The 71,295-nt window shown below is 36.3% G+C and overlaps 6 protein-coding genes and 1 long non-coding RNA gene across 10 annotated transcripts; 4 read left to right on the top strand and 3 right to left on the bottom strand.

The window, feature by feature from the left end:
- The first annotated feature begins 12,345 nt into the window (after positions 1-12,345).
- LOC107795202 (uncharacterized) lies at positions 12,346-19,144 on the top strand. Its single transcript, XM_016617786.2, has 5 exons — positions 12,346-12,581; positions 16,509-16,805; positions 16,898-16,980; positions 17,099-17,180; positions 18,792-19,144. The coding sequence occupies exons 1-5, from the start codon at positions 12,540-12,542 to the stop codon at positions 18,843-18,845; spliced, it is 558 nt and encodes a 185-aa protein (XP_016473272.1). The 5' UTR covers positions 12,346-12,539; the 3' UTR covers positions 18,846-19,144.
- A 2,499-nt stretch (positions 19,145-21,643) lies between these two features.
- Positions 21,644-23,148, bottom strand: LOC107795200 (GLABROUS1 enhancer-binding protein-like). The gene has a single exon (XM_016617785.2). The coding sequence runs from the start codon at positions 23,035-23,037 to the stop codon at positions 21,781-21,783; it is 1,257 nt and encodes a 418-aa protein (XP_016473271.2). The 5' UTR covers positions 23,038-23,148; the 3' UTR covers positions 21,644-21,780.
- Positions 23,149-34,578: 11,430 nt separating this feature from the next.
- Positions 34,579-35,700, bottom strand: LOC107795199 (histone H3.3). Its single transcript, NM_001425879.1, has 2 exons — positions 35,586-35,700; positions 34,579-35,174 (listed from the first exon to the last, which is right to left on the bottom strand). Exon 2 carries the CDS (start codon positions 35,164-35,166, stop codon positions 34,756-34,758), a length of 411 nt encoding a protein of 136 aa, NP_001412808.1. The 5' UTR covers positions 35,167-35,174; positions 35,586-35,700; the 3' UTR covers positions 34,579-34,755.
- A 3,658-nt stretch (positions 35,701-39,358) lies between these two features.
- LOC107795197 (uncharacterized) lies at positions 39,359-42,376 on the top strand. The gene is made up of 2 exons (XR_012697259.1): positions 39,359-40,686; positions 41,807-42,376. It is a non-coding gene; the product is annotated as an uncharacterized LOC107795197 (long non-coding RNA).
- A 2,707-nt stretch (positions 42,377-45,083) lies between these two features.
- On the top strand, positions 45,084-51,955 carry LOC107795196 (serine--tRNA ligase, chloroplastic/mitochondrial). 2 transcript variants are annotated; one of them, XM_016617780.2, is made up of 10 exons: positions 45,084-45,376; positions 45,456-45,604; positions 47,249-47,342; positions 47,420-47,568; positions 47,650-47,742; positions 48,725-48,904; positions 49,678-49,844; positions 50,445-50,579; positions 50,705-50,798; positions 51,513-51,955. In XM_016617780.2, exons 1-10 carry the CDS (start codon positions 45,196-45,198, stop codon positions 51,789-51,791), a joined length of 1,521 nt encoding a protein of 506 aa, XP_016473266.1. In that variant the 5' UTR covers positions 45,084-45,195; the 3' UTR covers positions 51,792-51,955. The 2 variants fall into 2 exon arrangements, with proteins under 2 accessions (XP_016473266.1, XP_016473267.1); XM_016617781.2 differs by having other exon boundaries at positions 45,162-45,376; positions 47,242-47,342.
- Positions 51,956-53,559: 1,604 nt separating this feature from the next.
- On the bottom strand, positions 53,560-58,169 carry LOC107795195 (thylakoid lumenal 29 kDa protein, chloroplastic). Of its 2 annotated transcripts, none has more exons than XM_075226338.1 (11): positions 57,889-58,169; positions 57,489-57,587; positions 56,966-57,050; positions 56,849-56,883; positions 56,674-56,739; positions 56,562-56,602; positions 56,066-56,196; positions 55,318-55,424; positions 54,456-54,593; positions 54,198-54,336; positions 53,560-53,923 (listed from the first exon to the last, which is right to left on the bottom strand). In XM_075226338.1, the coding sequence occupies exons 1-11, from the start codon at positions 57,979-57,981 to the stop codon at positions 53,817-53,819; spliced, it is 1,041 nt and encodes a 346-aa protein (XP_075082439.1). In that variant the 5' UTR covers positions 57,982-58,169; the 3' UTR covers positions 53,560-53,816. The 2 variants fall into 2 exon arrangements, with proteins under 2 accessions (XP_075082439.1, XP_016473265.1); XM_016617779.2 differs by having other exon boundaries at positions 53,560-53,927; positions 54,202-54,336.
- A 148-nt stretch (positions 58,170-58,317) lies between these two features.
- On the top strand, positions 58,318-62,928 carry LOC107795193 (proteinaceous RNase P 1, chloroplastic/mitochondrial). 2 transcript variants are annotated; one of them, XR_012697260.1, is made up of 3 exons: positions 58,318-58,479; positions 59,548-61,458; positions 62,608-62,928. XR_012697260.1 is itself a non-coding variant. In XM_075226337.1 (2 exons), exon 2 carries the CDS (start codon positions 59,623-59,625, stop codon positions 61,339-61,341), a length of 1,719 nt encoding a protein of 572 aa, XP_075082438.1. In that variant the 5' UTR covers positions 58,318-58,479; positions 59,548-59,622; the 3' UTR covers positions 61,342-61,634. The 2 variants fall into 2 exon arrangements, 1 of the variants encoding a protein (XP_075082438.1); XM_075226337.1 differs by lacking the exon at positions 62,608-62,928 and having other exon boundaries at positions 59,548-61,634.
- Positions 62,929-71,295: the final 8,367 nt, after the last annotated feature.

Here is a 71,295-nt window from a genome sequence, read left to right as displayed (position 1 = left end):
TAATGTGTCTTTTATGGTTGGGGAGAAGGTTTTGCTGAAGGTATCACCCATGAAGGGTGTTATGAGGTTTGAGAAGAGGGGCAAGTTGAGCCCCCGGTTCATTGGGCCTTTTGAGGTGCTTCAGAGGATAGGGGAGATGGCTTATAAGCTTGCCATGCCACCCAGCTTCTCGAGTATGCATCCAGTGTTTCATGTTTTCATGCTCCGAAAGTATATTGGAGATCCGTCTCATGTTTTGGATTTCAGCACGGTTCAGTTGAAGGGTGATATGACTTATGATGTGGAGCCGGTGGCTATTTTGAATCGGCAGGTTCGAAGATTGAGGTCAAAGGATATAACTTCAGTGAAGGTGCAATGGAGAGGTCAGCCTATGGAGGACAGGAGGAAGCCGCCTGGGAGACTGAGCGGGAGATGTGGAGCAGATATCCACGCCTATTCGAGACTCCGGGTATGTTTCTAGACCCGTTCGAGGACGAACGAATGTTTAAAATGGGGAGGATGTAACGACTCGGCCAGTCGTTTCGAGAGTTATAGCCTCGTTTTCCCCATTTCTACTTCTTTTTGTGTTATTCAGCTATATTATGTTATATCGGGTTAGTTGGTTCGAGACCGGAGTGGTTTCAGAGTGAATTGAGACACTTAGTCTCTTATGTAGAAACTTAAGTTGAAAAAGTCAACCAGATGTTGACATATATGTAAACGATCTCGGATTTGAATTATGATAGTTCTGTTAGCTCTGTTAGGTTATTTTGGACTTAGGAGTGCGTCCGAAATGTGATTTGGAGGTCCGTGGTAGAATTAGGGAAATTTGGTGATTTCAGTCGGCAGTGAAAAATTTGATATCGGGATCGAAATGGAATTCCATAAGTTGGAGTAGGTTCGTAGTGTCATTTGTGACGTGTGTGCAAAATTTGAGGTCATTTAGACGTGGTTTGGTTGGTTTCGGCATCGGTTGCCGAATTTGGAAATTTAGAAGTTCTAAGGCTTGAATCCGAGGGTAATTTGGTGTTTGGATGTTGTTTTGAGTGATTCGAAGGTTCGACTAAGTTTGTATGTTGATATATGACTTGTTGGTATTTTTGGTTGAGGTCCCGAGGGCCTCGGGGTGATTCCGGGTGGTTAACGGATTTGTCGAAGTTGGACTTTGCAGCTGGAGCTGCTGCTTCTGCTATTTCCGTACCTGCGGAAGAAAGGGTCGCAGGTGCGAGGCCACTGGTGCGCGTGGGGAGTACGCAGGTGCGGGCGATGCTGGGTTAGGCAGGTTGCGTAGGTGCGAGTTGGAGGTCGCATCTGAGAGCCCGCAGGTGCGAAACCTGGGGCGCACATGCGGAAAGGAGAAATGTTGGGCAGGCTTCGCGGAAGCAGAGGAAACGCGTGGGTGCGCCTTCGCAGGTGCGACAAGTTTGCCGTAGATGCGGAGTCTGGGCGGATAAGTGAGTTGTGCAGGTGCAGTGGAGAGTAATTTAAGGATTTGAAGGACCAAACGATGTCGGATTTTGATGAATTTGGTATGGTTAGACTCGTGAGTGAATGAGCTTTCTAGTTTTGTAAATTTTCTCGGATTTTGAGACATGGGCCCGGGGGCCGGGTTTGAGCAAATTTCGGGTTTTGGTCTAATTTTCTAGCTTTTCTTGTGGAATTCATTCCATTAGCGCGTATTGATTGTATTGTACTGATTGTGAATAGATTCGGAGCATTTGGAGGCCGAGTCCAGAGGCAAGAGCATTGCGGGGTAAGTAACGATTGTAAATCTAGTCCTGAGAGTACGAAACCCCAGATTTTGTATCATTCTACTATTTTTAGTGATGCGCATGCTAGGTGACGGGCGTGTAGGCGTGCATTGTTGGGGATTGTGACTTGGTCCATCCCGTAGCAACTGTAAAGTTGCATGCTTTGTTGAAACTATATGATACTTATATGTTTTAAAAAGAGTTTCTGTAAATTAGGTTGAATGCCATGTTTGGGCCTTGTGCCAGTGCTGTTTGGACCCTTAGGGCCTTTTTCTTACTATCCTCTCATTGTTTTCGATTGAAAATCCATACTCAGTCATGGTTATACTTGTTTACTGCATAACTCTATTTTGATGCATATAAATGTTGTTTTGGGCTGAGCACCAAGTTTTACTGAAATGCCCGAGTGGCTTGAGAGGTTTATGACTGAGTGAGGCCGAGGGCCTGATTTGTGAGGATATTTATGGGATCAGGATGCACGCCGGAGTATGTTGATATCGGCCGAGGGCCTGATTATGAGGATGAGTGTGGATCGCTGCTGCCCGCCTGCAATATACTTTATTATTATAGCACGTGAGTTGTCCGTGCAGATTATAGCTCTTGGGTTGAAGGAGCCCCGGAGTCTGTACACACCCCCAGTGAGCGCAGGTACCTATTGGGTGCGAGTGCCGAGTGTTGAGTGACTGGAAGGCATGAGTGATTGAGGGGTATGCCCGAGTGGCAAAGAGTGATTGTGAGGTATGCCCGAGTGGCATGAGTGACTGTGAGGTTTGTCCGAGGGGCTGTATACGAGTGATGTTTTGCATGAGGGGCTGTTTATGATTTCATCATTTTTTCTCACCTTTGCATTTTTCCTCTATTTGAAAACTGTTGAAAAATATCTTTAAATGATTTTTTACTGAAATTGGGTTTAAACGAGATATTTTGATTCAAATCGTGATTTTTAAAGCATGTGGTATTTTACTGAGATTTCCTAATATGAATGTTATATGCTTTATTGCTCGTCACTACTGCTTAGTCTTTATTTATTGTTGTTACTTACTGAGTTGGCGTACTCACGTTACTCCCTGCACCTTGTATGCAGATTCAGGTATAGCTGGACACGGTAGCGGTTATTGACTGTTTTGGTTGCAGCTTTTCTTGGAGATAGCAAGGTAGCTGTTTGGCGATCGCAGCCCCTACTCCTCTCCTTCTTATCTTCCTCTAACTTGTATTTAGCTATTTTCCAGGTTGAGTTAGCCTTGATATTGTTAGACAGATTGTAGTAGATGTTCATGACTAGTGACACCCCGATGTCGGGCTTTTCCTTCCGCACTTTTATTTTGATTGGAACTCACTTTACGAAGGTTTTGTGTTAAATAACATTGAAATTATCTTTGAAATGAAAATGTCGGTTTGTTTGGAAATGAGTCGGCTTGCCTAGTTCCATGATATGCGACATCACGACAGGTTAGGTTTTTGGGTCGTGACACAATTTTCGGCAGAGTCTCCCCTGTAATTGGGTCTATCCACCTGCCAGAGTAACACCAAAACAACTCCTAACAACACATCCACAACCCAACAAGGCACCACAATGTATACATTAATAATACTAATCTCAGCATTACAAGCACTGCATTATCATAATGATATCAGGACATGAAGCACATCATATGTATGCTCATCACTACATCCCTGGTCTTAAAAGCTGTACATAATTAGTTCCAACATCATCAATTAATCCCATATTAACCAACACCTCGTTTCGAACTTTCACAACAATGACGATAGAATGTGAGGCATGAAGACCTCATAACTATTTACCCGACTTAACGAGTCACATTTAATGCCACCTGGGCACTCGCCTTGTAGGCTAAAACTTAATGTTTACAGCACGAAAATGGCTGAATATGAACATAAAATATACAAGAATTATCAAATAATCCTAACAGACATGAATCCCTATTAATATTATTGTACAAATTAAATTTCACAAAGAGAGAATTTTAAACTCATAAATATTTCACCACGAGGACCTCGTCCTTATATAACTTCCACTGTGGCTTGTAGCCCGGTTTAAATATTTCACATCATAAAAATAAATGCGAGGATCTCGTCCTCAACTCCGTATCACAAGTATTCCGCACATTGTGCCAACTGAAATTTCAATTTCCTTTCTTTATTTTTTCAATATATTTCATAAACAGTTTTCATAACCCATAATGAACCCTCATACCGATAGGGCATCTAATTCATAAAAATTGGAATCAATTATCCCAAAACACATTAAACCCACTATAATGAATAATAAAAATTACTTTTGGACTTATAGCTCTCAATGGTGTACAAAAATAAAATGACAGACACAGGCTCACATCTTCAAATCTCCCAACAGGGATAAACATGTAAGTAGGTCACAAAATTACGAAGCTCACCTATAAGCGGAGCATAATAGGAGGACTCACCTCAATATTCAGAGTCGAATCAAATTAAAGGAAAATACCTTTTATAACAGAATCAGGATCGTACATGTAACGACACCATCTGGTGTATCGGCCTCAGCCAAATCATAGCGATCGTATCAATGGGTCGAGCCTCCACCTCTTAGGCGCCCTCTACCCGCCTGTCCTCCACCTCTAACTGGCTGTGTACATGGAGTATAAACTGGAATAAAGCTTGTAGCTTGAGTACTCTGATGAAATCTTCCCCTCTCAAGTCTGGGACAATCTCTCATGATGTGCCTAGTATCACCACATTCATAACAACCCCTCTGAGGTCGCGGTTGCTCGTACTGAGTCTGTGCCGGATAACTGGAATAACCATTATAGGAATCTCGTGCCGGTGGTGCATCGTAAGAACTTATTGGAGCACTCCGAGTAATCTGATGTGCGGACTGAGCTGGCCGACTGTTCGAGCCTCCGCTTTAATGGGTCCTAACTGAAGAGTAAAATCCACTGAGCCCACCAGATCTTCGAGACCTTTTAGCCTCTTTAGACTCCCTTTCCTTGCCTAAAACACCCTCAATATTTCTCACAATCTCCATTACTTGTTGAAATGGAGTATCGGTTTGTAATTCTCGAGCCATGCATATTTTAATATTATATTCGAGCCCCTCAATGAATCTGCGGACCCGCTCTCTGATTGTAGGAACCAAGATAGGTGCATGACGGGCTAAACTGAACATGATAGCATATTTTGACACTGTCATAGTGCCCTGACGCAACCATTCAAACTCTGTGCGTTACGCATCTCGGAGAGTCTGGGGAACAAACTATTTCAAGAACATTTCCAAAAATTGAGCCCAAGTTGGCGGTGTTACATCGGTTGGTCTACCTTCTTCATAGATTTGCCATCACCGATACGATGCGCCTGACAGTTGAAATGTAGTAAAGGCAACTACGCTCACTTTCACAATATCCATGGTGTGGAGAATACAGTGACAATTTTCTAGAAATCCTTAGGCATCTTCTATAGTTGTGCCACTGAAAGTAGGTGGACTATACCTCTTAAACCTTTCAAGTCTCTTTTGTTCTTCTTCTGATGCCTCTGGCCTGACCTCAGGCCGAACCGGAATAACAGGTTGTACCGGTACTACACCAGGAACCTGACCAACGTGAACCTGCTGCTCTGGAGTTGTGGTAGGAGTCTAAGCTACTCCCCCAATCTGTGAAATATTTGGTGCAACAGAGATCAATCATGCCTGAGTTAATATACCAAACATACTCAGGAACTGTGCCAAAGTCTTCTGAAGTCCGGGAGTAACAACAAGTGCTTCTGGTACATGTCCCCCAACTGGAGCTATTAGCGGCTCCTCAACTGTTGTTTTGATAGGTGCTCTAGTCACGGCACGTGCCCTTCCTCGACCTCTACCTCGGCCCCGGCCTCTTGCATCCCTAGCAGTATGTGCGAATGCCTATTAAGCTAACCCGGTAGCACGTGTCCTCACCATCTGTGAGAGAATAGAGATACAAAGGCTCAAATTCCAAATTCAACAAATTTCGCATGACATGAATGAAAGAAATGAAAATTTCCTAACAATTCTGTAGGCTCTCGAAGATAAGTACAGACGTCTCCGTACCGATCCGCAAGACTATACTACACTCGATCGTGACTCGTAGAACCTATGAACCTAGAGCTCTGATACCAACTTGTCACGACCCAAAATCCCACCATAGGCGTCGTGATGGCACCTAGTCTCTAAGACTAGGTAAGCCGATTTCAATTACATTTTGAAGCCATTTATTTTGAATTAAATAAGTAATCAAAACTAACAGCGGAACAAATATGAATATACAACCTCCCAAGACTGGTAGTACGGAGTCATGAACTCTAACTGAATACATAGAATGATAACGAGGACCGAATATACAATATTGTTTGATTAAAATTAATAGTACAATGAAATAAAAAAGACTCCAAGGGACTGCGGCGACTAAGCAGCTCTACCTTGAATCCTTACGATCCCGCTTTAACTCTGCTCAAGTCCGATATCTCCAATACCTGGCTCTGCACAGAAATATATAGAAGTGTAGTATGAGTACACCACGATCGGTACCCAATAAGTATCAAGTCTAACCTCAGTGGAGTAGAGACGAGGTACAGTCAAGACACTCACTAGTCTAATAGCCTATGCAACATAATATACAAAATAATAGGAAACAAATAATAATAAGGGCAACATAAAATAACCAGGGATATGCACAACAGACATTGAGAACACCGTTAATATCGCTCAACAATTAATAATTACAATTACACTCAATTAAATCAAATCACCCATATAAATGTCTTTCACATAAAATTCTTCCAAATAACTCTCTTTCAAATATAATTTCTTCAAATAAATATTTTTCAAATATACTTCCTTTAAATAAATATCTTTCGAATGTAATCATTTCCAATAAATCTTTTTGCATAAAAATCCTTCCAAATAAATATTTTGAATATAATTCCTTCAATTAAAAAGTCACCATGTGACACCTCATTTCAAAATCATAAAAAAAATATGGGTCTCAGCCCATTTTCATATTTTCACGGCACTTCGTGCCCATAATTAAATCATCATATTTTTCCGGCACCTTGTGCCCACTTTTCATATCACAGTTGCTCGGACAGTTCACGTGCCAATATTATTATCATTTACTCACGACACCTCGTGCCCACATTTTATTTTATAATCCACATGGCAATAGCCACATGCCCTCAATTTTAACATAAATCAGATTGTTATCAATTTACCAACAACAAGACAATTTACACAAGGTATAAAATAAACACAAGAAAATCACAATATCACATGAAAGTCACCAACACCACAACTCCACATCATCACATCTCGTCCCTGACAATAGCCGCCCTTATCGCTCATATTGCCACTCTTATCGCTCCTATAGCCACCCTTATCGCTCCGCCCAGACAATATCAATAGCCACCCTTATCACTCCTATTGCCACCCTTATCTCTCATATAGCCACCATTATCGCTCCGCCCAGACAATATTCCAACAAACACAACGACAGTGAAATGTCACCCTTATACCCACATAATATCAACAATGGAATGCCACCCTTATCTACTCAAAATAACAACTCACACAACATAACAATTTATACGAAAAATTGTCATGGCAACGTAACAAAAATCAATTCACATCACAATTTTCCCAATGGCCACAACCAAATTCCAAAGATACAAATAAATCAATTAATTTCACAACAAATAGCCGAAAGCTCCACACAATGTGTATATCACCACAAAAATAATCAACAGAGATAGAAATTATTCAACATAAAGCAAAGCCTTCATTAATCCAAATTTAGATAATTATATTAGCACATCTTCTTAAGTTTGCTTAATTAATTATTTCCAGAGGAAAAATCCATAATGAGATTAAATTCCAAGAAATATCAACCCAACGAACTCACAGAATTACATAAATATTCAAATAACAATCACATCAAATTGTCATATAAAAACAAGTTCAACAACAAGGATTTAGGCATGACAAATAGATGATTTAATAAATGCCCATAATTATCCAATTTACTACACAATAATACCTAAGACCTTAACCCAATAAAATCTTCACATATAAGCCCGAGTATGTACTCTTCACCTCGCGTACACGGCTTTTCACATTTTACAATGGCACATAAGACTCGATGCCTAAGGGGTAATTTTCCCACTCGAGGTTAGATAAGACACTTACCTTTTTGAAGTTAGGCCAATATTCCAAAATAGCCTCCTTGCTTGAATTGACCTCCGGATAGCTCAAATTTATCCAAATTAATTGTACAACTTCATTAAAATTCATCGGAAATAATTCCGGATAATAATACATTGACTTAAAATTTTATTCCTAAAAAGTCAACGCGGGGGCCCGCCTCTCGGAATCCGACATAATTTTCATGAAATTTGATCACCCATTTTGATACGAGTTCAACCATACCAATTTTATCTAATTCCAATAACAACTCGACCTCCAAATCTTAAATTTTCGTTTTGGAAGATTTTACAAAAATTTTGATTTTTCTCCATTTAAATCTGAATTAAATGATGGATTCAAAGGCATAATCATGAAAATTAATCAAAACTGGATAAGAATCACTTACCCCAAACACCCACGCAAGAATCTCTCCAAAAATCGCCTTCTACCGAGCTCCCAATTTAATTTTTGTGTTATGAACTCAAACCCCCATTTGTGGGACTTTTAATTCTGCCCAGGCGTCAAAGCATCGCGATTGCGGAACATCAAACGCGATCGCGAAGAAGGAAAAGAGTGTTGCCCATCTTGTGCTTCGCGAACGCGATAACACGCTCGCGAATGCGGAGAGGAAAAGTCGGATGGCTCACGATTGGCCTATGCGAACGCGGGAAATGGTACGCGAACGCGAAGAATGGGATGGCATACCTTCGCAAACGCGGAATGAAGGACATGAAAGCGAAGAGGAAGTAGTCACTAGTGCCCAGCTCCTATTTTCTTCTACGCGAATAGAGAGATGCGAACGCGAAGAAGGGAAAGGTAGAAGTTCGCGATCGCGGAAGTAAGTTAGCGAATGCGAAGAACAAATAATTCCCCTTCCAAAATAACACTACGCGAACGCGGACTGGGGGACGCGAACGCGATGAAGGAAATGTTACTTCCATACAAATACACTATGCGTTCGCGACACTTGCCACACAAACGCGATGAAGGATTGAGGCACGAGATATCAACATAATACATCACTGGAAAATGAAGGGAAAATGGTCCGAAATCAATCCGAAACACGCCCAAGCCCCTCGGGACCTCAACCAAACCTACCAACAAGTCTTAATACATCATACGACCTTAGTCGAATTCTCAAATCACATCAAACCACATCAAAACGATGAATTGCACCTCAAATCAAAATATATGAACTTTGAATTTTTAAATTATATATCTTGTGTCGAAACACATCAAATCAATCCGGAATGACTTCAAATTTTGCACACAAGTCATAAATGACATAACTGAGGTATTCAAATTTTCAGAATCGTATTCCGACCCCATTATCAAAAAGTCACCCCCCCCCCCAAAAAAAAATCATCTTTCGACATTTCATGCCAAATTCCTTTACAGACCTCCAAATAATTTTATGGGCACGCTCCCAAGTCCAAAATTACCATACAGAGCTATTGACATCATCAAATTTCTATTTCGAAGTCGTTTGCTCAAAAGTCGACTCTCCGGTCAACTCTTTCCATTTAAGCTTCTAAATAAGGATTGTTCTTTTAATTTAATTCTGAATCTTCAGTAAATCAAACTCGACCACACTCGCGGGTCATAATACATAATGCGAAACTTCTTGAGACCTTAAGTCACTGAACGGGGCGTTAATTCTTAAAATGACAAGTCGAGTCGTTACAAAACTATAGTGGTTTCTGAAAATCCATCATCTAAAAACGTAACTGTTCTATTGTCAACTGATATGTTTCTTCACATTTCCCCTCCCATTCTCTTGCTCTAAATAGGTAAATCATTGAAAGAAATTCTCATTGGTCCAAGAATCGAGAAAAAAATCAAAAATAGGCAGATTACAACTGGTAATTGAAAAATAGCCATAAATTCAAAAGTGATCGAAGTTTAGTCACTTTTTTATGTAAAAATAAAATCTGAACGAAAATACACTTAAAAGGCCGAAAACTTCCAGCATAATATGCTGAAGTTTAAATTTTTTACATGTAAAATTCTAGTATAATGTGATGGAGTTCCAACATAATATGCTAGAAGTTTATACGTATGAGCTCCATAATTCAGTATATTATGATGGAACTTTCTGTGTGCTGGAGTTCCAACATAATATGCTGGAAGTTTATACGCGGGAGCTCCATAATTCAGCATATTATGCTGGAACTTTTCGTGTTTCAGCAAAATAGTAGCTATTTTTCAATGACTTTACTAAATCTGATTATTTTTTAATTACCAATCCAAAAACTGGTTAGCCCGTGCTATTTTCACTGTTTAAAGACGAGCCCCTGATAGAGTCCGGACGCAAAATATTGCAAATTTTGACTCAAGCGACAAAAATAGGTGAAAAAAATATTGATGACCATATTATGTATAACGCATCTAATTTCATGCATTATACCTTAACGACCAGTTATCCCATTAAAGTATAGCACATGTAATACATGCGCTATACTCAACATTTATAGTCATAATAATTCACTGCATAGCGCATCTATTATATGCGCTATGTAATTCACGAATTGAAATCACATGCCAAAGCTTCATAAAAAAGGCAACATGTTTTTTTCCCTATATGTCACCATATGCAACCTCTATGACGTGGTGTTTCACCGCACATGTGTTGTGATTGTTTATCTTGAAAAAAAGATATTGTAAGGTCAAATATCATTGAAATATACTCATAACCTATCAGTAAGAATACACTATCAGGGGTGAAAAATGGGTGGGTCGAGTCGGATATGTGCAAATTAAAAACGGGTAATATAAAAAAAGATAAAATATTTGGCTTGTCATATTTAATACGAATAGAAAATGGGCTAACTGATATATAATATGAATACACATATTATCCATTGCTTCCAGAATGTGATAACTTATGAAAATTTCTAGTCTCCCAATTTTGAAAAACTCTCAATTTGAATCTTTACAAATATAAAATTTAAACCCATTGATTATCCATGAAGTATATATTTTAGGAAATTTTACCTCCTATAGCAAACCGATACACCCTATTTATTATAAACTAAAATTATTTTAAAATATTATTTTCTATAGCTACCTTTTATATTTTATAGCAAAATAAATATTTTATGGTATATACTACCATTGAGGCATGAAATACGCTATTTATGTTTTTCCTCTCTCTTAGACAGCTGGACATACCTATTTTTAAGGGATTGCCATTACTGTATTCATGAATACATGGCTCGAATACATATGGATACATGCGCGTAAAGCTGCATTCATGAATAAAACAGCGCGAATACATGTGAATACATGCGCGTACAGCTGGACTGCCCTGATTTTAGACGCTTTTTACTGCTGTATTCATGAATACATGGCGCGAATACATGTGAATACATGCGCGTACAGCTGTACTGCCCTGATTTTAGGTATTTTTTACTATTGTATTCATGAATACAGCAGCGCGAATACATGTGAATACACGCATAGAACTGGACTGCCCTAATTTTAGGCGCTTTTTAATGTTGTATTCATGAATACATGGCGCGAATATATGTGAATACATGCGCGTATAACTGAACTGCCCTGATTTTAGGCGCTTTTTGCTCTTGTATTCATAAATACAAAAACGCGAATACATGTGAATACACTACCATAACAACTGAATAATAGCTATAGGAAGTAATTATGTATATGGTAGCTATTGGAAGTTAATAGCCACTAAACAATAGTGGTTCTGAAAATTCCTCTATATTTTAAGTGGATAATATGAAATATTATCCATATTTGACTCATTTTTATAAAGTTCATTATCCAACATATATTTTAGTGGATAATATGAATGGGTAGTTATTATTTTAATCCATTTTGGCACCATTATACACTATCAATATGAATTTTTAGCTATTATAAATATTTTTATATTACTAATTCCGCATATCATGATTCATATTATTTTATGTGACTACATAGTACTATAATAATAAATCTAAAGGAATTGAGAATTCTATAAGAGGCAGCCTCCGCAACATGACATTCCAATGCATGAACCATTTCTCCTTCTTACAAAGAAAAACACGGAGATCATTACCTGAAGCTTTGGCATGTGATTTCAATTCGTGAATTATCATGACATGAGGAATGGTTCTTTATACCTGAGGATATACATAGCGCATATAATAAATGCGTTATGCAATGAATTTATGAATACAAATACTGAGTATAACGCATTTATTACATGCACTACTATACTTTAACGAGTTAACTACCGTTAAGGTATAGCGCATATTTTAGATGAGTTAATACATAATATGGTACTCAACACTTTTTTTCACATTTTTTTTGTTGGTTGAGTCAAAATTTGCAATATTTTGGTTCCGGGCTCCACCTGATAGGGCTATCCTGTCTATACCCAACTCTGGACTGAGTCAAATCAGATCAAGTCCAGTAACCACAGAGACTTGGAGGCCCATGGGCCAGTCCTCGATACGTGAGCCTTTCCTGACGGCAGAAGAGATGGCGTCTCCATTTTCTCTCGGCATCACTTTCCCATCGACTCAATACTGACCGAGCTGAACATTCTACCAAAAACCTAAGCGCTTTGCTATTTTATTGGTCTGGTCTATCGGGCGCCGTCGCAGCTGAATCCAGCAATGGCCGAAGTCGATACCTCAAATGCTCCATCCCTATCTGAGGTAATTAGCAAAATACTGCTGCAATTTTCAGCTTGCTGTTTGGTTTGCGCTTTGTGATCATACGATGTTCAATTTTATCCTATCTTTGTTCATAAATTTTATTTTTGAAATACTTATGATTTATTTGAAGTTTTGAATTTGGAAATAAGCTTGATCTGTAATTTTGTTCTAGTGACTGAGAATTTATTTATTTATTATTAATTTACTGAATAATGACATTTAGTTGTGGAAATAGAAAATAAGAACTAGTTCTGATTTCAAAGAAATTCATTTTATAGTGATTTGCTTGAGTCTTTTCTTATCTAGATTTTGGTTTACACGAGCAGTTGATGGAGAACTTCCCAATTATCAACTTGGAAAAACTGAATGGTGCCGAGAGAGCTGCCACCATGGGAATGATTAGAGATACACTCAAAAACTTCATTCTGCATAGCTCACAATACTCTTTCAAAGAACCTTAAAAGAAAGTCCTCCCTCTCTCCCGCTCTTTCCTCTACCTTTTGTCTGTTAGTGCAGCAGAAAAGGACCTTTTCACTCAATATGGTGTCTCCATTTTCTTTTTGATGAAGTAAGGTGTTATACTATTCGCATCAATAAGATGCAAAAGAATACAAAAGAAGTTGGATTAGCTCCTACTACAAAAAAAAATCCTATGTCCAAAGACTTTGCTTAATGAGTCCAATTACACCAAATCACATAAACTAGGGTTCCAATTTATGTGAAAAGCAAAAGATAGCAGCTATAAGCACCAAGCTGTGCCTTTTGTCTTCTGCTGTTGTATTCCTTTCTATTCATGTTTCATGATACGTATTTAGTCTCCAATTTTTGTTTTGACGAAATGGAAAAATTTGTATTTGAAATAATATCCATAGCTATAAATGTACTGCAAGTTAGCTATATAGATATGAGAATAAATTAAAAATTGCTCCAAGGAGTTTCATAGGAAAGTTGAACGTATAGTCTCATTCTTCTTTCATCTTTGTGAGTTTGTGGTTCATTAGTACTTGACCAGTTAACTGGAAAAAATGTCCAATTAACTTCTAGAAAAAGCTAATTGTGAAAAAAAATTAAACTTAAAGACCTATTTTTAAGTAGAAAAAGCTCAAACAAAAAGCCCTCAAACCTACCGAACCAAACCGAATATCGACCAAACCGAACTAACGAAAACCGAAAAAACCGAACTAATATTGGTTCGGTTATTGGTGCATCCAAATGAAAAATCGAAAACCGATCAAACCGAACCGACCGAAAGCCGCCCCTAATTCCCTAGGTGGAAGCTCTATCAGCCCATTTAGTTTTTCCAAGTTGATAATCGGGAAGTTCTCCATCTTTCTTGCAGAATGAAGAATGTGTTTTTGAGAGTGAAGAAATGTGTTTTTGAATATATAGTGAGTGAATAACAAGATCAAAGATGAATGTGAGTTTTTATGTCAAAAGATTGATGCTTTCTTGGATTTACATAATCAGTTGATGGAATTTGAGGTCCATCTAGTGATCGAGAAAGTGAACGAAAAAAGAGAAAAAAGCAAAGTAGTTTATATCCTAAGTGTGTGGGATTTATGGGAAACCTATATGTGTTGTTCATTTCTAGAGAGAATAGCCACGCGAACATGTATAGAAATGCAACGGAAAGTGAATTTCCATAAAATAGTTGTCAATTAGAAAGCTGTAAGGAGTTAAGATCTGTCTGTGACCAATTTATTTGAGCATATCATAAGTTAACATTACTATTAATAAAGAAACTTTGTAACAAATCTTTACTAAAATGTGAACGTGTTTACTTTTTTCTTACAATTTCTTCACAATGAAATAAGTTTTAAAAGCAATTGAATTGTTAAAGTCATCCTGAAGCAAAGCATTACTGAATATATACTATTATGCTTAATTTAAGGAAATTTCAACCTTATCAGCCCCTGGTCTTTGGCTGGGGCGGTCTTACTCGATCTAGTTTTATAAAGAGGTACGGTTGCTTGGTGCTATCATAAACATAAGAAAAAATTACTCTCTTTATCAGTTAATGATGCTACCAAAATTGGCCCGTGTTTTACCTTCTTACCTAGTTTGGCCCACTTTGTGTATAACTTGATAAAAGATTTCATTCCTTAGCCCAACATTAAAGACAGTCTCACGAATGGAAGTGTCACTAAATGATGCCAAAATATGGGCAACACCAAGAACGAGCTCTCCATACTCAAAAGTTGGTTTGCCTTTTACATTCTCTTCGGCGTCTTCGAAATGATTTTGAGCTGATGAAACTGCATTGTTTGGTTGAGGTAGTGTATTCAGTTTTTGGATGAGCCAATTAGGTGGAAAGTTTTATAGTCCAAATTGCAGAGATCATCATGGTCCTAGACCATGGAAGAAGAAATCCAAATCAAGATAAGGTTTTTTGCTTTCATTCATAATTTACCTTGTTCATTAATTCTATAATGTATATGGTTTCTGTATGTGGTGGTGAAGTCGATCTTCTCTTTACTGTGTTTAATTGAAAACTTAACGAATAGAAGTCCACCATTGAAGACTATTCGAAACTTCAATTTTCGAGTTTGTTAGTTGTTTGGATTGGGAACATCAAGAGGAGTTCAAAACTTAAGTTTGAAGTGATTTGGAGTAGGTTTGAGCTAAATTTTAGAAGAGGCGTAAGGTAGGCGACGAAGTCAATTTTTGTATAATAGTGTATAATAGTGTATATGGGTGTATAAAGACCTTTTATATACTATTATACATTTGTATACACCTACTAGAATAGTGTACGCCCGTTGCGCGTGTACCCTATTTAAATGAGTAAAAAGTTTTAAAACAATTAAATAAATATTATATTAAAAATTATATTTTAACTATTATAGATAAAAAACTATGAGAGATATAATAGAAATCAAAAGATCATTATAAAAAAAAGAAATTTTGTTGGATATAATGTTCGCTTGGCCATTAAAATATGTCAACACTAATATCAATGATACAATAACCAAATTATGTAAAACCATACTAATTAGTTTATTTGATAACAATATGAAATAAAAGCACGAAGAAATGTATTGATCACATTAGCTAGCTAGCTCAATAAAAGAAGAAATTTTACCCCACAAAAGTCCTTAAGTGTCGAGCCTAATCTCGACGAAGTAATGACGAGGCTAAGGCGAGTCACTTACACTACAGCCTGTACACAATATATATATATATATAAATACAGAATAGAAGAAAGTATTAAATTGCAAGAAATACGACAACTCCCGGAGATATATCAACAGTGTTCAGAAATTATCCTAACAATCTATCGATAAATCAAGAATTTGAAGAATAGAGAACGAGATAGGAATGGAGAAGAAAAAAGGCTAAGATAAGCCCAAAAGCTAAAGTAATAGAAGAACAAGAAGCACTACTGAAGTATACCAAGAGAGGAGGGGAAGAAGAACCCAAGCGTACAAGAGAGGAGAAGAAAGGACAACAAGGAGAACTGAAGCATGCTAGAGAAGAGTCCCAGTACACAAATAGCAAAAAAAAAACCATCTTTTGTCAATTTTTTCTCCTTTTTCTTCATCGTTTAACTTGGATTCAAAGAAGCGACTACTTCTCGCATGGTTCCCTTAGTGCCTCTCCCTCCGATGTGCGCACCTTCTTGAAATTGCTCCCCCTCACGTCATTGTTTTGTTGGAGCTGTCACTTTCGAATTGATCATCGAGTAGTGAAATGTGTTCTAACAGCTTTTCATCACCTAGTTGTGAGCTTGTAACTTATTTAACTCTTCCACTTTGACATGTTTCTCTAGAATTTAATATTATAATAACTGTCTTTTACTTTGTTATCAAAAAAATTCAGCGCATAATAATAGTCTTTGGCTTTATTATTTTGCATTGAGATTGTCTTCGCTACTGATAGAGTTTTTTGCTGCAAATGACAAACTTTGTCCTGTTCCTGGATTTGCAGCAATACTTGCTGAAAGCGCAGGAAGAGAAATCCTCTGAGGCAGCAAAACCAGTGGAAGAAACTGAGGTTAAGACCCCTTCAGCTGCTCCAACTGAAGAAGTTATGTCCAAAACTGAGGAAGATCCAGTGGTTGAGAGCACCAAAGTTTCCCCTGCACCTGAGGAAAACAGTGAAGCTGCAGCTGAATCATCTGAAGCCTCTCCACCTATCAAGGCTTCCAGTGATGAAAGCAGCGAAAGTACTGAAGATGAGACCTCGGGAAATGAGGAATCTGCTGTTGAAACCCCTGAGATTAAGGTTAGATCTGTTAACCATTAGTGTTGACTCCTTTTACTAGTGCTGATATGCATTGACGGTATTCTGTTGTTTATGTTATGATTGGCAATCAGCTTGAGACAGCGCCTGCTGACTTCCGCTTCCCTACTACAAATCAGACAAGGCACTGCTTTACCAGATATGTCGAATATCATCGGTCAGTAAACACAGCTATACTAGCCATTCCTCCTTTTGTGTTTCTTTCTGTATGTCTTGTATTCTAAATCGATTGGAGTAATAAAGTTTCATTTATGTACAATTGATTTGTCTTTCAGCTGTGTAGCTGCAAAGGGTGAAGGTGCACCTGAGTGTGACAAATTTGCCAAGTACTACCGTTCCCTTTGCCCTGGTGAATGGGTATGTTTGTTTTATAGCTTTGGGTCTTCATAGTTATATGCTTTTGGAAGTATGCTAAATCATCTTGATTCCCGTGTTTAACTAATCTTTTGGCAAATATGGGATGAATTATGTATTAGGCGTCTACTAATGAGACGGAATTCCCATTGAGCAGTGGATGGACAGATTTAGATTTTTATGTGGATTTGACATTATGAAATTGAAACTGTTAGAACTTTAAATCACTAAGGTGGTTCGATGGTTCATGAACATGTAATAACTTTAAATCACTAAGGTGGTCCGATGGTTCATGAACATGTAATAACTTTAAATCACTAAGGTGGTCCGATGGTTCATGAACATGTAATGTTGGAATTGTAATGCAAAACTTAATTATCATAATTTCTGGATGGGAGGAGGGGAGGCATGGTGAAGCTTTGATTGAGATCTCGTGAATTATAGACAACAAAACAAGTGAGTCTAGGGAAGAAAGGAGGGATTGGTTGACACTTGTCACAGGCAGTTGGATAAATCCAAATATGGGAGGGAAGGAGGGATGGGGAGGGAGAAGGGTAGGAAGGAGTTAGAGACCTGCTCTCATTATCCTGCATTAAAGAGGAAGATGGATACTTTTCTGTCTTTGATATATAGGAGATCCGAGCTGTGCCAAATCTGGGGGCATGATTTCTTGGGCAGTATTTCATATCAGCTGAAATGGGAAAACACATCCATTGACATTTGAGTTTGCTTTTTCAAGCTTTTTGCTGTAACTGTAGGAAAAGACTTGTGCTTGTGGATTTAAATCCATAGGGCCATCCTAGGAGACCCAAGACGTTATCCTATTTAACTGAATTAGGAAGCGATCAAGTAGTAACCACCAGGATGACATCCTAACCCCAGCCCCGCATTCCAATATATAGATTTTTACAGAACTTTCTTCATAGCGCGCTTTCATGTAAAATTGTCTTGATTATATATACACCCTGGAAGGTGGTGGTGAAAGTTTGGAATTAAATGATGAAGTAGTGGCATTCTGGTGTGTATGGCTGGAGCATTGTTGTCAGCAATGTGGTAGTCATGAAATTACTAGGAGAACTTGGTATTGGTCTTGATATGTCCTTGATGTTAGCTCGGTTGAGGGTTCAAGCGTAGCAATGTAGTGATGCAGTTTCCTGGTGGAGTTACCGTGAGTGAAGTCAGCAATTTAAGTATTCTCCGGGTAGTGATTGTGGTGGACATGGCTGAGATGTGCACTATCGAGAGTTTACAGTTATGATCCCTAGTACTAATCGTGTAAGTCAGATGTAGCCAGTAGTGAATGATCAAATGCTTGAGTGAGGATATCTTTTTGCGGAGCACAGCAATTTTAGTGAGCCTAAAACAAGATTAAACAAGTATTACCAAATAGGCCTTATCAAAAATAAAAATATTACCAAATAAGGACTATCTGAAGCAAGACCTTGTCATTTGTTAGATAGTTTTTCTGGCTAACACATAGGCGGTTTTTCTGGCTAACACGTGATATCTTCTTAACTCGTAAACTTTTAGCTCTGATGGTAATTCTATTTTATGTGCCCTTACAATCTCATGTTATCAGCTTCATGTGTTCGTTGCTTTTGATAATGGCTGCAGATTGACAGATGGAATGAGCAAAGAGAGAATGGCACCTTTCCCGGACCATTGTAAGTTGTGGTGCCCAATTGTTCTCGTCCTTGCTGCATCTGAATTCCCAAATGAATGGGGACTCCATTTTTGTTATCAATAAATTTTGGCGTGCTTATTGGAACTAGCTCAAGCCTTCAATGAGTTCGCACCTACAAAAGAAGTTGTTTTGGATCATCTCTTATTGAGTTATCATCTTCGTAAGTACAATTTCACGCATCAGTCTCTTGTAGTTTACTCGTGATGAATCATCTATTGTTCACATTTTATAAACGATTCGAACTGATGATTAATCACACAAATAATGCTTATTTTTCCATCCCTATATTTAGCTCCTCTCACATTGCATGTGCCACCTCCTAGCTCATGCCTAATATCTAGCCATTGTTCTCATTATACGAAGAAGATTATAGTTTTAATCGAGCGAGTAATAGAAATATAAGATCTCAATAACCTGGTTTAAGGATTTTTATGATAGAAACAAGGAAAACCTGTCTTTCCTTCCAGGGAAAGCTGGTTTCAAAAAGTGAGTTTGCCTCAGTGGTAGGACTTGTCTAAGGTTATCTTGTCATGCACCAGCCTAAATAGGATATACCTAGATGTATAATTGAATAAACGATAATTTATTGACGAAACTAGCAATTATCGCCATTATTCTGTGCTGCATGCTCGTAAGTTTAGAGAACTATGAGAACTGCACGATTGCGTGCCCTCAAGTTCTGAAAATCTTTATTAATGGGTTATAACAATGGTTGTCAGTTCTCTATCTGGTATTTTGCTCCCTTATATATGGCAGATTCTACAGTCCTTTGCATCTTGCACCCTTTATGCATGCACCAAGCAAAAAAATTATATTTGATTTGCACCTTCACCTTACATTTTTACGATTTGTCCCTTTACCGATTCATTTATTTAAAACCATAAGAGACCTAATAGAATTATTGTGACTAACAAATAGAAAAGGCATCATGAACGATTCTGGGTAGACATGCACCAAAGGAAAAGCAACAATTTTTCTTGACCGTTGAGTAGAGAGTGCATACGATAAATTCCTTCCAACATGAGCTAATCGCCCCTAAGCTTCGCCTCTAGGGCAGCAATCTGCGCCATGCAATAATTGGTATGCCTAAGTCTATGAAATATTTGGGTATAACTAGAACCAGAGATAACTTCAGTGGGTAGCATATATACCAAAAGCCAAAAACAGAACTCCTAATCAAAATTGGTGGAAAGAGAATGGACTGGATAGTGGATAGTGCCAACCAGAGAGATAGATGTCTATGTGGAGACGCAACTAGCAGAAATACTTGCTGAGAGAGAGAGAGAGAGAGAGAGAGAGAGAGAGAGAGAGAGAGAGAGAGAGAGAGAGAGAACTACATTAGGAGTGCAAACAGAAGGAACTCAAGATACCAGGCTTTTATGAAGGCACTCCACTTCCAAATTTAAAGACGAAGTAGAAGGTGCATGTAGGATTTTTCTCATATATTGTTGGCATTCATTCTTTCCAATTCACAAGAGAGAGTGAGAGAGATGAATACAAGGTCAAACTATTTACGAACCGGGTCAAACTAAGGCAACATCCTTAAATTTTAAATCAATTTCCTAAAGGGCACCAAGTATTCTTGAATGATAACTTAAGTAGTAGGGTCGATATCCTAATAATGGTAATGCTGAAGAAATGATAGACTATGTCAACTAAACTCAAACCCACAATTGCTTGGTTTTAAGCTGCAAGTCTTAAGGAACAGACCAAAGAACTCGCACTAGCAGCATCAGTAATGACAACCAACCTTGTGGAGCAAGGCACTGAAATGAGAAATACCAAAAATGTCTGATGACACAGCATCAAATTTCCAGCACCTGACATTCATCAAGATCTACTTATCCATATCATTGTCTCAGAAACAACCAAAATGAAAGAACTTCCAGGATAAAGAACTCTTTCCATCAAGAACTTCACATTAGCAAAGCAGGAGCAGTCCTATCCCCTTAACTAGCCAAATGTACCTATGCTCAGTACTAGAATCCTTATAGTTCCTAAAAATAAGCCAGTAAAATACAGTAGCATTCATCTATCAAAAATTGATGTTTACTTTAAATTGGCATTTTAGACAACCTCTTCACGTCAACCCTCCGTTGCTCCACACATATTTATGATAAGAAAATGGACATGTGGCCTAACTCCACCTCAAAAGCTAGCTCGAGAGGCGAGTATTGCCCAAGACCATACAAGGAGAACCATTTAAAAATTCCCAACCGATGGGGAGCTCCACATATTATTACTATTAAGTGTCTTGAGTAAAGTATATTTGCACAGACTTCTCATGAAAATACACTATATCGAACTGTCAGGATCTAGAGGCAGTTCAAATCCTTTTAAAGATTATTATTTGAAGAAATTTTGATGTAAAGAGAAAAGAACTACATTCACCTAAAGTATTACCTGAAAGGCTGAGCAAAGAACCACATCAAAATGGTTGTTGTTAACAGCATTCTTTTTGACATCCCTAGTCATACAAGGAAACCAATAGGTTCCTGGCCATATTGCATCATACAAAGATGCATACCAGAAGGAAGTTTACCGAAGCTAATTCATATATCCTCATACACCAACATAAATGACTGCGTCAAAGTAGAAGCCCTTGAGTAACACTAACTATGATTCGGTTAACCCATGAATCAGCAAAATCAACAACATGAAACCCTATAAATTTCACATTGAAGAGATTCCATTAAAGCAAACATTCAAATGCTAAATAAGCTGTTGTGACAACTAAAGACAGCGAGACTGGACAACATATGGTTTATACCCAATAAGCAAATCACACATAACAAACTCCAATTTTATATAAAGAAATATGCTACTTGTCAATGCAGAGAGCTAAACTACACAAATTTAGCAATTAACAGAACTACAAACAGAAACAAAACTAGAAAAGCAAGTTCACCCTAAATTAGTTTACTTTTGAAAGATGTTAATCCCCGAAGCTTCCATAGCTTCGCGCACCAGCTTCCCCTGCTCAGTAATCAGCTCCACCCTCCTGAAGCACAAGTCAAACTCAGCTAACCTCAAAGAGGTCAACTTTTCCTTCATCTCATTCCTCTTCTCAATACTAATCAACCCAGAATTCTCTTCAAGCCACTTCTCCAGTTCAGCAACACTTCTCTCACACGAAACCAAACTCAAATTCTGTGCAGCAAGCCCTATATTTTTCTCCCTCTTCACCACATCAGCACTCTGTTCCTCATCTTCCTTCACTGCGTCCTCCAATACCACATTATCTTGACCCTCCCTCTTACTTTGCCCCTTTTCTGAAGTTGTTCCATTCTCCACTACTCTATCAACTTCTTCAACTTTCTCACCCTTATTATCAGTTTTCTCTTTACCCCAAATCTTTTTGGACAATTCATAAGTTTTTTGCTCATGGGGTTTTGAAAAGGTTCTCTCCTTTTTTCCTTTTTTCTCTTTCCCAGCATTGTTCTCATACTTCCTCTTCAACCTCCTAATCTTATCTTGCAACTGTGTCTTACTCACGTCTACATGCAAAGATTTTTTTATAAATTCATGAAACGCACTCAAATCAGCAACCGGGTCGGATTTTTTCTTGGACCTGTAATCAATCATGCCCTTTAAAATAACAATTTCGTCATCTTCACTCCATAATCTCTGAAAAAGCTGCCTTTTCACATCCTCAGTGGGTGTTTTTTGCTTCACTGGAGTTTCAATCTCTTTTTTGGGTGTCTTCTTAGACCTCTTAGATTCCTTTGTTTCCCCATCGTGCACCGTCACCGGCCGTTTAGCTCCGGCACCGGCGGATGACTTCGCCGGAGGAGGAGAAGTGGGTTTGGCAGTAGCATTTGGTTTGGATCTAGGCTTGGGAGCAGATTTTTTTGAGTCGTCCATGGGTTTGGATGCTAAGGGTTTTACTATAACCGGGTTTGGTTTCTGGGTTCCAGGTTCGGATTCTGATTCAGACTCAGACTCAGACCCGGACCCGGATTCCTCTGCAGAAGAAGAGGAATCTTCAGGTGGTTGAGGCTTCTTCGGAGCGGCAACTGGTGGTTTTTTCAGGGGTGGTTGTTGTTTCTCGGGTTCGGGTTCGGGTTCTGACTCTGACTCTGATTCAGATCCAGATTCAGAATCTGCGTTTCCTGGGGAAGAAACTTCCATTTCGTCGCCGGATTCTTCTTCCTCTTCGGTATGCTTCTTAGCCATTTGAAAGGGTAAAGGGTTTAGGCGATTAGGGCAAAGCCGCAAAGGGTATTAGTCTACAGAATAGAGAAGAGAGTGGATTATAGCTCTGTCTCCCCCACTCTCTTTTCTTTTAAAGCGACGTTAAATCAAGGACTTCACTATCGATAATAAAATCTTCAAATAGAACTTTAATTTTTTTCCAAATAAATATATATCCAAACACAATATTAACTTTTAAAGCCTATATTTTATCTCATTTTCAAACACTCAATTTTTTCAAATTTCAACTAAATTTATATCCAAACGCGAGCTGCAATTCTATCCAAATAATTAATTTTATCGATTAAATATTAAAGTATGAAGTAGTAAATTATGGATACTGGTTATATATATATACTAGTCTTATAGTACGCGTGTTGCGCGTGAATAAATTTTAAAAAATCACATCAGTAATATTATTTGACTTCCTATATTACTTAAATAAGCATAGTTTTTAAAAATTTATGTAGAAAGTTATAATTTAAACGATCTTACATTTCTTATAAATTAGAGTATAGTTTACTGCTAATTTCAATATATAAATTTAAGTATCTTATGTATGTTTATCTTGTCAAATATTGTAATTGGGTTTGTGATTTAATATAGCCATATATTACAATATATAAATAAAAAATTAAAGTATGTTTATATATATTATTACTATGAATTATTATTAATTTTAAACGTAAGCATGTCGTTTATTTAAAGATATTTTCTTACTCGTCCTAATGTGCTTATGTGTAGTTTACAATAGTAAATTTTAATGTTTAGAAATTTAAGAAATAAATTTATATAGCTGAAATATTAGGAGTTTCTACATAGTTCAAATAAGAAAAGATTTAATACCAAAATTTTAATGTATTTCACTTAAATATTAGAAAAAAATATTAATTTACACTTTTATCTAATGTGAAATTATTTTTTAAAGAGTAAAAAATGCGAACGACATTCTGCTAAGGGGTTTCGTGCTTTTAATATAATATATAATATATAAACAGATATAGATATAGATAATTTATATAAAAAAGTTTAATTAATTTTGATGAAATTTTAATTGATATTAAAATCCTAAATATAAGGACTTAGTTCAAATAAAAAGGATAAATTTAATAAACAAAATTTTAGTTGATCTCAAGATACTAAATATTAGGAAAACAACATAAACAAATTATACTTAATTTTCAAAAACTTTATGCTCAAGAACTCCTTCTACGTGTCTTCTTGACAAGTAGTGGTAGTTAATGTTTAGCCTTAAAATTTTTCTAATTTTGGTACTACTAATTATAAATATGTTACACACTTTAATTAGGAAAAGAAATTATGTAAGGTAAATCTTAATCGATTTTAAAGTCCTAAATATTAAGACTCTATAAATGTTTCAAAAAAGAAAAAAATTAATAATTAAGATTTTAATCAATTTTGAGGTCCTAAATATTAGAAAAATAATTTAAATTACAATCTTGTCCAATATAAAATCTATTTTTAAAGGGTAAAAAAGGTGAACGATATTTCGCTAAGGGCGTTCGTGCTTTTAATATAGTATAGATAGATATATGACTAATAAATTATGTACTAAGTTTTTACCATTAGATTGCGTCTGTACATTTAAATAGCGCTAGTTAGCATGAATATCAACCAAATCAAATTAGGCATAAAACAAGTTCTAGCTGGTTTTTGTTTTAGCAGTTTTCAAAAAATTTATAGTTTATTGGAAAAGGGTCAAATACATGTACTATGAAAAAACAGTTTAAATAAATAAAAGGGATGAGTAAAATAGGTTAGGGGCATCCACCTCATCAAATATAGGATTGGATGTCCACCTTTGATAAAATTAACGAAAGATGGGTATATTTGAACAAATAGTATAACGACAAGAGTATATTTAGATCCAAAGTATAACGAGGGGTATATTTAAATATTTTCTCATAATACATGTGTATATTTGGACATTTTCCGTAGTTTTATAAGTGTTTCGTTACTCTTATTTTTCTTGATTTATCATACTGATTAATTTAAAAATTAACGTATATCTTTGTATCTTGATCTATTTGCCTCTCCTTGTCATTATAGTTATTTGGATTTATTTGACAGCGTAATCTCAATAAATTACATCATTCATAATATTTATAGAACAAATATTAGCTTATATTCAAGTCCGGCTTACAAGCTTACATGTCAAATATTTGGTATTTATAACCGGTAGTTAAGTAGAAATGTATCTGTTATATTGAAAAGGAAAAATACATATATAGACCCTTAAAGTTGCCCGAAAATCCCATTTAGACACTTGAACTTAACTTTGTTCCAATTGAACATAATACTATGTTCATAACCATATCTATTGGGCACAAATAGCTAACTACTCGGCTAGGTATTATATCAAGTGAAGCGCGTGTTTTTAAGCGCAACTGACGTGGAAAGCTAACTAATTAAAAGACGCCAACTGTTTTAATACGCCACATCAGATTTCTAAGTAGGCAAAAAATTAAAGACCCGTTCATTACTAAGTAGGCACCCGTTCTCTCTCCCTGTTAACCCCAATTGAAGAATGGCGATTAGAGGTCCGAAAAATCCCTAGAAAAATTCCATCAATTACCTTTGATTCTTACAATATTTTCAGTTTATTCTCTTCAATTTATCACTGAAATCATCTCTTCTTTCGTATGTTGTGGGTTGTATGTTTATTTACGGTTATTTTGCGGAAGTTATCGATTACGATTTGAAGATTCGAGTTAATTTTTTGGGAAGACTGTCAACGACTAATGTTATTGGATTGTCTATGACTCAAGAGGTATTATTTTGCCCTTTATGTAGAATGCATTGATCAATTTTAGGGTTTTTGAAATTCTCTGTAAAGTTGGGGTTTTTTGGGGAATTTCCTTCGAAATATTCTGTTAGTTTTTGGTGATATATTTTTGGGGTTTTCTTTGAGAGAATCTTATGGATAATTATATTATAACACTCTTTCACTATGGGAGTGTATTTATCAATGATGGGGGGCCTAGCCTATGTCGGGGAAAAGGAACCCGAAGCAGTTTTTCCTATTGATAAAGATCATTTTTCGATGATGAAATTGATATATTATACTAAATATTTCGGGTTCCCACTGTTGAAGAATTTTATTATAGAACCTCAAAAAGTGATGACCTTTTCAAGGTTGAATCTGATTCTCATCTGTTAGACATTGTAAAAACCCTAATACATTGTGATTTTTTGGATTTGTATGTGCTGCATGTGGTTAATGAGCCAGAGGTGGTTGAAACTATGGGCCAGGCAGCTTTACTAATTGGGCCAGAAGTAGGTGAGATAGATAATGTTTATAGTGGTGCTAGGGCAACAAATGATGGTGATATTAATACTCAAACTACTATTGAGAAAGACCTAGGTAAACAACCCATTTAAGTTGTCCTCAACGATCAGCCAGACATCTCAACTGACCACTTTACCAATTTAACACTTCAAGTGGCTATTAGGTGTACCTCGTAAATCTTTCACGCTGACATGGCAAAGTGTGTTCTTTATATTCAATTCTAAGTGCGTGAACCTCAAAATTAAGTTTTTTCCTTTTTTAAAAAAAATTTAGCTTTACTTTATGTGGACCACCATAATTTTTATGTGGGTCCAACTATATTTTTTATTTTTCACACATTAATTTCACTTTCTTCCCAAAATATTTCATCTTCACCACCAAATTTACCTGCCCTAAATATGGCAATAGTAGCACCTCCACGTTCTACCATTAATCCATCTCCTCTTCTTCAATTTCAAAGTAATAATAATTAATAACATCCACTACACTGTAATAATTTCACTGACCACCCACAAAAATTCAATCCCATTTTTGACAATTTTCACTCATCGCTAGAGCTGTTGGGTCTTCGCAGGTTTTTAGAAAAATGGATGCCAGGATGACTGGTTTTAGTGGTCTCTTTCATGGTATTAAGGTGGAGTTTCAGTTAGTTAAAAATGAAAGAAAAAAATAAAAATGGAGAGATGGGTGCTCTAAAAGCTATGGCCTTTTTTTCTGGTGAGACAAATGTATTTTGCTGTGTTGCCTTTTCTTTTGGGTCTTACTCCATTTTTCAGAGAAGAAGACCTCCAATGTTTCCTTAAATGGCAGCGTACAACACGTGATGTCCAGATCTGATTATCCTGTAAAACGCATGAGATGAACGAAAAATTCTTCATTGAAACTCAAACTCCTCTAAAACCATTTGGGCCTCTAAATTGTTGTTCAGAATCCCATCCTTTTTGGTGATATAATGTGTAGGAAATTAACGTGAGAGGTTTTTTTTTGGGGGGGGGGGGGAGAGGGGGAGGATGGGGAAAGGCAAACGAAGAAGAGGAATAAGAGGGGGGCGGCAGCGGTCTAGTTAATAGTAGTAAAAAATATTTTTGGTTTCTTTAAATTTATTTGATTTTGGTTAATTACATTTGTGTAATTTTTTATTATAATTTACATGTGTCATTCTTTAATTGGTTCATTTGACATGTCATTAGAGAGTGTACTTCATGTATATGGCTTGCCGGACTCGGATGTTTGCGAGGTACACATAATAGTCACTTGAAGTGTTAAATTGGTAAAGTGGTCACTTAAGGTATCTGTTGATCGTTGAGGACAACTTAAAAGGGTTGTTTATGTATTTTGCCTAAAAAATATTAATATAGAGGTGGTCAGGTGGATGAAGGATTAACTTAAGGGTGGCAAGTGGGTCGGTCCCGGCCCGGGACCGCAGGCCAAACGGGCCAGGACCGTTTGGCCCAGTTTTAGCGGGCCTGGGCCGGTCTCGTGGGCCGGTCCTATGATTTGGGCCCGTCAGGCCCGGGACCGTTTAGCCGTTGGACTGTCAAAAATAGCCGTTGGCTATTTATAAAATAGCCATTTAACCCCTCCAACTTTGTTTTAATCCCAAACTTTTTATAATTATACTTTTTCTCTATTTTCAACTATAAATACCCCATTATTCTTTCATTATTTCTTACAAAATCATCAATATATCACAATCTCTCTCTAATTTTCTTCTATATATACTATATATACATCTTATATACTATATATATTCGATATTAAATATTGAATATTAAAATTTAGGATGTTAAATAAAATTTAGGTCACAATTCTATAATAAAATTTACAAAGCATTGCCTTAGATATTTTTTTTATCATCCTTTTGTCTCTAATATCTATTTAATTTTTTTTAAAAAAAAATATGCTGGGCCCACTTAGCCCGTTTAGTCCGGGACCGTTTAGTCCGAGACCAAACGGTTTCGGTCCCGGGCCGGTCCATACAAAAAGTCCGTCTAGGCCCAGGCCCGTTTTGGCCCATTTAATTTGGGACCGGCCCAAGGCCGTTTGGACCGGTCCACTTGGCCCGTTTAGGCCCGGGACCTGCCCACTTGCCAGCCCTAGATTAACTGAAGAAAATGAATGGGTTGATGTTGGTGTAGTTGATGAGAGTAATTAACCTACTTAGAAAAATGTGGATGGGGCTCAAACAGATCTAGAAAGTAGCTGTGACTCACAAGAAGATGGTATTCCTGAAGAAGATGACTCAGAGGTTGATGAAGAGTTGAGATATGTTAGGGAAGAAAGAAGGAGTAAATAAAAGAGTAAGGTCCAAAGAAAAAAAGTTGTTGCAAAGAATGAAATACCTCTAGGAGAAGCTGGAATTGATAGAGGCTTTGAAGACAATTGGAAGGAACAAGGCCGCTAGATATACAGGAAGGTTAGGGGGTGATGAGTATTTTATTGATGGTTCAAAGGCAGATAGTGATGACAGTAGAGATGAGTTAGATCCTGAAGCTGTTAGGGGTGTTGATCTACCTGCTAGAAGAAAGATTAGTAAGCTAAGGTATGATGATGATTGTGTTGTGGCTATATTTGAAGTTCGGATGAAATTTGAGAATGTTGTAGAATTTAGGAAAGTTGTGGAAAGTATGCTATTGAATACAAAATCCAGTTGATACTAAAACCTAATAAAAAGGAAAGAGTGGGAGTAACATGCTTAGAAAAGAGATGCGGTTGGTTGTTGTATGCTGCACTTGACAGAGATTCGGGTGACTTTATGGTGAAAAATTATCACCTTGTGGACAAATGCAACACTTCAAACAAGAACAAATTGTGTATCTCTAAGTTTGTTACAAATAAATTCAATGATGAGATTACTAAACAGCCTTATATGAAGATTTGGGAACTTCAGCTATGTAGAGAAAAATTAGGCTTTTATGTTGGTAGAACAGTGTGTCATAAGGTAATGCAAAAGATTATGAAAGAGTCTATGGGTGACTGGAAACAAAAATTTGCTAGGTTGTGTAATTATGCTGATCAAATCAAACTAACCAATTCTGGCAGCTCATGTTGGGTAAGAACTGGTAGAGTCCTGGAAAAACTACATTTGTTTATTTCTATGTGTGCTTTGATGCTTTTAGGAGGGGTTGGTTGGAAGGATGTAGAAGAATAATTGGTTTTGATGGTTGTTTTATGAATGGTGCTTGTAAGGATGAGTTGTTAGTTGCAGTTGGCAGGAATGGAAACCAGTAAATATTTCCAATTGCCTGGGCTGTTTTAGACCAGGAGACCAAGCATATCTGGTTAATTACCTGATAGAAGATCTTCAATTAGGAAGTGGACGGGGGCTTACTGTGCTGTCAGATATGCAGAAGGTTGTGATGTTTATTCTATCCTAATTTTAACTGTTGTTTTATATGCTATTCACTAAATGTCTTATTCTTGTTTGTAGGGGCTTGTGCCAACTATACTTGAACTTCTACCTGACTGTGAGTACAGGATGTGTGCAAGACACATCTGGTCTAACTTGCAGCAACACTGGAAAGGAGAGGAGAGGAAAAAGCAATTTTAGAGATGTACTAAATCAGGTTATGAAGTCAAATTAAAAGAGGAGATGGCAAAACTTGATAAGCTTGATAAGCATATTTGTGAAGACTTGTTAAAATACAGAAAAGAAACATGGTGTATAGCATACTTTAAAGAGCATGCCAAGTGTGACATTGTTAAAAATAATACGTGTGAGACTTTTAACTCCTGGATTTTAGCTCCTAGGCACAAATCAATTATCACTATGTTGGAGGAAATTAAAAGAAAAATAATGACTAAAAATATTGAAATGTTAAAATTTGTTGAAACTTGGATATCAGACATATCTCCTATGGCTAGGTTGATATTAGAAGAGAGCAAGGAACTTTCTGGGAGATGTCAGTTTATGCGGAATGGTCAATATGGATGTAAAATAGAAGAAGGTGTGAAAAGATTTATTGTTGATTTGAGAAGGAAAACATGTACTTGTAGATAAACAAACGAATATTAGAAACATTCTACGAGTTTAGTGTTCCAAATAATATTCACATTAGCTTGGAATGAACTAGTAAGGGCATTTCAATTCCTTTTTTTTAATTAATCACCTTAATCTAAAATGAATTGCGCACAATGCTTTCTGTCTTCTTTATTTTTGTCCTCTTTCTAATTTTTCGATACATTGACTATGGGAAAAGGGCCAAATATACCCATCTACTTTGGTATATTGTTCGTTTACCCTTCGTTATACTATCGGGTCACATCTACCCTTACCGTTAGCTAATTTTTTTTAAAAATACCCTCCACCTAATGGAAAGCCACCAAATTTAAAAAGTACCTATTTTTCTAAAACTCATTAATAACCCGTTAAATCTTTTTTATTTACTGCACTTCTTCCTTACAAATTAGTCTTCTCCTTCGTAGTCATTTGTTGAATTTAAGACGTGAAAGACATAAAAATACCGACAATCATATATTCATATTCTCGGTTTGTATAATATGGCAGTAGACAAAGGAATGCCATATTATAACTACAAAAAATACAACCAAAAGTGATAACATGACATCCTAACGCCACCATGAACAATTAAGAACCAAAAATATAAATTCTTGCTAATCCTACTTCCACTATTATTCTCGGTCTCTCTCTAAATGAATAAAATGTGTTAAGACGTCTCAGAAATCTAGGTACCGTATTTTTATATGATAGGTTTAACGGGTTATGGGTTAATGAATTTTTTTAAAATGATTATTTTATTAATTTGATGCATTACGTTAGATGAGGGTATTTTTAAAAAGTTTTGCTAATGGTAAGGGTAGATATGTCTCGATAGTATAACGGATAGTAGACATGAATAATTTACCAAAGTGGTGGGGTATATTTGGTCCTTTTCCCATTAACTATTGACTTACACTGCACAATTGATTCGTGAATTTGAATCTCCTTATTCAGTTGATTTGTTTCCGGTTCAATTTTCCTTTTGTTTCAAATCAAATATTTTGGTACTTCCACTATTTGATAAATTTCCAAACAATATGTAATTGAAGAACGCATTCATTTATTAATGTCGATTTGAGTTGGTCTAGTGCAACTTGTCATTTTTCTTATGGAACATCTATAGAGTAAGACTTGCCTAATATAACAATTAGAACACATTCAGAAAGTAACACAGTAAAGTCAACTTAAGAACCTATAGTACAAATAATGAGCTTATTTAGAAAAAGTCTACTTTTCGATTTATGTTCCAATAAAAGCGTGTTGAAAAGATAATAATCAGTAAAGGTTCTAATCTATTTTGCAATGCTTGGTGTCATTATTCACTTGAACATTAATCTTAACTAAAAATGATTATTTGGATCGTAAAAGGTAAATTTGTCTCTTATAAGAAGGCAGGAAGAAAATATATTTTCAAAATAATTTATAAAAAGTAACACTCAGACTTTACTCCCTCTACGTAAATGTTTTTCGAGTAGTTCATAATTAATGGCCAAAAGAAAAGCAAAACAATGTAGATCAAGAAATATTTTTGAGTTTTATATCTCGTAGTTGATAAATGTGGTCAAAAAAATAAAATATTTTTCGAGTAGTTCATAATTAATGGCCAAAAGAAAAACGAAACAATGTAGATGAAGAAGTATTTTTGAGTTTTATGTCCTCCTTGTGTCGTAGGGATCGTAGCTGATAAATGTGGTAAAAAAAATAGAATATTTTTCGAGTAGTTCATAATTAATCGCCAAAAGAAAAGCGAAACAATGTAGATCAAGAAGTATTTTTGAGTTTTATGTCTCGTAGCTGATAAATGTGATTAAAAAAATAGAATGTTTTTCGAGTAGTTCATAATTAATGGCCAAAAGAAAAGCGAAACAATGTAGATCAAGAAGTATTTTTGAGTTTTATGTCCTCCTTGTGTCGTAGGGATCGTGGGTGATAAATGTGGTAAAAAAAACTCGCCTGCACCGCTTGTGATATTTTATTTTGCAAATTCTTCCAGAAATAATTAACTATGTTTTGCTTGAACAGTGTGTTCAATTGGTTCTCTCCAAAAGAGTTTTTTGCTTTTTAATAGAGTTGTCAATAAAAAAAAATAGAGTTGTCAATCTTTAAAGATGTATGTACTAGATATAAGCAGTCCAATAATTGGCATATGTGCAGGGGCCAGGAGCACACTGGAAAAAGAAAAGAACTTAATAGAAAATGTAAAATGTAACTTCCTCTTTTTACCAACAACAAAAGATACAAATGGAATGAAAAACAAAAAATTTAAACTCAATATAATGCATCTTGCAATAGATTAATTAAATGATGGCGACATGTTGCTTTTAAACTGTGCAAGTATGACTATAACATGTTGCAGACGGAACACATAGGATGTTCTTTAAATTAAAGTAATCGTTTTCAGGCTTCTTAGAACAATCACAGCAAATTTTGAGTGTAACCCCAACTTTAGGAGGACTTACTCTTGCACTCTTTGACTGTAGCACATGCATTCCCCTGAAGTATATGTATATGTCAAAAGTTACACCCTTAATGAGATACAAAAGTTTGATTGGTAAACAAAATTTCAATTGGCCATTTGAATTTCTTTTACCATGGTCACTGTGGTCATGAGATTAATTAATGAATATAAAAGGAAGAAAAATTTATCAACTTCTTACCTCCCTACAAATGAGGTATTTTTATAAGTAGTACATAGTTGGAGGGAGCTGTCTGAAGAGGTTAAAGGGTTGTTAAGGATGGATAAATTGCTTGCAATTATCATCTTTCAGGTCTAAACAGCAAAAAGGATATACTACTATATTTAAAAACTAATTAATAACAAGAATACATGTCTAAGTTAGGAATGTAAATGGAGTCCTTCATGATCTTAGATTTTAAGAATTGTTTTGGGGAAGGTAGGCTCAAAGTTTTCTTCCTTATGTAATCGTGTTTGAGCATATATAACCTTTTCCACTCAGAAACCAAGCTGGGAATTTCCTTTAAAAAAGAGGACCACTATTAACAATAATAAGATTAGAACAGAGTGCTAGTACAATATAGGCATGCAAAACAGGAGAAAAAAATTATTACAATGCTAATACCAAATTGGCTTGAAAATAGCATTGTGAGATATTGTCTATTTCTTTTTTCCTTTTTTTTTTAAGGTAAGATATAATCAAACAGTTAATCTATTAGTGTGCCTAAAACATCTTCGACATTCAAGTTAAACGTCACATTATTGTTACAAGATGAGCTTAATTAATTAACACATTGGCCTTGTTATCTAGCATATTAATATTATTAACTCAAACACTCAAAGATTAGAAAAAAATATCATGTGAAAGCATTCAACCATCCAAAGATCATCGAATGAAACACATTCTATTTATTGCATCAAAAGCGTCAGCCTTAATATCTTGTGCCTTTATAGAATCCATTTGGAACTCCAAAGTTTTCCCCCTTTCTTCACAGAACCTCAACTGTATTTTTAAACGTCATCTCACCGAAACAACTACTATCATCTCCTAAAAGAACTTACATGTAAGCCCGAGAAATCAAAAAATCATTTAAAAGCACAGTTGTATAGATAGAAACAATCCTATTCAACAACTCAAAATTAGGATTTCTGTCCAAATTCAGTTCAACACATAATTAAATGAAAAGAAGTGGCTTCATGACTTCATCTTTTGTCAAGAAAAGGAATTCACAAGAATATTATAGCCAAGAAAGAATGTGAAAATTGTACCATATGTCTAGAAGTCGTTGATTTCCAAATATCATCAGATAAACAAAATAAAGTTAGATGTAACATGCACAACCAAATCTTTGGCATTCAACACTTTTTATATTAAAAAGGAAAGAACACGAGCAGCTAACGCTTTTTGCACCTGAAATTGATACATCATAAACTCACACATAATTATATTCGAGATAAGTCGAGTAACATACTATCCGTAAACAGTCATCGCATTGACAATATGCTTTATATTTGAGGCACGTAAGGTGTATTCATCACTGGAAGCACCAAGAAGGTGTTGATTTACAAAAGATAAGAGAACAGGGGATCCAAGAGCATAAAACCTAGATTTGGAAGTGTCAAAATAGCAAAACCTAGAACATACAACACGCCGCCAGTATTGAAGGATACCAAAGCTCAATTCCATAATGCATCGTTTTAGATTTAAGCCCAGTCAAAGCAACAATAATAGCATGGTCAAGATGAACACCAAATGAATTGAAAAAAGAAATACCAATTAAATTCGACTATATAATAGAGTGTATCAAATTTCCAGTATGCCACAGCCATTCATATTCTAATAAAACCAACTATATGAAGAAGAAGAAGAAGAAAAGCACAAAACGCTAAAAAAAACTTCAACAATCTAAGCACGACAAAGCAGAGCAGATCATTCTAAGCTCTTTCTCCCCTAATCCTTCTGGCCAACTGGATATCCTTGGGCATGATAGTGACACGCTTGGCGTGAATGGCGCACAGGTTTGTGTCCTCAAACAATCCAACAAGGTATGCCTCAGCTGCTTCTTGTAAAGCCAACACAGCGTGGCTCTGGAAACGCAAATCAGTCTTGAAATCCTGGGCAATTTCACGAACAAGCCTTTGGAATGGCAATTTCCTGATCAACAGCTCAGTACTCTTCTGGTACTTGCGAATTTCACGAAGAGCAACAGTTCCAGGTCTGTATCTGTGAGGTTTCTTAACTCCTCCTGTTGTTGGGGCAGATTTACGGGCAGCCTTGGTGGCAAGCTGCTTCCTTGGAGCCTTGCCTCCAGTAGATTTACGGGCAGTTTGCTTCGTACGAGCCATCTGATTTCCTGTAAACAGCAACCAAAATCAATTTAATTTTTTTTAATGGATAATCCGTTAACCCATTAACAATATATATATATATATATATATATATATATATATATATATATATATATATATATATGCATAAATCCAAATTCTAGGGTTCCTAGAGTCTAGGTTTAGATCCAGATACACAATAATAACATATAAGACGGTCATAATTTCATCAATTTTTCAGATTCTAGAAGAAAAGGGGGGAAATTCAATGAAGCTGAGCTAACCCTAAGATCTCCCAAATCAAAACCTAAGGACTTCTGGTAATTAAAACGAAGAAACAACATCCGATTTTCCACAATCGAAACGAAGAAACAACAATTGAAAATCATAAAACCAGAACAGAATTGAAGAACAAAGAAAAGAAGAAGAAATCAAACCTTAAGATTACTTGGGGTTTGAAGGCTGGTGAGGAAAGCTTGAAATTAGAGAGGACTGCGAAAAGTAGAAAAAAACTTTTGATTTTGATAAGATGAATGATGCGAAAGACTTGTGTGATGCTATTTATAGAACATGTAAAAGCCGGAGTTGGTTAGGACTTCTTTTACTGTGTTTTTATGAAAGTACAGTATCGACGGTGGATAATTGCTTTTGTTGTGTTTTCTGGGGATTAAATGAGCGGTCACGATCAGGAGTTTTTCTCTGACACGATCCATGACGATCTGTACTCGCTCCCTTATTGGTTAATATTATGTCTCAAGGATTGAAGCTTCGTTAAGTCGGAAATTTTCCTCATTACACTGCGTTACAAACACACATCCGGACCGGAAATTTTCCTCATTAGACTGCGTTACAAACACACATAGATCTCATTTATTTATTTATTAAAATTAAGATGTTTGAATTAGATATATTTAATTATCAAGATATTAATTTTAAATTTAAATACGAATAATTAATAATTTGTTTTTTATACGCTGAAATATGTGTAATGTATCTTCATTAAATAGCAACAAATTTAAGATTTAAAATAAAATGATAATTGAATATTATATTCACAATAATATTAAATAAAATATTTATTTATATGATCTTGTCTATACTATTTGTAAAGAGTTTAAGTTCTTTGAACTGAAAATTGAATTAATTGTGTAAAGATATTTCATAGTTAGGTTATTTATGGATAATTATAAGTAAATTTCTTGATAAATAGATTGATATTTTGATAAAAAATAATAATTGACCTAATATTATATTAAACTTCATTGATAGAGTAGAAGCTTCGTTATACTTTTAGTGTTAAAACTTAAATCCTTTGTATAATAAAATACATTCTATGAGCATGTTTGGCCAAGCTTCTAAAAGTATATTTTTTGTCAAAAAAATACTTTTTGAAAAGTTTAAAGTGTTTGGCCAAAATGAAAAAGTGTTTTTGAGCAACAACATACGTTGTTCTTCTGCTTTTGGGGAGAAGTTGTTGAGTTTTTATTTAATAAAAAAAATAAAAAGGTGTGAATGAAAATTGAGAAAAAAACAAAAATTTGAACTATTCTTTTTACTAAGCCACTTTGTCCCTCGTCGTAAAATGGAAACAGAAACCCTTGTACTTACATGGTGCCTCGCGTAGTTGTCGTCGTCGTCGCTCGGATTCGGCTTCGGCCAATTGATTTGTTTGATAAACTTTTTGTACCAATTTTTTCCGTTACTTATTTCATTTTATGATATTTTTTCGAGGAATTTTTAATTTAAAATTTGGGGCGGTAATTTAATCTCCCAACAGTCAAATTTGCGCCTAACAAAAATTTAATTTATGGAGAACAAACACCTTCTCAAACGAACATATATCTTGGCACATGTTGAAACCTAAATCGTTGGCTATAAATACAACGGATTAGCCTCATTTTTTAGACATTGAACAACATAAAATTTGCATATATTAGAACCCGAGGAAAACCCGCAGCCGCTACAGTCTCTGTCACAGCCTCTACCCTTCGGATGAGCACTTTGTGCGCACTCGGTAAACCTCATACTATGTAATACCCTGCAACCCACACATGGGATGTAAACCGCATTAGGCAAGCCCTGTGCGATAGGCTCAGACCCACAAGGCATTGAGGGCGGATCGAACTCCCATCACCCGTGTGGACAACACCCCTCCAAACCAACTGAATCGTCCATTCGGGACAAATTTGCATATATTCTCTCCTCTCTTCTCTGCATTTCCGTATTGCTTTCAAAGCAAATAGTAAGCATCCGTATGATTTAATGTCATTTGATGAGTTCAGTGAAGTTCTATAATTTTCATTGCTGGTATTGCATAATAATTATTTTGTTCTATCCTGGGAGGATTTAATCTAATAACCCTGGGCAATAGTGGGTGGGGGAAGGGGGGGTTAGAGTAATTACCCAACTCAATTTGGAAGATTCTTAAAATTAGCCCACGGGCCCACGTGTTCGGATTCCAAAAATTTTCGAAGATAAATGTTACCCACGACCTCACGAACTCAAGTATATAATTTATTCCCAATTCCATAATCAATTTCGTGGTCAAATCTCATTTTTTATCAAAACCTAAATTTTTCAACAAACTACTAAAATTTCTACATTTTACCCATTAAAATCTACCTATAATTTATGTATTTAACTCACATTAGATAGAAATTACTAACATTACAAAGCTTGATGAAAACCCCTCTCGAAAAGCTCCAAATCCAGACCACACAAGTGAGAAATGGGAAAAATAGGCCTAAATCCCTTCTTTAAAATATTTTTTGCTTAGTGATTCCTTCTTCGCGATCGCAATAAGGCACTCGCGATCGCGAAGGCAAAAATGTCGAGACCAGGAAAATGCCCTTCGCGAACGTGAGACCGGCCTCGTGAATGTGAAGGTTTAGCTGGCCTGCCCCTCGCGAATACAACGGCCTCAACGCGAACGCGAAGGCCATCGACTGACCCTCTCCCTAGCCGGGCTCGCACTTCGCGAATGCGAAGGCCTGAGCACGAACGCGAAGTCCAGTTGCCTAGAGCCCCGCGAACGCGTTCCCCATCTCACGAATGCGTAGGGAAAAAATCCACCCACTCTCATTCCTTTATCACGAATGCGACCACTGCTACACCTTCGCAAAAAAGGAAAAACATAACAATAATTTATGGTATTTTCGACTTAGCTCCGGGCGGTTCGAAACACACCCGAGCCACCCCGGGACCCCGTCAAAATACATGAATAAATATCATACGGACCTGCTCGAACTCTCAGAACACGTAAAACAACAACGAAACTAAGAATCGCACCCCAAAACTAAATTGAATCAATTTATGAACTTCTAACTTCTCAACTAGCTCCGAACGCGCTGAATTATAGTTAGACTACTCAGAATGACACCAAATTTTGCGTACAAGTCATAAATCACTATAGGGACCTATTCCTAGCTCGTAATCCCAAACGGACCTCGTTAACACTAAAGTTTACTCCAAACTAAATTTAAAGAACTAGAAAACTTTCAATAAACCAACTTTCAATATTAAGCGTCGCAACGCTCCCGCATCACCCGAAACCCGATCCGAACACACGTCCAAGTCCAAAATCATCATACAAACTTATTGGAACCATCAAATCTCGGTTCCAAGGTCGTTTACTCAAAATGTTGACTCAAGTTAAACTTGACCATCATATGCCACTATTAAGGAACTAAGTATTATGATTTCAACCGGAACCCTTCCAAACCTAAAACCAACATTTACCACAAGTCATAAAATAGTAAACGTACATATGGGGGGTCTTAATTAGGGGAACGCGAATTTAAAAAGTAAAACGATTGGTCGGGTCATTACAGAACCTTTACCGGCCCTTTTGGTAATTTGATATTTAAAGTACTTTGAAAAGATTGGCCAGAAATAATATGCTTGCAAAAAGTACTTTTGAAATAAATTGGCCAAACACAAATTGTTATTTTACAAAAGTAATTTTGAAAAAATAATTTGTTCAAAATAAGCAGTTTTTGAACAAAAAGCACTACTTAAGTGCTTTTGAACAAAAATATTTTTTAAAATAAGTAATTTTTAGTAGCTTGGTCAAATAAACTCTAAATATTGCAGTAGCAATATTTATGGTGATGGCTACGAGGTGATAGCTAGTAATAGTTATAATTGACATAAGAGGTTGTGAGTGATAGTTATACTATAAGGGATCGTTTGGTGCGAGGGATACGTAAAATTAGTGGTGGTATAAAAATTTAATACCACCTTATATTTATCTCTATGAGGTTTATCTCTATCAGGTGGGATAATTAATGTTGGGATTATTATCCCACGACAAAATAGCAAAATTCACCAAAATAGCCCTAAGGTCCCCAAACCCTTTTTCTACATTACTTTTCCTATTCTTTACCCAACATTGGTAAAGCAACGCCGCTACAAATTTCTCTGCTCTTCGGGAAGATTTCTTCTCTTCTTTGGATGCAGAAGTTATGTTGTAGTGATTGAAGAACAACTTTGACATTATCTTCCATTTTGCTTTTCTCACAAGGTTAAAACTTCTATCAAAACCTATTTCTCTTATTCTTTCTTGTTATCATTTATAAGTTCCCTATTGCATAATTTGGGTACAGTCCTCTTCTCTACCAAAATAGTAAAAATCTGAACTCTTTTGTGAATGCTACGCAATTGTTTTGCTGAATTTTATTTAGCAAATAATTGAGGAAAATCATAGCCTTTCAAACTCAATATGTAGTGTCGGAAGAGCTGAAATATATGAAAGAGTACTAGTTATATGTGAAAGAGCTGTAACATGTGAAAATCACAGTTGTGGATTGTCCTCTGCCATTTATTAGCCCTTCTCTCTTTATGTTGATGATGAAATCTTAGTTTAGCCTCTTTCCAGATATTCGTTAGGTTCATTTGTTTCTCTTTATGTGCTTGAAAATTATAAACTTTTGCTCACAGATTTCTTTTTCTAATTGAAATATTTTGTATATTAATTTTTTTATTTTTATAATGGCAAAATTAGGTTTTCTTATGGATCACCAACTAATGTCTGATATTGAATGCGTTATTATCCTTAAAGAAATATTGTGCCAACAATTTCTTGTTGTGTTTATATTTCTTTTCATGGCTATTTATGGTCATTCTATAATAAGACAGCATAGAAATAGGCATGTGATTAGGTATCGTATGAGTGTTCGAATTCCTAAAATTATGTCTCATTTGAATTGTATCATACATGACAGTGATATTGCATGTATTGATAAGTTAAGAATGGATAGAAATTCCTTTCACACTTTAGTTCTCTTAACTAAGAAAATTGGAGGTTAAACTGATAGTAAAAATATGTCAAGTAGTGAAAAGTTAACAATGTTCTTAAATATCTTGGCTCATCATGAGAATAATAGATCAATTAAGGTTGACTATGTTAGCTCGGGTTGGAGCGTAAGTCAAGCTTTCAATGAATGCTTGAGAGCAGTTCTCAGACTAGCTCCATTGTTGCTTGTTAATCCCAAACAAGTGCTTGAAGATGAGATTGAAGATCAATGGAGACGGTTTAAGGTATGTGAAATTTCTTTTGAGCATCTATTAATTTATGTAAAACTAAAAAAATATAATCATACGAAAAGAAATTAATAGTTTGAGATAATCTATGATGCTCAATCTTAACTTGCTGACAATTAGGGCACTGAGCAACAAACTCTGCTATATCCTTCTTCATTTCGCCCCACCAGTATATTTCCCTTATATCATGATACATCTTCGTTGCTCCTGGATGAACAAAATAACGAGAATAGTGAATTTCCCCCATAACTTGCTAGCGCAGCCCTGCCACATTAATAACACATAATCGACCTCGATATTTGAGGACTCTATCTCCTGTAATCTCAAATGATGTCTTCTCCTTTTGGGGGGTTGTATCTCTGTAATGAGTTAGCACATGATCCTCATACTGACGTTCCTTCACTTCAGTTACTAAAGAGGATGTTGTCATGTCCTGAATAGTAACTCCAGTATCACCTGAATCCAGTAATCGAACCCCAAGACTAGCTAGCTGATGAATATCATGGGCTATCTCACTCTTCTCTAGTTGTAAATATGATAGGCTATCCATAGATCTACAACTGGGGGCATTGGTTTCTACATTCGCCTTCCTTGGATGGTATAAAATATCAACATCGTAGTCTTTCAGTAGCTCCAATCATCGCCACTGACGTAAATTCAATTCCTTTTGCTTGAAGACATATTGAAGGCTCTTATGATCTCTCTCTCTCTCTCTCTCTCTCTCTCTCTCTCTCATATATATATATATATATATATATATATATATATATATATATATATATATATATATCAACATGAATGCCATACAAATAGTGACTCCACATCTTTAGTACATGAATCACCGCGGCTAACTCTAAATCATGGGTCGGGTAATTTTTCTCGTACTTTCTTAGTTGTCTAGAAGAATAAGCGACAACCTTACCATGATGCATCAATACATAACCCAATCCAACGCCCGAAGTGTCACAATGCCGATGATTGTGTATTACGAGATGCTATAGTGCGAACGAATGGTTTGAAAATCCCTGAGGAGTATGCCATACATATGGTTATATAGTCAGTTATATCACAAAAAAATGCTACATAAAAGTAACTAAATTTTATGTTTATATTATAGGAAATTATTATTTGTGCGATGGAGGATATACAAATGGAAACGATTTTCTTTCACCTTACAGAGGGTATAGATATTGGTTAAGGGATTGGCAAGGTGACAAGCCGCCACCTTGATGTCGAGAAGTGCTTTTCAATATGAAGCATGCTAGGGCTCGTAATGTTATAGAAAGAGCATTTGGTCTCTTGAAAGGGCGTTGGGGAATTCTTATAAGCTATTCGTGGTACTCAGTTAAGGTTCATAACATGATCATTAGTGCTTGTTGTTTGATGCACAACTTTATTCGTAGAGAGATGGAAGTGGATCCCTTAGACATTGATATGGAAGAACAAGTGGAGTATCAACATGACAACATTAATATTGTTGAATCACATGAGGAGTGGACCACATGGAGGGGTGAGTTGGCTCAATCAATGTGGAATGCAAGTCTAAACAATTGATCGTTTCAAAACGTTCCATGCTTGTATTATATTTTGTGGTGTTTGGGTATTTTTCTCTTTAGTTTTTTGTATGATTGTAAGGAATATCAACTTTCAGTTTTTTGTGATTATAAGAAATAGTTACTTACTTTGATTTTTGTGAAGATTACTTATGTTTAGTTAGCGTTTCTTTTCTGATAGTTTTATACTTCCATACATATGCTTTTTTATGTGTAAAGTGTATGAATTTTTATTTTTGTGATGCTAAGTAATATTGGAAATACTTATGCTTCTTGTGGTGATACTGGAGAAACTGAAAATACTTATGCTGGACCTAGTTTTACTGGAGCATCTGAAAAGGAAGATGCTAGAGCATCTGAAAATGAACATGCAGGATTCCAACAAAATCATAAACAAGGTGAAATACTAATAGGTCCTCTTCTAATTTCAATGAAAAAGAGAAAAGCAAGAAAAGAAAGGGTTGTGGACGATTATAGTGAGACATTTCTTAAGGGTATGACAGAAGTTATGAAAAACTTTATTGAAAGTCAAGATAAAAGAATGGGTGCCTTGATTGATAAGATTGGGGATCGTGACCGATCCGATATCCGATATTCGTGGTGAAATTTATTCCATCCTTTAATCTCCTCTATTTGAGTTGTACTCTGTACAAGAACGTATCAAAGCTATAATGATTCTCTGTGAAGATATCAAAAAGATGAAATTATTTTTACGTATGGGTGAACTTGAACGCCAAACAATGATGTTCATAGTTGTCAATGGTAAACTTTGAAGTATGGTAAAGTTGTGTATATGTGGTAGCACTAGTTTGATAGTTTTTGCTCGACTAACAACTTTAAAGTTAAACTGCAGTGCTATTTTTGATACCTCGGGTTATGTTCATATTCTTTTGTTTATGACTAGTGGGCACGAGGATGCTATATTTTTTGTGTAACTAATGTCTATTAAATAGCTTAACTATAGTGTAAATGTAAGTGCATATGTAATTATATTACTACTATGACAATTCTTCAATTTCTCTTTTTAGCTTAACTATGTTTTTGATGCCTCTAAATTTTATAGTTTTGGTTATGTCTTTCTGGCCAACTTGCGGATCTTGGTTTGAACCTCTGATGTAGAATTTTTTTTTAAATCACAACACATTCCATGAAAATTGAGAAGACCAAGAAATCAGTAGTATTATACATGGTAATTAACTATCTTACATCTGAAGGAAACATGGATTAAGGTTAGGAAGAAGATTTAGAAGAAGAAATCATCAGATATATTTTAAACAATTGAAAACTAGATCCTCAAAAAATTATTTAATACTTGTTGATGTAAAAATTGGAAATTGACGTATGTCAATTGGATAAAGGAGCAAGAAGATGGAGGCTAAATAAGACGGAGGGTATTTTTGTAAACAAATAACTTTTTCTTAGAAATTATGCAATGCATGTCATTTTTAATACAACATACTAAGCAGTGAATAAAAAATAATAGCAGGATAACTAATCCCACCATAACTTATCCCGGGTATTCAAACCAAACGACCCCTAAGGTTATTGGGTGAGGCCATAGGTGATGGTTAAGGGTAATTAACATGCAGTATAATTCTTGTTATTTGTTCAAATCTAGAGTATTTTTTTCCAAATTCAATATTCGATTATAGTACCTTCAAATCATGAGTTCTTATTATGAATAAGTCCCAAAATTTTAAGATAGCATAATAGAAAAGATATGTGAGTATTTGCGATGATTTTACAATGTATCTATTTCGTGGAGGATAATAACACAACCCAAAAAATAATAATGAGACTAGAAGACATTACAACGAGTTTTTCAATTAAATTTACGTTTCGATATTGTAGATCAAATCCTTCTTTACTTTCTACTTCCGTAATGTTTACTATGTGAAAGTGGAACTTCGTGCTATCTTGAAACTTCTTTGTTTCTTGCTCTATTTTCATTTTTTTGCTACATAACTTATTCGATTCCCGCATTTAAATATACCTACAACTAAAACAAGCTAAAATAAGTGAAATCCAAATAAAAGCAACTTAATATGATACAATCATATAGTACTGATTTTTGAAATTTTATTCAAATTTGTAATACATGTTTGTTGTACTTTTTTTCTTTGCGAAAAGTTTTAAATGAAAACGATTAGGCTTTCACTGAAATTTTAGCTTTTTTACTCATTTAACAATGTCAAAATCTCAAAAAGATAAAGTATTCAAGTAAAAATTTCTCTTTGCACAAAATCTTTTCTCAATATTCTCCAAAAACTTTTCAAACATTTATGTTGTTTTTTTATATTTATTTATAAAACTATTTCATTAATGGAATATTCTTTTCCAAGAAATAACTGGAAGAAGATAACAAAAGAGCCTCTCACGTTAAGGAGTAGATTTAAAATAGTCCATTAAATATATTTTAGATCAATTTGACATTTAAGTGCGTCAAAAGTATGCATTTTTTGTCCTTGTCAAATAGTTAACAAATGTTGGCCGTTAAATTTAACATGAATTATGAATAATATTTTAAATGGGAATACACATTTAGATGTGCATTTGCTGTTTTTACTATTTTTAGTCTATATCTTATGTCTGGTATAATTTATTAAGATTAAATTTATGCTATTTCGGTCGAGGTGTATGGTGCAATTTTTGTGATTTGACGAGACTTTCCTAGTGCTTTTCTTCAGATCTTCTTTTTTTGACAGTTTTCGTTAAATATAACTGCACGAGTTTGTTAGATATTCAACAGAGATCCAAAGTAGTCATTGCTGATAAATTTAAAGGACCAAAGTTGATATGAAATATATTTAAGATACAATCTTATACCTGCTCAAACATAAGGATTATTTTTGTCATTTTCTTAAAAGAAGGGGATAAAGTTAGCGAAAGCAAACCAGTCACACCTTCGCCTTACCAAAACGATACGACGAAAAGAAGCAGAAAGTGGAGAGCTATGGTACTACTCCATTGCTGCCGCAGCGCAACCTCCTTCTATTCCCTCAAAACTTTCTCCAAAACCCTAACATTTCGTCTAACGCCTTACTATCCAAGGCCTCTGCTCCCTCTCGTCGTTAGACCTCTTTCTGCCTCCGCCGTCCAAACTGCCGCCACCTCCGCCACAGACGATAGTAAAGGTCAGCTTAGTGATGCTCGGAAACTTTATTTATTTATTTATCATTTATAGTAAAAGTAATATTGTGGTGGTAATTGTAGTGGTGAAGCCTCAATGGAAAGCGGCAATAGATTTCAAGTGGATAAGGGATAATAAGGAGGCAGTTGCGGATAATATTGCGAATAGGAAATCCAGTGCTAATCTGGAGCTTGTGCTTGAGCTCTATGACAAGTTGCTCAATGTTCAGAAGGTCAATTTTCTATCTCAATTTCTTCACTCTTTTGGCTATAAAGTCTCAAGCTTTCAATTTCCATGTCTGTTATCACTGCTAATACTGTAGTTAACTTGGAAATGTAACAAGAGTCTACCTTTTAGCTAAAGAATTCTGAGCATTAGCTACTGCATCATTGTATGATCTTCGCAAGCACTTAACATTTACAGGAACACACACACATATTATAATGGAATTAGTGGAAAATGTTATTCTGAGCCAGCATCACAAATATTTCTCTCCTTTAAAACGTCAGCTAGTTCTGCAAAGACACAAAAAAGAGCAAAAATGGTGTATTAATGTGACATGGCAGGCTTCCACACTAACTAATGGTATTTTAGAAGAGAAAAAATGGTAAAATACTTTCATGAACATTACATTGTTAAAGACACTCTGAATCTACATATTTCCAGAGTAATGAATTGGTCAATTGGTTCTGCCTTATGCTTTATGCCTGAAAGCCTATGCAAAATTACAGCCAGAAAGTACACAATTGTACAGCACAACTAAGAAGCCACGCTTCAGCATTTTGACATCGGAACCTCACTTGGCTGAGAATTCTACTTAGAGTTATTCCCATGACCCATTAGTTAGTACACAAGTAGTAAACATCTCCACATGGAAAAGCTTCACAAACCAGATATAAGAGAGATTTAAGTGAATTGTTAGAAATCATACCTCCCCTTGATGCTCATCACCTTTAGAATGTTCACCTGTCAAAATTATCGCTAGTCAACATCTTTTCCAAATCGGTAAATCTTTTACATCTTTATGTTTAATTTGTTCTGGAAAAAGGATGAGCCGATAAATCCTATTTGTTGATGAAGATTCAAAAGGAGCACTCATTTTATTTATTCCCTCATCATATATCCCTTTAAGTCGAATCAATATATTGCATTCTAGTAATTAATTCATGGATCCAGGTAGCATAAGAGATGCTAATTTTAATTGCCAAAGCAACAGGTTCTCCCCTATTTTCCAAATGCAACAGCCATTTAAATCTAGATCATAATCGTCATTGAACCATAATGAAGGGAATTAACTTAGAAAAGATTGAAGCATCCTATTAGAAATACCTCCCTCTTAGGTCTGAGGTCCACAAAGTGAGATTATCCCTTAGGAGCTGCATGATAAGGGTGCTGTCCTTGTAGGATTTTTCATTATGGCTATCAAGCTCAGCAATAGCTTCATCAAATGCTTGCTTGGCCAAGTGGCATGCCCTGGTATGAGGTGGATATTTTTAGAAGATAAAAGAGGAAAATTAAATAAGTTATGGGAAGTATCCATAATTAAAGCAGATTAGAAGTTAAATCACTTAAAGAAAAAAGGTCAAAGTACTCAGATATGGTCCTGTCTATAGATATTTCTTCCTTTTGTCATCTTGGCCTCTCTTTTGCAAATGGTACCAAATTTGTGAAGTATAATTGATGCATGAAAAGAGCAGCTGAGTTTCTGCAAATTAGCATTGTCTTGATTACTGCAAAGTTTTTTAGTGCTTTGTGTTGCATCCTTAGACGCTAGAGCTTTGATTGAATCATAGAAGTAATACATTCACATGCTCGGATGAGTTCTATGGAGCTGGTTTCTTCTCAATTTTAGCTAATTGTTACTCACAGATAGCAGGAAGTGGAAAGGCTACGAGCTGAGAGAAATGTAGTTGCTAACAAGATGAAAGGAAAGCTGGAACCCTCAGAGCGCCAGAAGCTCATAGAAGAAGGTGGGTTTCTTATTCTATTTCTAACTGGAAGCTTTAGGTGGCAGGAATATTGATTGTGTATATTGTATTTTCTTCAGGAAAGAATTTGAAGGAAGCACTTGTGACTTTGGAAGAAGACTTGCTCAAACTTACAGATGAGCTGCAGCAAGAAGCACAATCGGTACCTAATATGACACATCCAGATGTTCCAGTTGGAGGGGAAGATTCTTCAACAGTCAGGAAAATGGTATTCTGGTTTGATATATGCAGACATATTGGTCTCGTATTGCTCTGCATTCTCCTCATTTATCTTCCTCATCTTTCATAGGTTGGTAAACCTGTAGAGTTAAGCTTTGCTGTTAAAGACCACGTCCAGCTGGGAAAAGAGCTAGATTTGTTTGATTTTGACGCTGCTGCTGAGGTATTCTTTCTGAACTAAGGTATTTAATTGATAACCCTAGAACTAACTTAGCAACTGTGGTGTATTATCAATAACTTTCGATTTTGTTTTTCAAAGAATCTGTCTCTTTCTCACCATGTTACCCTGGAATACTGAACCATGTTCTTGCAAATATCTTTCTTGCTACTCCTTTGTCTCATTTTATGCGGCACTTCTCCTTTTAAGTTTGTTCCAAAAAGATTGATACATTTTTTTTTTAAATTTGGAAACTATTTAGTCTTAACATCTCTATTTTACCCTTACTAACATTAAGTTTTGGGACCCTACTTGATATAAAAAGTTGATTGATAGTTATGAGAGAGAAGATAAAGAGAGGCGTGGAGCTCTTACCACCTCTTATTTGATTGTTAGTAGTAAGGGCAGTTTTGAAACTGTGCACATATTTTTTTTTGATGACCGAGAAATCCGTCTGGGGCCGATCCTTTGGACCAACCGCAGCCTTCGAAACTCGGTGGATAATGGACCCGCCCCTCTACCCTTCTCCACTTAAATACCAGGCTTTGCTTTGCATGGTGTGGGGGCTTGAACCTGTGACCTAAGACACAAATCCACCACCCTTTGCCACTTGAGCTAGGCCTTGGGGGCGATACTGTGCACATTTTTAGTTCATTTATCAAAAGGCTTCCTTTTTTTCTTGAACTCCGTGTAGGATCAAACTCCGTCACGTTATGGGACAGAGGGTGTATTAGTTTCCCACCTTGTGTCACAACTGTTGGCCTTAAAGCAGTCTATACTAAACTGGTAGTAGATTCTGTTTGCTGTTTGTACATATAGACTTCCTCTACTTCCTTTATTGTTAGATTACTCACTTTCAGAGATCGAAGGCACATGATTGTGTGTGTCTCTGAAGAGGAAAATTGGCCTGCTATCAGTTCTTACTTTCAGGAGATGGAGAGGTTAGTTTAGTGTGCATTCATGGATCAGTTAAATATATGTTTTTCAGGTCAGTGGGTCCAAATTCTATTACTTGAAGAATGAAGCAGTTATTCTAGAGATGGCTCTTGTAAACTGGGCAGTTTCAGAAGCCATGAAACGAGGCTTTACACCTCTGACTACCCCAGAGATCGTTCGGTCATCTGTGGTGGAAAAATGTGGATTTCAACCCCGTGGAGCAAACACTCAGGTTTGTCTTTCTTTACTGATGCTATTTTGTTGACTTTGATTATGATCCTTGATATATCATTTTTATCTTCCTTAGTTCTGTTTGTTAACTTTGCCATTTTGTCGGAGGGATAGGTGTTATCACTGTGTTTGAGAATCAGACATAACCATAGTGAGCCATATAACTATCCTATCTTCCAGTATTTCTTCTGAACTGATTTTTGATGGTAGTGTCGATTCTGGTAATGTCGATTCTTATTACCACACCGTGCCTCTGAGATTACTCATACTGTCTAGGTTCTATTTAATGACTAAACTGACAACAGTATCAACTTATTTTAGAAGAGCTGTCAACAATGTCATGCCAAGTCTAGGAATACCAATGCAATCTTGGTTTCTTACTAAAACTGAAGAGTTCAATGACCTTAAAGAAAATATTGTTTTCGAATATAGAGACTTCTTTTCCCCCATACTCTGGGTTTAATTTGATATGCAGATGTATTAATTGAATTCAAAGCTAGCTCTTTAGGTGAATCATTTTTGTTGTATTGATGAATATAAATCACTGCTCTTGCCTTAACTTGAGCTAGCTTTGAATTCAATTAATACATCTGCATATAAAGTATGCATGTTTTAGCTTTTCTTGTTCCTTCTTGATTATGTTTATCGTTGTTTTCCCTAGGTTTTCCGGTTATTTTCCCCACTTTTTTTGTTTTGTCGGAAGGGGAGGGGGCTATCTGTCTCAGCTAAATTGGTTTAGGCTGATCAGCGATATTTTTACCACACCACTGGCAGGTTTACTCCATTGAAAATAGTGACCAGTGCCTGATTGGAACCGCTGAGATTCCAGTAGGTGGAATACACATGGATTCCATTCTTTCCGAGTCTTCATTGCCATTGAAATATGTGGCTTTCTCACACTGCTTTCGGACTGAGGCTGGTGCTGCAGGCGCTGCAACAAGGTCAGTCACTCTGGACTTCTTTCATTCTTTTATTTTTCTCTCTTATTCTTTTTAATCTTCTGTTGTTCAGCAACTAATATATGATGGCTATTCTAGATAATATTTTAGACTATATCACTGATAAAAAAATAAAAATATATTAAACTTTTGCATGAGCCCACTTAAAATGCATTTTTTATTTAAGTGTTTGGGTTTTGTGGCCGTTTGTGCCTCTAGCTCCTAGTTTCATCACTGATTAGGCGCTGCAACAAGGTCAGTCACTCTGGACTTCTTTCATTCTTTTATTTTTCTCTCTTATTCTTTTTAATCTTCTGTTGTTCAGCAACTAATATATGATGGCTATTGTAGATAATATTTTAGACTATATCACTGATAAAAAAATAAAAATATATTAAACTTTTGCATGAGCCCACTTAAAATGCATTTTTTATTTAAGTGTTTGGGTTTTGTGGCCGTTTGTGCCTCTAGCTCCTAGTTTCATCACTGATTGCCCATAAAAGATTGCTGATCTTTTGAAAATATTATAATATGTGCAGGCACATTCATGCATATATTTCTTACATTGCATTGAGTAATTAATCCAAAATATTTTGGTGGCAGGGGACTTTATCGAGTTCACCAGTTCAGCAAGGTGGAAATGTTCATACTGTGCCGACCAGATGAGAGTGATTCATACCATGAAGAACTCATTGAGATCGAAGAAGACCTCTTCTCGTCACTAGGATTTCATTTCAAGTGCGAATCATTATTCCAAATCCACTAACAATTATGCATGTTTAGATGACTTTTTGTTTGTGCACCCAATATACACTTGCCTTTCTTCTCCATTTGTTTTGAAAACCAAATCATACTATGTGCAGGACATTGGACATGGCAACCCAGGATCTAGGTGCACCAGCTTATCGTAAGTTTGATGTGGAGGCATGGATGCCAGGGTTGGGCCGTTATGGTGAGGTAAGCAATGACACCAAGTCTATTACTATTTTTTTCACATGGAACTGAAAACCGGACACTGACCATTGTTTCTACAAACCTTGGGTATTTTGGATAAACTGATTTTAGATAGCTGATAAGCTTGAAGTGCTGAAACTGATTTTTTAAATAAGCATTTACGTGTTTGGATACATGTGCTGAAACTAATAATAAGTAATTGATGTGTTTGGTAGAAAAGTGCTGATAAACTGTTATTTTGTTAAAATGATAAAAATATCCTTAAAAACTTTACAAAAGATTATAAATTAAAAAGTTTCTTTGTAAAGAAAAAGATGAACAACGAATATGGAATGAAGGGAAAGTTAGAAAATTTATTTTGGGAAAAATATTTTGTGAATTAAAAAATATTATTAAGGATAAACTAGTAAAAGTTTTGGTCAAATTAAAACTGCTTATAAGCTAAAAAGCCATAAGCTGGGGGTGACCAACTTATGACTGATTTTAGCTTATAAGCACTTTGGATATTTACCAAATGCCCAGATAAGCCAAAATGTGTTTATAAGCTAGTTTGACCAGCTTATAAGCTTAGTCAAACACCCTCAAAGTATATAATTGTTTGAAAGAGCTGAAGGGTCGAACGAAACTAGAACAAATGAATCACTGCTCTTGCCTTAACTTGATTCTAACAATATTCTTCTAACAATATTCTAATCTGTTATGTTCTTTATTTAACAGATATCAAGTGCATCAAATTGTACAGATTATCAAAGCCGCCGGCTGGGAATTAGGTATCGCCCTGAACCATCAGCGTCATCAAGTCCTAAAAAGGGTAAAAACTCAGCTCCAACACAGTTCGTTCACACATTAAATGCTACAGCATGTGCAGTTCCGCGAATGATAGTGTGCTTGCTTGAGAATTTCCAGCAAGAAGATGGCTCAGTTATTATACCAGAGCCATTGAGGCCTTTCATGGGTGGGCTTCACATTATTAAACCAAAACATATACAGAACTAAAACAGGAAGCGAATTTGAAATTAGATACTGTTGTCTGCATCATAATTATTTTTCCCTGTCATCGTTTTAGAAAGTTTTCAAGTGTTCAGTTCGGCAGCACATTGGACAGACGTTTAAGATGAGCAAAGTTGATATAAAAGTTGATTATTCGTTATCATTGTAAATGGCATATTTGCTGCTTCTTTTGAGTTTGTTGACTCTACTATGTGCAACTATCTACGTTGTACCTTGTAGATAGTAATCGAAACCTAAAAATTATGGTGAAGCTCGGTTGTACTGTTGCTTTAGATCGTGATGTCTAATTACGGAACTGCAGTAATCAGATTAGTGTCGGTAAATAATCTACTGTCGACTGAAACTATAGATGAGAAAGGTCATACCTTGCCGTGGAAGTAAATATTGATCGTAAGTTGGACACACACATCAATCCAATCTCCCGCAACTGCTTTCTGAGGGATAGATGATTCATAATCTTTTCTAAAATAACCGAGAGATTAGTTGTTTTCAGCTTCGAAACTTGGAAGATAATGGAGGCGTCCCTCTACATTTTCTACTAATTAGCTAGCGTTTGGTTATAGATTTAATTGAAACATGGAAAAAGAGTGTTTGAATATAGATAAAAATGATTTTTGGAAATTATAATTGTGTTTGGACATGCATTTTATTTGAAAAAGGTTTTGAAGTTTTGTGAGTGGAAGAAAAATTTTCACCAAAAAACTTAAGTTTTTGTAGTTTTCACCAAAGTCCTGGACGTAGGATAGTTGCTTCATACTGCTTTATCAGTAAAGTGAGTTTATTGATTTGTTAGGTAGTTGCAACGTTGAGTTCAGGCCGACTGTCTGTGGAGATTGCAAGGTAGCTGCTAGCGTCCATAGGACCTTGTTACTCCTTTTGTCATTTCTTCTTTTGGACAGTTAGACAGCTTATATATCTTAGTTCATAGTTTTAGATGCTCATGACTTAGTGAAATTCCGATGTTTGGGGCTCGTTTCCGTATTTTCTATATTATATTTAGAGTTGATTAGTTTATGAGAAATTTAAATGTTGAAATATTTTATTAAATTCTTATAATCGGTTTAGTAGTAATATTTTGGGAAATAGGCTTGCCTTGTAACACGATAGGCGCCATCACGACCATGGTTAGATTTTGGGTCATGACAGATTCAAAGTCACAACATTTTAATACGCAACCCATACTTTAGTCTTGCGGATCGGTACGGAGACTTCTGTACTTATCTTCAAGAGGCTGCAGAACCCTTAGAAAAATTTCCCTTTCTTGTATTCTATCGTGCGGAATTGATTAAACTTGAAACATAACTCCTTGAATTCCTTCCACGCATTCGTATGCGCACATGGGCGCTCGGTATCAGTTGTGCATCGACGGCTTGTGATTCCCTGGATGAGGTGCGAGATGTGGTTTCTGTGTGTTGATGTTGGGCCAGTCTGGAGGACTCGAGGCCAGGGTTTGACTATAGCTTGAGCACTGAGGTGTTGATTGTGTGAGCGCGTGCTTGTGGTACTTTTGGGGATATTTAAGAGAGTATTCAGCGGCTTATGAGCCTTAGGGCGGTGTGATTTTATGCTTGCGTCTCGTGTGTTGAGTCTGGGTTGAGGATTGTGGTGTTATGGCAGTGCGAAGTATCAATTTAAAGGTAATTGAGAAGGGACCTCTTATTTTTTTGAGGTGGTGCAGGGCAAAGGCATTGAAAAAAACCAAAAAGAAGTTGACCAACACAACATAGGATTGCCCTTGTAACCAAATATGTAGTTTGTTGAAGCATGAAAGATCTTGAAACACAAAACGTGAAGAGTTGTACAGAAGTACAGATGAAACACACCTGTTTATGTTACAGTGATTGGGAAAATCTGATTGCAAATACAATTCTAAGTAAACAGTTTCTATCCCCTCGCACGGAAAAAAATCTGCCTCCTAAACCTCTCAGTTAAAATGTGTAGACCTGTAAGCATATGTTTCTGCGTTGTGCTCAGTGCATTCATAGTGCAAAAACCTCAGCTGCCACCTTTCTACAACTTGAGTTTGGTAACATCAATTTTCTGGACAGGATAACTATATGCCTCATAGTTTATTTGTTGTCCCAAGCAGCTTAATTTTGTGAGAGTAGTAATCAAGTCTACCTGAAATTAGACATATCCACTGTTAGTTTTAGCGTTAGGCAAATAATTTAACATTTTACAACTACAGGTTGACATAGAAAACAAACGGAAAGGGAGATAGAGAAGAGGTCTCACTAGCACTTCTTTGTTCAAATATTTCAGGTAGATAATAGCTCTAATACGACTTTTTGAAGTTTAACAAATATAGAAAGTCTCTTATTTTCAATTACCAATGTGATTTTCCTTAGTTATTATAGAGGTCCTTTAGACAATTACTAGGAGAGCATATACTAGCCTCATAATCAGTTCGAGAAACTGTTTCCCTGCTCCTTTGGTACTTCTGAACCCACGGAAGAACTTCTGGGTCGTTGGCGAGTAGGGCCTCTGTTGCATCTTGATCAGGACCTATGAATGCAGACATTACTGCTAGCTGTGCAGAAATTGAAAATTATAGTTAGTTGTTTGTGCTCATTCGTTCACTATGAGCAAGCATATTGTGGACGAACCAAAAGATGTTACTGTCCCAAATAACTACATGTATATTTTTACCTGACGAGGGCCAAAGCCAACAGCTTTGAACTTGTCTTTCATTTCTTGCACACTTGCTTTATCCCACTGAGGCACCCTTCCCTCTGGATCAGGCTCCTGTGCATCTGACCTCCCAAATTGCCTATCAAATAGGCCCCACTGTGTGTAGAGGGAAATATTACACAAACAAATGAACAATCTGAAGCAAAAGCTTCTTTTTTTTTCTTGGATAAATAATCTGAAGCAACTGCTTAATCGAATAACCATACAAGTACTAAATGATTAGCATTTCTCTTCATTTATCTGCTCAGAGTCAGAGTCGTTTTCCAAGTGACGTTCACAAATCACGGGATAGAGGTCACATTTAAGGGAAAAGGGCAAGATTTACCCTTACTATTGAAAACAGTTTACATTTATCCTTCGTTATACTTTTCGTCTAAATTTATCCCTACCGTTAGCATTGTAAACAAATTCGCCCCTATTCCTAACATGCTTTCCACAGTGGCACTGGACCCAACAAATAAAATGCCAAGGTGGAGTCCACGTCCCCACATTTAATTGTAACTATAGATAACAGAAAAAACTGGCTGAAGTGTACCACACAATATTCAGATGGGGAAAGAAAGATAAATTAGCTGATCAGTCTTTTGTTAACCTCTCCTCTACTTGTGTTCAAGGTCTCCTTTTCTCTCTCTCTCTTGCCTTTTTCTTTTCCCATTTTCCCCCGTTTATCTTGTTTTATCTTCTCAAAATGGAAACTTTAGGACAATAAAACCATAAACAGAAAAGAAATCCGTGCTTCTCATGACATGAAAATTTGGAATTCAGGGGTATATGCTTGTCCGCTAATCAGTAAACTTGATGTCATCATAAGAAAAATAACCTGTCCGTTAGAACCGTATGCACTGTATAACAAAGATCCCTTCTCTACATTACCACCACATTTGCGAATTGCAGAAGCGAGAAAGGTTGATTTGACTGCACTTTGTGCTGCATCAAGCAAAGAAAACTGAATGAGGAAATTTGAACCATAATAAGGTGTTAAAGTTAACTGAGAAGCTTATAACATTCAAAATATTTTTCTGAAGTTAACTGTCTTAGGCTTATGATATTCATAGTGTTTCCTTCTGTAGTTTTTGTAATGTAGCGTACAGTTTATCTTGGACGACTGAGTTAGCCTTTGACTGTTACAATAAATTTTTAAATTTTGACCGAGCTAGAAGCTCGAATACGAGTTCGGCTGAACCAATTAACTTTTGCTCAAATAGTGTATCTATGCTAAGAAATTCATTAAATGTGTACAAATATAAAATTTAGAACCCAGTTATAGGTGTTTTAGCGGTCGTTTTAAAATCCAGAATCCAACAACAACAACAACAACAACTACCCAGTAAAATCCCACAAGTGGGGAGGGTAGTATGTACCAGACCTTACCCCTACCCCGAGGGAGTAGAGAGGTTGTTTCCGATAGACGCTCGACTCAAGAAGACGAAAAGAGACACTATATCAGTACCAGCAACAGAAACCATAGAAATAAAACAACATCGTAAGATCTAGAAGCCATAAAGTTAAAATCCTGACTCCGCCTCTGCTATCAAACTCATAACAAACTAGCATCTAAAATTCCTTACCAGCTAACTGGATGAGATCTGCATATGAGATGGGTCCACCTTTGGAATCTGAATCTATCTCCTTTTTTGATTCCTCCAACAAATTCATAGCAGCAGCAAGCCCCTTATTTTCTGGTCTGCTGATCTCTGAGCTTCACACAAGGAATAAGGTACAAGAAAGATGTATAAAAGTCAAGGTAACAATATCTCAATGATGAATTAACTTTCAATAAAAAGTGAGATTTCATCCTATAGTAGGAAATTTGATGCCAGATATTCACCCGAGCTAACGAACACAGTTCATATATCTTAGCATTTCCATCCACTTTGAGTCTATGATAATAGCAGTCCTGAGATCTAACTAAGAATTCAAGTATCTTTGGACTGAAGAAAACATGACCAGTGTCTTTTATCTGGTTTTAACTTAAACAAAAAGAGATACAATATGATATTTTTCACTTGATTTCGTGGGAGTGTAATGCTTTATCCAAAGCAATAGGTCGACGAAAAAAAGTACCTGAAACGTATTGATCCATTGGGACCCCCAGATTTTGTTGCCTGCAAAATTTTTCTCAATTACACAAGTCTATTACTTTAGTCACTCAAAGTACAGGAGATAATGGTCTGACCTTATCATAAGTCATGATATCATTAAGTGCTAACGTTAGTATGGATGGAACGATATCTGGATTTCCCTGCAACAAACCAAAAGAAAAGAAGTTGGTAAAGAGAACTTTCATAATTTGCATGTTCAACTTGACTACTTGAGACTTGAGTAATTAACACCACTTATTGAGAATTCACCTTTATAGCTTCATAAAGAATTCCCTTGATCTTTGCTGTAAATCAAAGAAAAAGGAATTCCAGTTCAGTAAAATGAAGCATGCCAAGTTTGCTTTTGAGAAGAAAATGAAGACTTACATTGAAACTCTGAACGCTGTCTGCGTTGTATCAGATCAGCAGCATTAGCTACTTCAACGAACGAGCTGGATCTTGCTATCAAGTCCTAACAAAAATTACAGCTGAAAGTAATCATCATCTCAACACTCTTATTTGGTTAGCTGAGATATCAGTCCACAATGTAAATTTGTAGTAAAATTTATTAGTGCATATGCATTTGAATACGTGGTCCGCATTGACTTTATCCCTCTTTGTTCAATTTTCCATCTAGCTTACTTGTTTACTTTGAGAGTTATCTGTGTATAAATATTTTCCTTTTACTGAAAGAAAAATGCTTTTTTACTAAAATGAATGAGTTCTTAGCTACTCAACATTGTTGAAGTTAATTCATTTCTTCTATTAACAGTTAATGTGAAAATATTAGACACAATGTAAGTGCTCAAGATGCATATTGGATGATTGGGACTATACTACATTGTTGAAGTTTAACTCATTAAATTCTCCCAACTCAGCAATCCTGCTTAAACTGAAACAATGAACTCACCATCCCTACTGCTGCTCCAAAGGAGTGAAGAACATCACGTCTACGAAAGCAACGATCCTCATTGTTAAGCTCTGGTCCAAACTTGCAACAAATCATACCCTGAGATTTTCATAAAAAAAAGAAAATCAAGAACATCCAGTATAAAGCCAATGCCATTCTGGAGAAAAACTAAATTCACTTGGTACAAATTCTGCCCAACCCATGAATTCTACTAATAAAAATAAGCTGAAAGTTACATTCTTTATTATGTAAGTGGCAATAACAAATGGAAGTGATCATGGATGACATGTAAGTAAAGATTGTTAAAACCCAATTAACATTTCAAGGAAAAGATGCATATAAGTATAGCATGTTACAGAAGAGAAGAGAAAGAACTAAGAAAAAAGGAGGTGGCTTTTACAGCTTGAGGAGGGTATCTGGAGGCATTGGCAATGGAAGATGGTGAAGGAATCAGTGAAACCAAAGATGGAAGTGTTGAAGAAAAAGAGACCATTCCTTCTTTCTTGCTATTCCACAAGATTCTGTTGCTGTGCAATATTGTAGGGGAAGAAGAATGGTTGGAAAGAGTAGTGAAGGAGAGAGGATAGTGAGCGTGATCAGTGGGGTCTTCAAAATCTTGAGCTCTGTACAATTGTGTTATCCTATCCAAACAATGGCATTGAATTTACACTGACCCAATTTAAAGGAAAAAAAAAACTGGCCAATAGCAAAATCTTGCTTTTGAACCACAAATTCTTCTCATTCGCCAAAGAGGTTTGATCAAGGGTATTTTTGACATTTCAATGTTTTAATACTCCTAACATACCATAGCCCATAGGGCAAATAGCTCAAACCATCCCGTTCGAATTGAACAGCAGCCCCCTCATCCATTTCTGGATTTTCGCTTCTCTCTCAAATTCGCTTTACTTTCTTCATCTATCTACAATATTCTAAGCTCAGAGTCCCCCATTTACCTTTCGTTGTTCGTTTCTCTTCTTCCTACAGTGTTCAGGTTAGTATTATCTCTCTGCTCTTTACTTTTTACTTTTGTTTTGCGCATTATTTCATTCTGCGCATGGCTTGTTCCTTTTTTGTTCTTTCGGTTGGGGAATTATGTGATTCTATTGGTTATTATACATATGAATTGGAGTTAAGGGTTATAAATTGGTGCTTTGTCTATTTTCCCATTTTTGTGGTTATGATAGTTGAACCTAACTTCCTATAAGGGTTCTTTTACTGATATGATAAAAATCAAAGTAGTAGGCCTTCAATTTAGTTTCATTTACCTCTCTGCATTGAGAAGAGACCTCAAAACCAAGGCAACATTTACCTTAAAAACACTGAATCTTCTAAAAGTTTTCAAACTATCGTGCAGGCTTAACCTAATGAGGTGGATAGTTGATACATTTTAATTTTAATGATACAAAAGTTGATATTTCAGTGGAATATTGCATATTGTATATAATGATATTTTATTACATTACACGTTTGTATGCATTTCTTTCCTTTCCAGGTTTATCTACAGAGTATGGTTCTTAGTTTTAGGAATTCAACAAACTGCTTCTTTATCGAAAATGATATTTTTGGGATCCACTGTGGACATGGCTCATATTCATGCTTGTTGCATATTACCCTGGTTTATGTTTTCATTTCGGCGTCACTGTAAATTATTCTAACATCTAGCCAGCACTTACTACACTTTATTAACGACATATAGTTGCTTATTGATTTTATTTTCAGATATACTAAACTATACACACTATCCTTGTGGACTGGAGTCGAAAATTAGTACTAACATATTTGTTCTTATTTTTCTCAATTACTTGACTAATATGCAAATTGTTTCCTCTATTTTCTTCAAATAATGATGTCAGTAAAGTTCGTTTTTGATGTCTTTATATTTAAAACTTTTAATCCCTCCCAGGAGCTTCTCACTCTGCTCCTTTGGTGAATCGAACCCACTACCTTGGTTGGGGGTGGAGGATGCTTACTACTTGAGCAACCCTCTCTTGTCTTTTTCGATGTATTCTAAATTAGAAATGCTAATAGTTTAACACTGTTTTCACCATCTTCTTCTCAGGCGTTCAAGCTTCCACCAATGTAAGAGACCAATCCATTACGACAGTAGTCCGAAGTGTCATTCATATCCCCAGCAATGGTCTTTCGTCGCATGGGTCATTTTTCACCTTGTCTTTCTAAAACCTCACCCTTCTTCTCTCTTCTCACGAAAACCCCTTATCCATTTCATCTTCCCCATACTATCCACTTCTTCAAACCAATTCATACCAAATTCCCACATACATATCCCTTTTCCATGAACCAAAAGACCCATCTCTGCACTTCCGCTGCTTTCCTCCAACAACCCACAAGTAAAACCTTTTCCAATAGCAGGTCCGCCAAGAAAGCCCGGCGTGACGCGCCTGAAAGTGTGCTGCGCCATAAGCTAGACCAGTGTTCAAAACACGGTGACTTACAGGAAGCCCTTCGCCTTTATGAAGAAGCTAAGTTAAACAACATTTCACTCAGTGTTCATCATTATAATGTGTTGCTTTATCTTTGTTCTGCTTCTTGTACCAAGGAATTTGGTATTGAAAAAGGATTTGAGATTTTCAAACAGATGGGTGTAAATGGTGTTGCTCCTAATGAGGCCACGTTCACTAGTGCTGCTAGATTGGCGGTTGCTAAGCAAGACCCAGAAATGGCTTTTGATATAGTGAAGAAAATGAAGAGTTCTGGTGTTCCTCCGAAGTTAAGATCTTATGGGCCAGCATTGTTTGGGTTTTGTGATAAGGGAATGGCTGATAAGGCTTATGAAGTTGACGTACATATGGGGGAATCAGGGGTTGTGGCTGAGGAAGCAGAGCTTTCTGCACTGTTAAAAGTTAGTTCTTTGTCCGAAAGGGCTGATAAAGTATATGAGACGATGCATAGATTAAGGGCAAATGTAAGGCAGGTGTGTGAAGAGACTGCTGGTGTGATAGAGGATTGGTTTAACTCTGAATGTGCTGCAGAGATTGGGGTGGAGAATTGGGATGTTGGGAAAGTGAAGGAAGGTGTTGTGAAAGGAGGGGGTGGTTCGCATGGACAAGGCTGGTTGGGAAAGGGAAATTGGTCCGTGGTGAGAGCCGAGATGGATAGCTCTGGAGTTTGTAGTTCGTGTGGTGAAAAGCTTGTGTGCATTGACATTGATCCCAAGGAGACAGAGAACTTTGCTAATTCCTTGGCAAAATTGGCTTGTGAAAGAGAAGTTAAGGCTAATTTTGTGCAATTTCAGGAGTGGCTTCAGAAGCACGGTCCATTCGATGCTGTGGTGGATGGTGCAAATGTTGGCCTTATTACTCAACGAAGTTTTAATTTCTCTCAGCTCAGAAATGTTGTCAATAAATTAAGACAGATGAGTAAATCAAACAAACTTCCGCTAGTTATTTTGCACAAAAGTCGTGCAACTGGTGGTCCTGCTCAACATCCTAATAACAAGAAGTTGTTAGAAAGCTGGAAAAAAGCGGGTGCACTTTATGCCACTCCACATGGTTCAAATGATGATTGGTACTGGTTATACGCTGCTGTCAGTTCTAAAGGTTTGCTTTTGACAAATGATGAGATGAGAGACCACTTGTTCCAACTGTTGGGCACTAGCTTTTTCCCCAGATGGAAGGAAAAACATCAGATCCGGATGACAGCTTCAAGAGATGACGGACTTGAGCTCCATATGCCACCACCTTATTCAATTGTTATTCAGGAGTCCGAGCATGGTTGTTGGCATGTGCCAACTGTTATTGGAGATGACATTGAGATGCCAAGACAGTGGGTATGTGCAACCAGGAGAAAAGCACTGCACTCTCTCTTTCAACCAACTGGGGAATCAAATCATTAATATATAAATTGATCGACTCCGAGGGAGCCATGGAATGCATCTTGTGAAAGTTGCACTTGGAGAGACCTTCATTTTGATTCTTTTTCATGTCAACCACAGGAAAAGATATATTAGCAGGTATGCCTCAGTAGATGATATTGGTAGTGCTGATGATATCGGTAGCAGTTGCGGATCTAGGATTTAGATCCTATGGGTTCAATTTTTAAGATTTTTAACATTGAACCCATTATAATTTTAAAGTTATGGGTTCATATTTACTATTTATATTAATTTTAATAAATTTTACATATAAATTTTATGTTCCGCTCTGAAAGTTATGAGTTCAATTGAACCCGTACTTATAATGCTATATTCGTGTCTGATTGGTAGTACTGCAGTTTTAGGATATAGGTTACATGACTGGTGAATATATCACCAGTGTCACAATAGTTTTATTGCCAAAATTATAGAATTTTTCTCTGCGGCCATGGTGTCGATAATATAAGTAGTTTTTTATCATGGGATCATTATACAAATAGCCGACCATATTAATTGTTTACGTTTTTTAACCATATACATAGATTATATATTGATTATACATAATTATATATATACATAAATTATACATATATTATACTTTCACCGGCTATTTTCAGTTTATCATTTTAGATGAACGATTATTTGGGTTAATTCTTCATCATACCAAGTGACCATGTGAAAACCACCACCTCCTGTTAGCATATGCATAGTGAAGCTCTTGGCAAGAGTGTGAAGTTATCACTAATGACTTTGAGAATTATGTATTTAACAAGATTGGTTATTTCTAATATATATAGTAAAAATAATGTAGGATTGAGTATACGTTGTGTAAGAATATTTAAACCAACTTTTTGGGTGCTCTTTGAAAAAATGGTTGTATTGTTACAAAAACCACTATCTTTACCATAGTAATCAGGTTTTGAGATGTGTGACTTTGTGCCAAAATTTGCTTTCTGGTTCCTTCCTTCTGGCATAATTGCAGGAAACAATCAGTTGTTAAGTGGCTCTGCTGGTAAGAGCTGTTTTAATCTGGCTTTTGCTTTTGTGTACTTGAACTTCTAGGACTAATTAAATTATGATAAACTAGCATTTGTATCTACATGTTTAATCTATGGATTTTTCTTTAATGATGTTAGTCAGACTATCTCAAATATATGTCTTTATTTCCCTTGTAATGGACTTTGCTAATAAATTTTTAATTCTTCTGGTTAATTAGATTTCTGACTGGATTAAATATTACTCTTGCAGGAGATTGTTGGATTCCTTACCATAATACAAAACTTTTGATTTCCTCATAGAAGTCAACCAACTTAATTTGGGATTAAACCTTAAACCTTTATCGTCTTCATTTTTTATTAAGATATAAACAGGGAAAGTATGCACAGGTCTATCTTTGATAGAGAAACAAGAAAACATCAATACCAAGATCACAAGAAATTCCTCAATGATTATATGTTGGATTTTATGGTAGATGATGGTCTATTGATGTTATTGTAGAGATCTCAAGTTCCATCTAGATATTTTTATTAACTGAGAGTAAAGTTGGTTAATAAATTCGTATTTTTATGAGGCTAGAGTACTAAACTGGTTAAAGGAACACAGGTACATGGGAGAGCTCAAGTCAGCCATTCTGGCGAAAAACTATATTCATTTACCTTTATCACTCAATTTTCAAAATATAACACTATATATTTTACATTATCTCTTTGTGAGTTTATAAACTGCAAGTTATGCAGTTTCATAGTTATAAAGTTGGAAAATATTATTTTTCGAAAATAAGTCATTGTCATTGCAATAACCAATACTTAGACATTACTATCTATTTTTATCAACACCATCATTCGATTTCCTAATATCATCACATTTTAATAAATGTTTGGAAAAATATATATTTTCCTCTCCAACTGAACGCCAAAAATCTTTTTTCCAAAAGATTAGTTATGTTACAAAATAAAGACTGTAAAGTAAAGACAAGTATAAAGATAAACTGATATATTATTCAAATTTCAAACTTATATACATAATGAACTGAAATCTCCTCTGTTTATAGAAGAAAGAAAATTGTTGTGTAAGCTGCTTCTGCAAGCTGCTGTGTAAGCTGCTTGTAACCTGCTACTGTACCAGATATATAAATAATCATCTACTGGGGGTGATGTTTATCCATAACGGAGTATCGAAATGATAAGCTCACTGTACCAGATATAGATAATCTTCTACCAGAGGTAATATTTATCCATAACGCAGTACCGAAAAGATAAGCTTCTTCAGGAGGCTTATTTCCAATAGAGTACTAAATAGATAAACATATTTACGGCGGAGTCTCATATAGATAAGTTTCTTCAGGAAGCTTATTTACAACGAAGTACAAAATGAACATCCATAATATAATATATTTATCACACTCCCCCTTGGATGTTCATTAAAAGATAATGTGCCTCATTAAAATCTTATTAGAAAAAATTCCGTGAAAAAAAATCCTAGTGAAGAAAAAAGAGTACACATATTTAGTAATACGCATAACTAGTTGTCTTATTAAAAACCTTATAAGGAAAACCCTGTGGGAAAAACCTTAGTGAGGGAAAAAGAGTATAGCGCATATTTTACTCCCTCTGATAAAAACCTTGTTTCAAATGTTTGAGTCTCCGCATTCCAATCTTGTATACCATCTTCTCAAAAGTTGAAGTTGGCAAAGATTTACTGAATAAACCTGCCGAATTGTCACTTGAACGGATTTGTTGCACATCTATATCACCATTTTTCCGAAGATCATGTGTGTAGAATAGTTTTGGTGAAATGTGCTTTGTTCTATCTCCTTTTATAAATTCTCCCTTTAATTGGGCTATGCATGCAACATTGTCTTCGTATAAAATTGTGAATCTTTTATCACATTCCAAACCACATTTTCCTTGAATAAAATAAATCATTGATCTCAACCATACGTATTCCCTACTTGCTTCATGAATAACTATTATTTCAGCATGATTTGAAGAAATAATAACAATAAATTGCTTAGTGGAGCGCCATGATATGACAGTACCTCCACATGTAAATATGTACCCGATTTGAGATTGAGCTTTGTGTGAATCAGATAAATAACCTGCATCTGCATAACCAACAAGACATGCACTACCTTTGTTAGAATAAAATAAACTCATATCAAGTGTTCCCTTTAAATATCGCAATATATGCTTAATCCCGTTCCAATATCTCCGTGTAGGAGAAGAGTTATATCTTTCTAGTAAATTAATAAAAAAATACTATGTCAGTCCTTGTAGCATTAGCAAGATACATAAGTGCACTAATTGCACTAAGATAAGGTATTTTGGGACCAAGGAGTTCCTCATCCTCTTCTGGAGGTCGGAACAAATCCTTATTCACTTCTAGTGATCGAACAACCATTGGTGTTCTCAATGGGTGCGCTTTGTCCATGTAAAAGCGTTTTGAGACCCTTTATGTATAGGTAGATTGATGGATAAAGATTCAGTCTGCTAAATGTTCAATTTGCAGATCAAGACAAAGTTTGTATTTCCAAGATCTTTCATCTCAAATTCTTTCTTAAGATATTCAATTGCCTTTTGAAGCTCTTCTGGAGTTCCAACAAGATTTATGCCATCAACATAAACAACAAGTATAACAAATTCTGATGCCATTTTCTTTATAAAAATACATGGACAAATAACATTATTTATGTAACCCTCTTTCAGCAAATATTCACTAAGGCATTATACCATATACGTCCAGATTGCTTTAAACCGTACAAAGATCTTTGTAATCTGATTGAATACATTTTCCGAGATTTTGGATTTGCTTCAGGCATTTTAAGTTCTTCGAGGATTTTCATATAAATTTTATTATCAAGTGAACCGTACAAATAAGCTGTAACTACATCCATTAGATGTATTTTAAGCTTTTCATGTAGTGCTAAACTGATGAGATATCGAAATGTTATGGCATCCATAACAGGTAAATATGTTTTATCAAAATCGACTCCAGGTCATTGTGAGAATCCTTGTACGACAGGGCGAGCTTTGTATCTTTCAATTTTATTTTTATCATTTTTTTTTCGCACAAAAACCCATTTATGACCAATTGGTTTTATACCAGCAAGTGTTTGGACTACTGGTTTAAAGACATCTCTTTTAGCAAGTGCGTTCAATTCTGATTGAATTGCCTCTTGTCATTTTGGCCAATCAGATCTTTGTTGACATTCTTTGACAGATCGAGGTTCAAGATCCTCATTATCTTGCATAATGTTAAGTGCAACATTATATGCAAAAACATTATCCACCACTATTTCAGATTGATTTAAATTAATCCCTTCACCAATAGAACTTATTAATAGCTTCTCACTCACTTGAGTCTTGGGTTCATTGATTTCTTCAGGAATCTCAGAACTAATCAGATCTTGGGTCTCTTAAGGGGATCCCTTCATAGTATCATTTTGATCATTTGTTGATTTTCTTTTTCGAGGATTTCGATCCTTAGAACCCAAAGGCCTACCACACTTCACACGTGCTTTAGGTTCACTAGTTCTCATGCTAGTAGATGGTCCTTTTCAAATCAGTAAATGCGTCTCGCATTTGATTTGCTATATTTTGTAAATGGATGATCTTCTGGACCTCCTGATTACATATAGAGGGGTACATGGGTCAAAATGAGATAATGATAAAAAATTTCACACAATTTCTCTTTTGATTTCTTTTTTCTCTCCCCCTAATTTTGGGAAATTTATTTCATCAAACTGACAATCTGCAAATCGAGCAGTAAATAAATTTCTTATCAATGGTTCAAGATTGCGAATAATAGAGGGTGATTCAAACCCAATATATATTCCTAACCTTCTCCGTGAGCCCATCTTATTGCGCTGTGGTGTTGCTGCTGGCACATATATAACACATCCGAAAATTCGTAGATGGGCAATATGTGGTTCATGACTAAAAACTAATTATGACGGAGAATATTTATTATAATATATCGGTCTGAGACGGATAAGTGATGCTGCATGTAAGATAGCATGTCCCCAAACAGTAGTGGGCAATTTTGTTTTCATAAGTAGTGGTCTTGCTATCAATTGCAGGTGTTTAATAAATGACTTTGCAAAGCCATTTTGAGTATGAACATAAGCTACATGATGTTCAACTTTTATCCCAACTGATAGACAATAATCATCAAAAGCTTGAGATAAAAATTTCCCAGCATTATCAAGGCGAATAGCCTTTATAGGATAATCTGGGAATTGTGCCCTTAATCGAATTATTTAGGCTAATAGCTTTGCAAACGCCAGGTTGCGAGATGATAGTAGGCATATATGAGATCATGTTGAAGATGCATCTATTAGGACTATAAAATAACTAAACAACCCACTTGGTGGGTGAATAGGCCCACATATATTCCCATCTAAACAACCCACTTGGTGGGGATTCAATGCTAACCTTCATTGGTGATGGTCTAGTGATCATTTTTTCTTGATAACAAGCATCACAAGAAAATTCATTATTTATAAGAATCTTCAGGTTCTTTAATGGATGCCCACTCGAATTTTCAGTAATTTTTATCATCATTATTGATCCGGGATGGCCCAAACGGCCATGCCAAAGCACAAAATATTTGATCTTTGAATATTGTAAGCCAGAAGATAAAGTTGGTAACTTTTCTACAATGCACTTCTGTCAAGAAACATTCTTTGTAATACAAAGATATTCCATATTCATTTCATCTATCGTCTCAACATGATACCCATTTCGGCGAATATCTATGAAACTCAACAAATTTCTTCGGGACTTGGAGGAGAATAATGCATTGTCTATTATAAGATTCATTCCCTTAGACATAAATATAATGGCTCTTCCAGAGCCTTTAGTCAAAGTTATATTACTAGAAATTATTAAAATATTTTCTTTTTCCTTATGCAAATAAGAAAAGTATTTCTGATCTTTGAATATGGCATGAGTTGTTCCACTATCAATTATATAAATATTCATGATTGATCTTTGATCCAAACATAATTTGAGGATTATCCATATTCTTCAAAATGACATAAACAAAATTGTATACGGTCAAAATCGGGCCTACCCGATTTTGCTATTTGATCGAGACAAGGGAGTTGCATCGGGGGTTGCCTCATAATAAATCGGACCCGAGCTCGAGGATAAGACATAAATCCTAGAGATCGAAGTGTACGTTGAGACCGAGACCAGCAATAATCGAGACCAAGTATGACCGACTTCGAGGGAGATATAATAACGGAATGGCGAGATATGAGTAACCGATTGAAGATCACGGCATGAATCTTGGGACAGATATTCGTGATTAGTCGAGGATCATGGCGTGAATATCAGAACAGACCAAATCAGAAGCGGTTAACTAGCTGTTTATATGATTTCCTTATAAAATTAGAGACATACCATAATTTGGTTTCCTCTACTATATAAAGAGGAGTTCCAATCATTTGTAGATCATCATGATTCACTGATAAGAATATACATATACGCTGCTTTCTTTGTCTTACTTATTGTTTATCACTGCTTGTTCCATCATCTGTTGTTCTTATTAACTAACCTCGAGACTATCTTGAATCAAGGTCAAGGCATTGTTTGCAGATCAATTTCATTTATTTTATTGTCCAATTTATCTATTAAATTCGTTGTTTATCAATTGGTGTTGGTTTAAATCACATATCCTTAAAACCACAATATAAGTTTAATTGTTACTCAATTTTGAGGGTAAACAGTTTGGCGCCCACCGTGGGGCTAAGGATAATAGTGATTGTTCGGTACTGATTCTGGTGAAACACACTATTTTATGTTTGTTCTTGTCAAGTATCTTTGCTTTCAGGTTAAAACATGTCAAACTCACAAAACGCATCCACACACGGTGACAATGGCCTCGGATTCCATGGTGAAAACGAAAATGTGATTGCTCCAGGAGTTGAGGTGCCACAGACTACTTTCGAGGGAGAACCGGCTGCCAACCCAGTTGATGTCAGTTCGCACGTTGCTCTAAATACGGACCTAGGCTCAGGTCTCGAGGAGAGCGTACGCAGAGAAGGCCGATCTAGTGACCAAGGAACACAGGGCAGAGGAGATGAAGGAGTCAGTCTCCAAGTGATATTCGAGATGCTTCAGGCTCCGCAAGCCGCTATTGCTCAGTTACAAAATCAAAATAGAGCTCCGAATAGGGTCGAGCCGGAAATTACTCGTCGTACCGAACTAGTACCGGAAAGGTAGAATGGTAACGTATCGGGGACTGATCCTACGGTAATGAAAATGCTCGAGGAGCTTACCAAAAGAATTGAATCGAGGGAGAAGAAAATCGAAGCCAATGATAAAATAGTGGAGGCATACAACTCTCGAGTCGACCAGATACCGGGGGCACCGCCAATCTTGAAAGGTATGGATTCGAAGAAGTTTGTACAAAAGTCATTTCCTCCAAGTGCGGCTCCGAAGCCTATTCCAAAGAAGTTTCGTATGCCAGACATACCCAAATATATTAGGACCACTGATCCTAACGAACATGTTACTTCATATACATTCGCCATCAAGGGTAACGATTTAGAAGATGATGAAATCGAGTCTGTGTTATTGAAAAAATTCGGAGAGACCCTTTCGAAGGGAGCAATGATTTGGTATCACAACGTGCCACCAAATTCCATCGACTCATTTGCCATGTTAGTAGATTATTTCGTAAAGGCACACGCTGGGGCCATAAAGGCCGCAACGAGGAAATCAGACCTTTTCAAGGTAAGACAAAGGGATAATAAAATGCAGAGGGAGTTCGTATCCCGATTTCAAATGGAACACATGGAGTTGCCACCAATCACAGATGATTGGGCCGTTCAAGCTTTCACCCAAGGGTTGAACGAGCGAAGTTCGATAGCATCAGGACAGTTGAAATAAAATTTGATCGAGTATGTAGCTGTAACTTGGGCAGATGTGCACAATCGATATCAATCGAAGATCAGGGTTGAGGATGACCAATCAGGAACTCTTTCCAGTTCAGTACATACAAATAGGTCGGCAGTTAAAAACCATAGGGACATCGACAGAGAGCAAAGGTGGAACAGAGACCGATATCAACCATATACCGCAGATCGAAGGAACGATGGTTCAGGATGCAATTCCACCTGGAGCGATCGAAGAAGTGATCAAGGACAGAATTCTCGGGGACTTATGAGCAAAAGTGGTTTTGACAAGTATGCCGATCCCACAGAGGCACCTCGGTTATCGGAATATAACTTTAGCATCTAGGCATCGGGCATTGTATCGGCAATCGGAAGGATCAAAGATACTAGGTTTCCCAGACCCATATTCGACTCTCCACCAAATGATGAAAGTCCTGACGTCGGCCGGTGTAAAAACAATATACGGGGAGCAGTATGCTGCAAAGGAAATGTTTGCGGTGGATGAGGTAACACTGGTATCGACACTGTCAACCACGGAGAGGTCGAGCATCAAAAGTAAACAGGAAGTCAAATAGCAATCACAGCCACTAGCCTCAACCGAATCAGGGAAGCAGGAGATAGAAGAAGAAGAGGAGGATTTTCTGACACCCTCAAACTTTTATTGTTCCCGAAGATTCTGACGCCACCAAATCAACGGTCGAAGAGCTGGAATAGGTTATATTGATCGTACCTACCCGAGCGAAAGGTATACCTGGGAACATGATTAACCCCCGAACTCAGAAAAAAACTTATTCAATTTCTTATTGATAACATAGATTGTTTTGCTTGGTCCCATTTAGACATGGCAGGGATTCCACCGGAGATAACGACGCATCGGCTAAGCCTGGACCCTAGCTTCAAACCGGTGAAGCAAAAGAGAAGACCCCAGTCTGAGGTAAAGCACACATTCACGTAACTAAACTTCTCAAAATAGGATCCATTCGGGAGGTGAAATATCCCGAATGGTTAGCCAATGCAGTTGTAGTCCCTAAAAAGGGAAACAAACTCAGAATGTGTGTAGATTATAAGGATTTAAATGAGGTGTGCCCTAAAGATTCTTTTCCACTGCCTAACATCGAACGTATGATCGATGCCACGGCTGGCCTCAAGATCCTTACTTTTATCGATGCCTATTCGAGGTACAATCAAATCCAAATGAACCTGGAGGACCGAAAAAATACTTCATTTATCACCAAGTATGGAACATATTGTTATAATGTAATGCCCTTCGGGCTAAAAAAAAATGCAGGAGCTACTTACCAATGCCTAGTAAATAAAATGTTTGAAGAACAAATAGGTAAATCAATGGAAGTTTATATTGATGACATGCTAGTTAAGTCCCTGCGCGTAGAGGACCATTTGGCTCATTTGCAGGAAACGTTCGAGATTTTAAGAAAATACAACATGAAACTCAACCCCAAGAAATGTGCTTTCGGGGTCGGTTCGGGCAAGTTCCTTGGCTTCATGGTATCGAATTGGGGGATCGAGATTAACACCAATAAAATCAAGGCCATCAAAGACATCACCGTCATAGACAATGTAAAAGTCGTGTAGAAGCTGACTGGACGGATAGCTGCCTTAGGTCGATTCATTTCGAGGTCATCGGATCGAAGTCACAGATTTTTCTCTCTGCTAAAAAAGAAGAACGATTTTGCCTGGATCCCGGAATGCCAATATGCATTAGAGGAATTGAAGCGATACCTATCGAGCCCACCACTGCTTCACACTCCAAAGGTAGATGAAAAATTTTGCTTGTACTTGGCAAAATCGGAAATCGCGGTAAGTGGTGTCCTAGTTCGGGAAGAGCAAGGTTGCAATTTCCCATTTATTATGTAAGTCGAACCTTAGGAGAAGAAGAAACTAGATATCCACATTTGGATAAATTAGCACTTGCACTGATAAGCGCCTCTAGAAAGTTAAGACCATACTTTCAATGTCACCCCATATGTGTATTAACCACTTACCCACATCATAATATTTTGCATAAACCCGAACTA

The sequence above is a fragment of the Nicotiana tabacum genome, chromosome 12 (genome assembly GCF_000715075.1).
Source record: "Nicotiana tabacum cultivar K326 chromosome 12, ASM71507v2, whole genome shotgun sequence".
In the NCBI taxonomy this organism is placed as follows: Eukaryota; Viridiplantae; Streptophyta; class Magnoliopsida; order Solanales; family Solanaceae; genus Nicotiana; species Nicotiana tabacum.
The sequence above is the reverse complement of the archived record's forward strand: the minus strand, read 5'-3'. Positions and strand labels throughout refer to the sequence as shown.

What these genes read in the sequence shown, in the direction of transcription:
- LOC107795202 (XM_016617786.2), top strand. Translation starts at nt 12,540, where the DNA reads ATGGCCGAAGTCGATACCTCAAATGCTCCATCCCTATCTGAG. An exon ending in TTGAAACCCCTGAGATTAAG is followed by an intron (nt 16,806 to 16,897) that starts GTTAGATCTGTT and finishes ATTGGCAATCAG; the next exon opens with CTTGAGACAGCGCCTGCTGA. An exon ending in AGATATGTCGAATATCATCG is followed by an intron (nt 16,981 to 17,098) that starts GTCAGTAAACAC and finishes TTTGTCTTTCAG; the next exon opens with CTGTGTAGCTGCAAAGGGTG.
- LOC107795200 (XM_016617785.2), bottom strand. Translation starts at nt 23,037, where the DNA reads ATGGCTAAGAAGCATACCGAAGAGGAAGAAGAATCCGGCGACGAAATG.
- LOC107795199 (NM_001425879.1), bottom strand. Translation starts at nt 35,166, where the DNA reads ATGGCTCGTACGAAGCAAACTGCCCGTAAATCTACTGGAGGCAAGGCT.
- LOC107795196 (XM_016617780.2), top strand. Translation starts at nt 45,196, where the DNA reads ATGGTACTACTCCATTGCTGCCGCAGCGCAACCTCCTTCTATTCCCTC. An exon ending in CGCCACAGACGATAGTAAAG is followed by an intron (nt 45,377 to 45,455) that starts GTCAGCTTAGTG and finishes TGGTAATTGTAG; the next exon opens with TGGTGAAGCCTCAATGGAAA. An exon ending in ATTTTGACGCTGCTGCTGAG is followed by an intron (nt 47,743 to 48,724) that starts GTATTCTTTCTG and finishes TATGTTTTTCAG; the next exon opens with GTCAGTGGGTCCAAATTCTA.
- LOC107795195 (XM_075226338.1), bottom strand. Translation starts at nt 57,981, where the DNA reads ATGGTCTCTTTTTCTTCAACACTTCCATCTTTGGTTTCACTGATTCCT. An exon ending in TTGGAGCAGCAGTAGGGATG is followed by an intron (nt 57,051 to 57,488) that starts GTGAGTTCATTG and finishes AATTTTTGTTAG; the next exon opens with GACTTGATAGCAAGATCCAG. An exon ending in TTCTTTATGAAGCTATAAAG is followed by an intron (nt 56,740 to 56,848) that starts GTGAATTCTCAA and finishes GGTTTGTTGCAG; the next exon opens with GGAAATCCAGATATCGTTCC.
- LOC107795193 (XM_075226337.1), top strand. Translation starts at nt 59,623, where the DNA reads ATGGTCTTTCGTCGCATGGGTCATTTTTCACCTTGTCTTTCTAAAACC.